Source organism: Peromyscus leucopus, chromosome 1 (assembly GCF_004664715.2).
Source record: "Peromyscus leucopus breed LL Stock chromosome 1, UCI_PerLeu_2.1, whole genome shotgun sequence".
In the NCBI taxonomy this organism is placed as follows: Eukaryota; Metazoa; Chordata; class Mammalia; order Rodentia; family Cricetidae; genus Peromyscus; species Peromyscus leucopus.
The window spans coordinates 191190806-191243880 of record NC_051063.1 but is presented as its reverse complement, the minus strand read 5'-3'; the positions used below and the strand labels follow the sequence as shown (position 1 = coordinate 191243880).

General features: G+C 40.0%; 1 protein-coding gene across 2 annotated transcripts; it reads left to right on the top strand.

Moving 5' to 3' along the window:
• The first annotated feature begins 3411 nt into the window (after positions 1 to 3411).
• Positions 3412 to 48819, top strand: LOC114686600 (zinc finger protein 54-like). 2 transcript variants are annotated; one of them, XM_028861260.2, is made up of 6 exons: positions 3412 to 3766; positions 6114 to 6205; positions 20401 to 20527; positions 22365 to 23282; positions 36085 to 36180; positions 36640 to 36724. In XM_028861260.2, the coding sequence occupies exons 1-5, from the start codon at positions 3505 to 3507 to the stop codon at positions 36141 to 36143; spliced, it is 1458 nt and encodes a 485-aa protein (XP_028717093.1). In that variant the 5' UTR covers positions 3412 to 3504; the 3' UTR covers positions 36144 to 36180; positions 36640 to 36724. The 2 variants fall into 2 exon arrangements, with proteins under 2 accessions (XP_028717093.1, XP_037058140.1); XM_037202245.1 differs by lacking the exons at positions 3412 to 3766; positions 6114 to 6205; positions 20401 to 20527; ... (1 more) ...; positions 36085 to 36180; positions 36640 to 36724 and adding exons at positions 39447 to 39796; positions 41911 to 42037; positions 47050 to 48819.
• Positions 48820 to 53075: the final 4256 nt, after the last annotated feature.

Below are 53075 nucleotides of genomic sequence, written 5' to 3'. Positions count from 1 at the left end.
AAGGAAGCATGTGTGTGTGTGCACACAAACACATACACACACTACCACCACCACCACCAAAATAACAGGAATTAATAATTATTGGTCATTAATACCTCTCAATGTCAATGGACTTAATCCCCGCCCCCCAAAAAAAGCACATAGGCTAATAGAATGGATGTGAAAACAGAATTCATTCTTCTGCTAAATACAAGAAACACACATCAAAGATAGACATTACCTCAGAGTAAAGAGTTGGAAAAATATTTTCTAAGCAAATGGACCCAAGAAGCAAGCTGGTGTAGTTATTCTAATATCTAAAAAGACTTCAAATAAATTCATCAAAGAGATTCGGAAGGACACTTCATACTCCTTATAGAAAAAATCCACCCAGATGATGTCTCAATTATGAACATCTATACCCCAAATGCAAGGGCACCCACATTTATAAAAGAAACTTTACTAAAGTTTAAACCATACATTGAAACATAAACATTAATAGTGGGAGACTTCAATACCATACGCTTACCAATGGACAGGTCTTCCATACAAAACTGAAAACAGAAATAATCGAGCAAACAGGCATTATGAATCAAATGAATCAAACATGTACAAAACATTTCACCCAAACACAAAAGAATATACTTTCTTTTCAGCACCCCATGAAACTTGCTCCAAAATTGACCACATACTCAGTCACAAAGCAAGTCTCAATAGATTTTAAAAATTTAAATAACCCCTGTATCTTATCAGACTACCATGAACTAAAACTGAAATTCAACAACAGAAAGCCTGCAAACTCATGGAAATCAAACAAAATTAGAGAGCCTAAAAAATAAAAAAAAGGACAATTTGCTAAAAAAGGATCATTTGCCCAAGTTAAATAAAGATCAGATAGATAAACTCAATTCTATTGATCAGTTATTTTAATGCAAATACCATGAGGCTTTTTATTACTATAGCTCTGTAATTTAGTTTGACATAGGAATGGTCCAGCAGTTCATTATTATAGACGTATAACACCTAATGAAATAGAAGCAGTCATTAAAAGTCTCCCAACTAAAATATATATGACAAATGGACAGAGAAAGAAGCCTGGGAAACAACACCCTCCACAAGAGTCACAATATAATGTATCTTGGGGCAACTCTGACTAAATGAGTGAAAGACTTGTCTGTCAAGAACTTCAAGTCTTTGAAGAAAGAAATTGAAAAAGATAGCAGAAGATGAAACGATCTACTGTGCTCAGGGATCAGCAGGATTAACATAGTAAAAATGGCAGTCGCGGTGGTGGCGCACGCCTTGATCCAGCACAGAGCAGAGCAGCGGATCTCTGTGAGTTCGAGCCAGCTGGCTACCAAGTGATTCAGAAAGGCGCAAAGCTACACGAGAAACCTGTCTCGAAAAACAAACAAACAAAAAAAAAAAAAAAAAAAAAAAATGGCAGTTTTACCAAAAGCAATCTACAGATTCAACACAGTCCGCATCAAAATACCAACAGAATTCTTGAAAGACCTTGAGAGAACAATACACAACTTCATATGGACAGAAAAATGTAGGATAGCCCTGTATAATAAACAAAATGCTGCAGGTATCACCATTTGTTATGTCAAGCTATATCACAGAGCTATAGTAATAAAAACCTCATGGCATTTGCATAAAAACAGACAGATTGATCAACGGAATCAAATCAAAGACCCAGTCGTAAATGCACACACATATGGACACCTGATTTTTGATAAAGAAGTGAAAAATATACCATGGGGAAAAAAAGCATCTTCAACAAATAGTGCTGGTCTAACTGGATGTCAATATGTAGAATGCAAATAGATCTGTATCTGTCACCTTGCACAAAACTCAAGTCCAAGTAGATAAAAGACCTAAACATAAAACCAGATACACTAAACCTGATAGAAGAAAAAATAGGGAATAGTCTTGCACACATTGGCACAGGAGATAACTTCCTTAACAGAACACTGATAGCATAGACACTAAGATTAACAATTAATAAAGGGGACCTCATGGAATTGAAAAGCTTCTTTCAGGCAGAGGACACTGTCAATAGGACAAAATGGGAGTGCATAGAATGGGAATTGATTTTCACCAACTCCACATCTGACAGATGGCTAATATCCAAAATATATAAAGAACTCACAAAAGTAGACATCAACAAACCAAATGATCCAACCAAAAATGGGATACTGATTTAAACAAAGAATTCTCAACAGAGGAATCTCAAATGGCTGAGAAACTATTAAAGAAATGTTCAACATCCTTAGCCATCGGAGAAATGCAAATGAAAACGACTCTGAGTTTTCATCTTACACCTGTCAGAATGGCTAAGATCAAAAACACAAGTGACAGCTCATGCTGGTGAAGAAGGGGAACACCCTTCTATTGCTTGTGGGAGTGAAACCTTGTATAGCAATTTTGGAAATCAATATGGTGGTTCCTTAGAAAATTGAGAATCAATCTACCTCAAGACCCAGCTAGACCACTCCTGGGCATATACCCAAAGGATGCTCCATCCTACCACAAGCACACTTTCTCAACTACATGCATAGTAGCTTCATTTGTAATAGCCAGAAACTGGAAACAACCGACATGTCCCTTAACATTTCATGTTCCAACATTACTCAAGAAAAAAAATTCCACACTTCAAAGAAAGAGCACAGACAGGGAGAATATGATGTCCATTTTTGGCTCTCCATACAGGATTATGTTTGGGTGCCTTTGGGTCCTCCCTGATCAGTTAAGTTCTAGGCAGAGACAGACAGGAAGGTGTAACTGACGTTTCCAGAGCTTGGACCACATACCTTACTTATTTTCTGCATCTGGGACAGCAAAAGTCTCTGCATCCACCATTGCACTAAAAAAATCTATATTTTATCTTAAAAGCACCTTTAGCATGAGTTACGAAAGAAAAACTTGTTTCTGAGTTAGTAAAATGACAAAACCATCATCTAGTGGTAAGAACAGTGCGGGATGAACTCAGCACTGGGCTGACCACTGACTTCTGGAGACACCGTTTCCTTTCCAAAACCAAGCTGCTGAAATGTCCCTCCCCAAGTTACAATTGCGGTATTTGGTTTTGGTTGTTATGCTGTGTTAGTGATGGGACGCTGGCTTCTGAATTTAGTCTGTTATAGTTTGATGTAAGTTGTAGCCTGAGAAGCTGGTAGTCAAGTCGAGGTTAGGCTGCCTGTCTTTTATCCGAAGTGTTCAGATTCACTGTGGGGGTCAGATATCGGGGTGCAACGTCCTCCTAGATCCAGTTCTGGTCCAGGCTGGCAGCGAGCATGTGGGGAGGCTGTGCAGAGCCGGTGCAGGGCAGCCTGATGGTTGGAGCTGTGTGGGAGGCAGCCTACAGGGAGTGGGAGGGACAGATCCACGATGGGGCGGGGCGCTCACCCGGAAACAGATTGGGAAGGTGTTGGACTTCAGGTAGGTGTAGGGGAAGCTTGGAGAATGGGAGGGGTTAGAGGAGGGGTTAGAAATGCTAAGGGAAGCTAAGAAAGACACCGGATGAGTGAGGACAGTGAAGCTGAACAGAGAAGCCAAACTCAGAAGTGCCAAGTGCCGGCTACCTGTTGTTGCTCCGGGGCTTGCAGCGTGGGGAATCACGTAGTGCAGACGGTGATGCAGACCTGGGTGCAGACCCGCCGGAATCTCGCGGAGACGCGAAATCTCCCCGGAGCCGCAGTCGCCGCGCGGGGCGGCCTGGGAAAGTCACCAGTCAGCAGCGCAGTGGCGGGAACCGCAGCCCGGCGGCCCTGGAACCTCCCAGGTCAGAGGAGCTGCGGGGCTGGGACGCGGGAGGGGAGGGACCAGGGTGCGATCAGTTTCTCTGCTTTTCTTACGGAAGCCGGCTCAGAAGTTCTGCTGTGGATGTCTTTCCCTTGTGGATAAATTTTAGACCATATTTGCTGGACCAATCTCCCACACACACACAATTTATCTTCTAACTGCCAAAATGTTCTTATAAAAATACTCTTATATAACATTTGAATTTATTTGTTGATATCTGCACAGTTTTCTTTGCTGTGATGGAAACGACAAAGCTCTTCACATTTACAGCCATCCACGCGAACTTCCGTGTTATATCACTTCCTTATTCAAGGGAGAGTCACATGGAACTGAGGACTTGGCGTTCCTGGACAGCTTTAAGGTATTAGTCTTGAAAGGAATGCCCTCAATACTAACTGAATCCGAAAGTAAATGTATATATAGTGAGCCCCACAGGTGTGGTTTTAAACATAAACATTTAAAAGTAAACCTTTTATCCACCATTAATTTTTCATCATATGCACTTTGTGATGTAAATACAGCATTCTGAAAAGTGTCTTTGACAGGCTTGGTGGCACACACCTGTAATCCCACCATTGGGGAGACTCAGGCAGGTGGATCTCAGTGAGTTAGAGGTCAGCTTGATCTACATAGTGAGTTCCAGGACAGCCAGAGCTATTGTTTCAAAAGATCCATAAAATAAATACAAAAACAACAGATAAGGAAAGAAAAGAAAAACAAGAAAAAAAAGAAATGTGTTTTCTTGTGCTGTTCTTAGTGTTGGAATTTAGAGCCTGGAAAGTCACAATATGGTGTTTGGTCACAGTATTTTCATGATTAGAAAAGGCATAATAAGCCAAGCGGCAGTGGTGGTACATGCTTTAAACCCCAGCATTGTGGAGGCAGAGGCAGACGGATCTGGGAGTTCCTTGCCAGCTTGATCGACAGAGTGAGTTTAAGGACAGTCAGGGCTACACAGAGGAACTCTGCTATTTTACCCTCCTTCTTCAGTTCATATCTGTCCCTTCTCCATAGTTAAATCCTCACCCCTGCTTTCCCATTTCCCCCTTCAGACACTTGTTCCCTGTTACTCCATCTCTGTTACTCCCCCACACCCCACAGTGATCTCTTTTTATATTTCTGGTCACTGCAGTCACTCCAGGTTGTGGACTCACATCTGAAGATTTGGAACTGCATATGCAAGAGAACATGCTATGTCTCTTTCTGGGTCTGGGTTGCCTCACTCAAATGATCTTTTCTAGGTCCATCCATTTACCTGCAAAGCTCATGATTTCAATTTTCTTTACATGGATAGTATTCCATAACGCATATTTACCACACTTTCACTGCCCAGTTGTCAGTGGAAGGACATTTAGGTTGTTTCCATTTTATAGCTATTGTGAGTAGAGCAGCAATGAACATGGGTGAGCAAGTATCTGTGGAGTAGGATGTTGAGTCCTTTGAGCATACACCAAGGAATGGAACAGCTAGATCATGTGCTAGATTTATTTAACTTGAGGAAGTATTTAATAAAGGATTCTCCATATGATTTCCAGAGTGGCTAGAATTTTTGTTGATATGACTTTTATTCCCTATTTTATTTTTTATGTTTTTGCTGGTTGAATTATTGAGAATAATTTTCTTTCTTTTTCTAAGTGCCATTAGCCATGTGCCAAATCCACAGACTTTTAAAGGCTTTTATTATTGAATCACATGCGGATTCTGCTTAGCACAGGTTTTGTGGCTTTTCTTTCTTTCTTATTTAATTTTATGTGCATTGATGTGAGGTGGTCAGATCCCCAGGAACTGGAGTCACAGACAGTTGCGTGCTGCCATGTAGGTACTGGGAGTTGAACCCAGGTCCTCTGGAAGAGCAGCCAGTGTGCTCTTGACTGCTGATCCATCTCTCTAGCCCCTGTAATTTTCTTTCGTCTGAGAAACAGTGGTTTGCTGTCTTGCTCATGTATGATTACTTCGCAGTTCTCCTATATTTCTCTATTCCTCACATGAAATTTCTTATTTCCCATGTTCTCATGGATGATTCTCTGACTCTCCTGTGTATGTTTTGCCTCTGATTTATTTATCTGCAGTGCTTCTTTAGTGAAATCAGTTGTGTTAATTCCGGACTGTCTTGAAATGCACCTTTGTCTCCATCAGTTTTAAGAGAGTCATTTTCTTTGTGCAATAAGAAATGGTGATTTTCTCTTCAAGCTTCAAGACTTTGGGATCATTGGCCAGACACCTGGTAGAACTCTGTTGCTTGGGTCTTTCCATGTGGTTTGACACTGTTCTCTAACAGCTTTTAGTGTTAATTTTTGCTTTTTCTTTTTGACCCCTTAATATGAAAGGGCAGCAAGTCACCTATTTATTGTTCCTGAAAGAGAAACTTAAAGAAGAAAAAGAGAAAGAAATGGCTGATTCTCCAGTTCATCGATCCCAGGTCAGTGGTCATGTCCCCCCCCCCTTTTTTTTTCTAGAAATGTTATAGTTTGAGACATTGGAAATCTTTAATTTTCTGCTCTTGATAATTTTTAACTATATTATAAAAAATATTACAAATGAACAAACAAAATTACACACTGCAATTTACCAGACCCAAAGACTATACAACTCATTGTACTTTTATATAGTTAGAGTAGTCATAGGGAACAGAAACTCTGGAGCCTTGCATGACATTTGATAGTGTCAATATCCAGTATATTTTGATCTATTTATCTACCATGAAAAACCAAAAAACTTGTGACAGAATTAGAACTAGAAAAGCAATTAGCTTTACATCCTTTTTCATAGCTGGTGTTCATTGCCTGCATTGAGTCTACCTCAACCCTGATATTTAATGTTTCTTGTTCTCTTTTCTCTATGTTTTACTGTGCCCACACGTATATTGTTTTCAAAAACATATATTATAGGCTAGATTCTGCATATGAGGGAAAGAAAGGATTTCTTCCTTCTGATACTTTATGACCTCACTTAATATTACATATTCTAAGTCCAACCATTCTTCTGCAAATTTTTATTATACTTGTCTCTTCAGCTGAATAGTATTCCATTATATATGTATATCGTTATCATTATCCATTCATCTACTGATAGACAATCAGATTGGTGCCAATTCTTTGCTTTGGTGAATAGGCAGCAATAAATATGGGGTGTAAATATCTCTGTATTGGGGTGTGGAGTTCCCAGTATATGCCCAATAGTGAAAAGGATGTTCATACATTAATTCTATCTTTAATTTTTTATTTTTATTTATTTACTTATTGTTGGTTTCTCAAGACAAGGTTTCTCTGTGTAACTGTCCTGACTGTCCTGGAAATTACTTTGTAGAACAGGATGGCCTTGAACTCAAAGAAATCCTCTTCCTTGCCTCTGCCTACTGAGTACTGGATCCCAAACTTGATTTCCACAATGGCTGTATTAATTTGCACCATCATGCACACTCACGCCCCAACAGTGAACAATGGTATCTTTCTCTCCACATCCTCTCTAACATTTGTTATCAGATTGGTTGATGGCAGTCATTGACTGGGTTAAGGCAGTGTTTCAAAGTAGTTTTCGTTTGCATTTCCATGGTGACATTTTAGGGATCACAAACACTTTTTGCAAAAATTTATCAGCCATTTGTGTTTCCATCTTTGCAAAGTGCCTGTTCAGCTCATTTGCCCATTTGTTGATTGGAGTTTTATTTCCTTGCAATTTAATTTCTATAATTATTGGTAAATTCTAGCTATGAGCCCTTGTCCAAAGTGTCGCTAGTACAGATTCTCTCCCATTCTGTGGGGAGTCTGTGTACTCTGCTGACTGTTTATGTTGATGTACAGAAACTCTTTATTTTCATGTAGTTCCATGTGGTGATACTTGGGTTAGTTCCTGTAGTGTTGGTGTTCTTTCTAATCAATGAGTGCTTGCCCATTCCAATATCTTCATGAGTTTTCCAAATTTCTGTTTTTCTGGTTTTAAGCAAGGTTTTTGATCCATTTTGAATGGATTTCTGTACAAGGTGAAAGATAAGAATCTAATTTCATTTTCCTGCCAGACCCAGTTTTTCCAGCACCATTTGTTGAAAAGACCGTATTTTTTTAGCTTCTGTTTTCTTCTTTCAAATATTAAGAGGGCATAGCTTCCTGGTTTTCTTTCTGGGTTTTCTATCCCATTCTGTTATCCTGTCTATTCTTATGACCATACCAGACTGTCTTTATGACTACAGCTATATAATATATTTCCATAATTCCACATCTCCTATGATGCTGTTCTCAATTCTGCTCTCTACATATTTTTTAGGGCAAATATTCCACATGAACTTATGAACTGTAATTTTGAAAATATTTCCACTATGACACATGAACTGTTGTGCCCAGATCGTGACCCCCAGAGAGACCACCAAAGACGAGCATGCTGGAATGCAAAAGCAAGGTTTAATTCTGGATATCCAAAACCAAAACAAGCCTAGGCAGGGACTTCATCCAGCAGATCCAACGCAGTGGAGGCTGGAGGAAGTGCCCGCCTCTTTGCAAGCTCAGTTTTTAAAGACAAAAACCACAAGGTTACATCATTTAGGGGTGCTAGTACGGGTACAATTCTGATTGGCTCACTTCTAGGGACTTTCTAGAAATCATGGCTTAATCTTACTTATAAGGGGGTGGTTTCTCGCCACCATTTTTCATTGGCTGCCCTCAGGTGGGGACATTTCTATGGTCAGTTACCCTGGAAACCAGGGTTGGAACATTCTTTGGTCAAACAGTTGCCTAGGGAACCAGGGAGAGGACATTCCATAGTCCGGCAGTCATTACCTCGTGACTCCCTTGTGACTCTGTACTTTTACACTTCCTGGTTTCTGGAATCTGGACTGACTGGTTAAAGTAATTCATGGCCTATTCCAGTAACTCATGGCCTGTACCTAAAAGAAGAAATTTTAGGCCTTAGTTTTAGGGTGAAAGCATTTTGGTCTTATTTCTAAGATGGCTCATTTTGGTCTCACAGAACAACAACAAAATGTTAATGCCCAATTGCTGTAGAGAATGGACTATATCTATATACTGTTGAGTAAGGGTCCATGTGTCATATAGGTTCCATTTGTGGGATCTGTCCCATTTCCTTGAATCATGTTTATAAAAATGTATAAGGGGGTTGGGGATTTAGCTCAGTGGTAGAGCACTTGCCTAGCAAGCACAAGGCCCTGGGTTCGATCCTCAGCTCAAAAAAAAAAAAAAAATGTATAATGAGGCTGGGCAGTGGTGGCACACACCTTTAATCCCAGCACTTGGGAGGCAGAGCCAAGCGGATCTCTGTGAGTTCGAGGGCAGCAAGATCCAGGATAGGCACCAAAACTAGATAGAGAAACCCTGTCTCGGAAACAAAACAAAACAAAAAATATATTGAAACACATGGACTGGTTGGCACAACATCTTAGAAATATGTGGAATTAAAAGAGACATATCTTGAATCTTAATACTAAATAATACTTGTTTCTTAATACTAAATAAGCACACTATCAAGGGCAGAACATGGCAGGAACATGTGGCTTGATCTTGCCATGAAACTGACGTTCTTGAATGTAGATTCAGATTGTAGTCTACTTCTGTTTCTCTTTCCTGTTTAATATCACAACAGTGATGATGTGTCTGTGTGTTTGTTAACATCTTGTATCTGTTTGTCTCAGGAAAATTGCTGCTCACATCACTCACTTGGTTATGATGCTTAGTGATAACTTCTCAAACTGGAGAGATCAGTATTTTTTTGTTTGTTTGTTTTGTGTTTGCTTGTTTGTTTTGTCCCAAACAGGATCCTATTGTGCAGTCCTTTCTGGCTGGGACACATTATGTAGCATTATGTGTAACACATCTGAAATAATGTCTTGAGGACATTGACTGATGTATATAAACCATCCTATTTGATGCAGAAAGAACAGTCCTCTTGCTTGCCTTGCTCTAGTCAGTTCCTGTGAGAGTCATGGCTCTACTCCCCTTCCCTGAAGCTGCTGTGTTTTAAAGTGGAGATTTGGGGAATGGGCTCTGACCCACAGGTTTGCATTTCTATCCCTGACACATGGCTCAGGGTGGGAGCCCATTTTCAGGTTCCCCTTGGCTTTACCCAGCAGGTCTGCATAGAGGATGATTAGGACCACTGGCCTGAGTGCAGGTGTCTGAGATGGTCTGCACTTGGCTGTGTTGGGGGGGGAGATCTTTTGCTCCACCCCCTTGGCGTCTCTATAAATACCCTGGGGCAGAGACAGTCAGGACCCTTTGGAATAGGTTCCAGGCCCTCTGGAGGCTATCCTTTATTTTCTATCTATTTATCTCTGCAATCTAAATCCTTCTATCTAATATTTCCTGCTGCTTGCACTCAAGAAAACTTTGGGGAGCTGTGGGGTTGGTGGGTAAACGCCCCACAGGATGGCGCCATGAACAGGGACTAAAGAAAAAAGAAAGATAAGGGGGAACTAAAGAAAAAAAAAGGGGGAACTAAAGACAAATGAACAAGGACTAAAGACAAAGTAATAGGGACTAAAGAAAAAGGAAAATAATAGTTTTATTACAGAGTTTTTGGCGAAAGTGTTGAGTCAGCCCTGCCAGTGGAAAGTGGCATGCCAATGTTATGAAAAAAATATATTATTGAGGGGCAGGGGTTTTATCCTCGAGAGAAAAGGAAAGAGACTGGAAGGATGTCCGATGCTGCAGCACAAAATCCTCTTCTGTCAAAATTTTCTATCTTCTATTCCTTTCTCAATTTCTATCTGTGAAAAATATAAGGCATAGTGTAGTAATATAGTGTAGGAAAAACTTAGAAGTGTAAGAGCGTGTAGAAAAAAATAAGTAAGGCAACTAGACAGAAAAAACTCTTCAATATTCTAAATTTGGGAGCTATGAACGCAAACTGGGAAAAATCTTTCTTTGAGCTTTGTTGTGCCCAGATCGTGACCCCCAGAGAGACCACCAAGGACGAGCATACCAGAATGCAAAAGCAAGGTTTATCTGTTACAAGTCATGACAGGGAACTCAACTCAAGCCATCTCAAGTGAGGCAGAGAAGAGTTACTCTTTCTTGGGGAAGTTAGTTTTTATAGGCAAAACCCATAAAATTTAGGTTAGTACGGGTCCATCCTTGATTGGTCCAGTTTTTCCCGGGCCTGGACTTTATCTTATTCTAGCTTATGTGTTTGCCCTGTCAGGAGTTTTACAACTCCTCTCTGGGGTCTGGTCATCTTATCTCTGGAGAGGGGCATCTTGTGGTTAATTGGTTACCATCAGACATCCTGACTCTGTTCTTTTGTTCCTGGGGCTGGTGCCATCATTTCTGGTGACTTGAAACTGGCCTGGGTCTATCTATATTGAGATATCTTTGTCTAAGGCCCCTTTTTGAGATAATAGAGTGAGGGTCTTGTGCCTAGATCGCGTCCCCAAAGCCGTCACTGGACATTTTAGGTACAGAATGCAAAAGTAAGGTGTTTTCTAAGTTTACAAGCCTCCAGGGACGCTCTTCCAAATCTCTCACTCACAGCAGGGAGGTTGGAAGGAGCGCTCCCCTTTCTTTGTGAGGCTAGTTCTTAAAGGCACAGACCATATAATTTATTTTAACCTGCCTCCCTTTTTAGTCTTTTGGTTGAATATCCTGACTGTGTTTTCCAAAGTCCCTGTAGCAGATACAGCCACCTGGGGAAAAGGGGTCTAAGTTTTTATCTACACTTAGGAATCCTGGTTTAAGCTTCTCTTTGTCTGTAGGGGATAGAGTGGAGGGTTTTACTGAGGTATCACAAGCTTTACGGGTAGTAAAAAAGCTCTTCTTTGAGCTTATGGGGAAGAAAAAGTTTCCTATGGAAGCTTTTGACCTAGGGACAGCTGAAATGCTAAGTCCAAGCAGCAGGAGAAAGTGTTTTCTCCCTGAGGCAAAAATGGGGGTGTAAAAAGCCAAGAAGTTTAAAGTTCAGAAGTTTTGGGAAAAGTTGATCTTTCTCTCTTGGGGAAAAAAAATCTTTCTCTTAAACTAAAAGCTTTTCTTGGAAAATTAGGGGGGAAAACATCTCTAAAAAGCCTGAATCTTTCTCAAAAGCTCTCAAACTTAAAAACTAAAGCCTTTAACTTCCTCTCAAAAGGACAAAAATTAGAATCACCTGAAGATATTAGGATGGGAATCACCTGTGATTAGCTCTAAGGGAAAACAACAAACCTCTTAAGACAGCAAAGCCTCTCTAAGTTCTCTTTTAAGCTTTAAAAATCCTCCCTGCAATGCAGGAGGCAGGAACAAGTTTCTAAAAACCTCTCTTCTAAGCTCTGTCTCTTCAAGCCAGTAAAAGACAGAGGGTCAAAGTCCCCTGAGGGAAATGCTTGGGAGAGTGTGGGTAAAGAGGTACAAAGAGCCCAAAAGAGCAGGAAACTTTACCTGAGAAAAGCAAAAAAGCCAAGCTTTTCAGTTACACCCAAGCTGAGGCATCAAGTGTTTTGTTTGAGTGAGCATTTCAGAATGAAAAGGTGCTCCTAATCAGCCTAAGCAAAGATCCCCTGAAGCAATACAAACTCTGTTAGCATTGTATCCTCTCTTCTGAGCAAAAACCCAGAGGCGATTGGCCAGTGTCTCTGAGTTGAAATGAATTTCGGGGATATTAGGGTTCCTGCAGTTATAAACTTCCTGGAGCACAGAGCTGAAGCAGAAAGGTGCAGGACCCAGGGGAAGATTGCTAATGAACAAACAAAGCTAAAGCCAGTGGGAACGGCACAGTTGTCCGCTTTCCTACAAGTCCTGGGTTGATAGGTGAGGCTATGCAGTATCCACAGCTGCAAAAAGAAATCTGAGAAAAGCTTTCCTATCAGAGAAAGGACCTTTCTGGGAAAACAGTAAAGCTGAACTGTGTCTGAAGCAGTTGGGCTGCTGAGTCAGAACGCTGTCTGGGGAAAGAGCCCAGCCAGGGCAGAACAGAACTATCCAGGAGTAAAGCTTTCTTTTCTATCATAGAAAGCATCTTTATGAGAAAAGCTTTGTTTCAACTGACTCCCGGTGAGATGAGGGAGTGTAGCCCTGAGGGGTGATTGCCTCTGGCATAAGCTCTGTCCTTGAGCACCCACACAAGCAAATGCAACCCACTGGGGGACTGGGTCAGGTGAAAGGCCTGAGGGAAAAATACCTGTCCTAATGGGAGCTTAGATATGGCAAAAAAAAAAAAAAAAAAAAAAAAAAAAAAAAAAAAACCAAAAACAAACAAACAAAAAAAACCTCTCTTGCTTAGCTTGATTTATGAACACAAACCTCAGACCCCAAAAACAGAAAGGGACTAAAGCCCCTACCTTCAGAAGCAAAAAAGCTGTCACTGTGACATTAGGAAATGTTTCTGGGGTAGAGGGGATAAATTGAGGCCAAACTGGGAAATGTCTGGGAGAAAGACTCTGAAGAAACAGAGACAGGACATAATCCTCCCCAGAAAATGCATGACCTGAAAAAGCTGCTAGAATTTGAGGCATATTGGGGGGGGGGGAGAGCCCCTACCTCCAAAGGCAGCTAGCAGAGGTACAGAGCTGCAGACAGATACCTGAAGCTCTGCATCTGCGGGGGAAGGAACAAGCAAAATGAGAAATAAAACCAGTGGGAGAACATTTATGTTTCACTGACTGGCTAAGGCAAACACAAGCCCCGAGGAAAGTTGCTATCAGAAATGCCCACCTCAATGTGCACTAACAAGTCAGATGCAGTTCTGATCCCAGGCCAGTGTCAAATGATGGAGAAACGCCTGTTAAAGCCAGCTGAGGAGAGAATAGGAATCTCCCAATGTGCCATAGCTGAAAATGTAAAATGCTTGTTCAAATCTCCCGTTGCAAAAGCAAAAACTTTGTTCAAACCTCTGGGGCAAGAATTTGTAAGCAAATCTGGTAAAAGAGAACCAGTTGACTCTCAGACCCAAAAAGAACTATGGGAAATGAAGTCCAAAAGCTAGCTTGCAATAAGGGACTGATATAAGGGAAATGCATTCTGGGAAAGGTAGTTTTTCCGATAAAGATGGCAGAATTGCCCTGAAACACTTGTCAGCTCGAAAATATGTTCATGGTAAACTTAAAATACAGCTTTTAAAAAAATAAGGAGCAAAATCATCTAAGAGTTTAAATATCAGTTCCATTGAAAAATTGAAAGGATACGGAACTAGGTGCTTCGCGGTTTGTAAAATGCCTTATTTACCCTAATAGCGGTGCAAATTTTTTACGGTAGTTGCATGACAAAAAGCTACCTTTAAGAGCAAACAAGCCACTTTAAAATCCTTAAGAAAGCAAGAGAAAGCAGTTTATACTCTGAACTTTGTCTTAGATATGAAGAAACTTATGTTGAAATTAAAGTTCTTTGCCTTTTGAACATACTGCCTGCAATGAGTAATTCCATTGCAAATCTAATAAGGAGACAAGGAAACCGGCATTCAAAAAGAAATGACTGCTTTATAGATGGGAAACAAACTTCAGAAAAATCTGTCTTTAAAAAAAAAGTTGCTTCACCTGAACGTTCTTATAAATAAAATCAATGCTAAATATTACAGCTGCTAATAACATCAGGAGCTAAAGGTAATGAAGTGAAAATACTAAATCCTGAAAATGCTTCTCAGAGTAAGCTAATGAAGGATACGTTTCATGAAAGAACATCTATGTTCTTGAGTCCTTTGAATAGTAACAGTTTTGGTGAAAATATTGGAACTAAAAACAATCAAGTCAAAATGTTTCAACAAATTCAAGACACTGTTCACAAAAAGAAGCTGCCATGCCTTGTGGGCCATATTAGAGCTCACTCTAATTTTCCTGGTCCTTTAGCTGAGGGTAATGCAATGACTGATAAGTTAACAAAGATAGCATTATCCCAAGTGGAAATGGCTCAACAGTCGCATGCTCTTCATCATCAAAATAGCAAAAGCTTAAGAAAGCAATTCAATCTTACCAAAGAAGCAGCTGGTCAAATAGTTAAACAATGTGGGTTATGTCCAAAATATTTTCCTATCCCTCACTTAGGGATAAATCCTTGAGGTCTTCTTCCCAATCATCTATGGCAAATGGATATTGCTCATATTGTAGAATTTGGTAAATTAAAATATGTACATGTGACCATTGACACTTATTCAGGATTTTTAATGGCTAGTGCACAACCTGGGGAAGCTACAAAACATGTAATTCTGCACTGCTTGAAGTGTTTTTCGTATATGGGTATACCAAAAATTACTAAAACTGATACTGGTTCTGGATATATAGTAGTAAGGCATTTCAACAATTTTGTACCGAATGGGAAATTGTACATAAAATAGGTATTCCTTATAATCCTCAGAGACAAGGTATTGTAGAAAGGGCTCATAGCCGTCTTAAAAATACAACTTCAAAAAATAAATCATGCTCTTTTTGTTCTGAATTTTTTGAATATGGATGTCTATGAACAGTCTGCTGCAGAAAGATTTTGGCACAGTGGCATACCATCGACTTTTGCTTAAGTGAAATGGAAAGATCCCTGCTCAGGATTATGGAAGGGTCCCGATCCTGTGTTAATATGGGGTTGAGGATATGTTTGTGTCTTTTCACAAGAGGAGAATGAAGCTCAGTTACCAGAGAAGGAAGGTCAGCTCCAATGATGTTCCTATAAAGTGGCTCCATTCATGTTTCTGAGGTTTTGTCATTGGTTAATGCAAACAGTGAGGAAATAGGGTTCGGAGCTGTGCTGCTTTGGCTTTACTAGCTCCTTTAGAAAAATACTTTGTATCACCTAATAGCTGTGCAGTATTTGGCCAAGAGCTTTACAGCAGCTAAATACGGTAATTTCACCCTCAGTGTAAAGTGAAGTTTTTCGGTAGAGCAAACCAAAAGTGCTGCTGTAATAGAAACTTTTGTCTGAATTGAAGCACTTAGGGGAGCTATTATGAATTTGGGTGAAGGGACAGCCTCTAGTTAAAAACCGTTTACCTCTGAAAGTGCATCTCTGCCGGTTCCGGAACGGCTGAGAGAACTCGGCAATGTTGGAGTGTGACTACGTCCTGAGAATGTTACAATCCCCTAGCAACAAGTAACACAATTCTATAATGACAACACTCACTAAATCCCAGTGTTGTATAGCAAAGCTGACTATAAACTTCTAAACTTTAGAAATGATGTATGTACTTCCTGTCTAGTTAAGAGAATCTTTCTAATAGAGATAGAGATGATAATTAAGAGTGAGAAGTAGAAAAAGATGAAAATAAGATATGTGAGTTTGTAGAAATTCTGTCTTGTTAGATCTGTGTTAAGAAATCTTGAGGTGTTTCCTAAGTTAAATATATGCTAATGGTAGCCCTATATAAGTTTGTAAAATAGTTCTATAGAGTTCCCTTAACATAAGTTTGCAGGAATATCTAAAGTAGTCTTAAGACATGTAGTAATAAGCTTGTAAGATGCTAGTTGTAAATGTAAGTTTAAATAAGAATTTGTAAATGTAAGTTTGAATAAAAATATAAGAAGTAAATAAGTAAAGATTCTAGTTGTAAAAGCTGAAAATAATAAGTAAATAAGAAATATATTTACTAAAGTAGTTCTATAGTTTCCTTAAGGAGTATAAATAAGTACATGTTAATGTTATATGTGAGTTTGTAAAAACGTGTAAATGTTAAGTGAGTCTATTCTTAATGTTGTATATGTTGAAAGAACCTGAGACACAGAAGGTAGTGTCCTAGTAGACTGCAAAGTAGGCAGTCTGAATCGTTTCAAAAGCTCCAAAAGCCGATAACAAGCTAAGAATGGTGGATGCTAGAACCAGCACAACAAGGCATCCACAGCTGAGATCTGTGGAAAATCAATGCAACACAGAAAAACCTGAGCTAACATCAAAAACGGTGCGGTTTTTAGAATACTACTGCACCTAAAAAGGTCTCTGGCTTGAGAATAAAAGTTGCAGAGATGCTTGTTTGAACTAAAATTGTTAACTGCAAAAAGTTTTGTTGTAAAACATCTCTTCATGTTTGGAAGTGAAAGCCTGATACCAGAATTTACTTTTTTGAACTTAAAATGAGATAAAACTACAAAAAGATTTTTTGTTATGGATTTCTTCATATTTGGAAGGCTAGTACCAGAAGTTATCATTTGAATTTTGAGACTTAATGAACTGAACAATAGATTTCATTGCAATGGGACAATTTTGAGTTTACTTATAGTAATGACCTAGGAACTGTTTTCTGGAATTGGGTTAAAAATGGAACTGTTTAAATGAAGAAATTTATTGTTTCTACCTAGAGTCAACATGTGTATGCATATATTCATGAACTGTTCTGTGTTAAAAATGTAATTGTTTTGTGGAACTGTTTATGTAAAAATGGAATTACTTATGGAACTAGTTTTGTGTTACAAATGGGACTGTTTAAATGGAAAAGTTTGGGTTTTCTAACTAGGCTTGACATTTAAAAAAAAATTTATAAAGAAAAGGGAGAAATAATATTCCTTAGTATACTTAATTTAAAAAATATTTTCTTGTTGTTTGAGTGGACTAATGTCATGTTTTGTTAGTAAGAAATGCAAATGGGGTATACTAAGACTTCTTTTAAAGTGTAGAGTTTTATTATGAAACTGCTTTTGGATGTTTTGCTAAAGGTTTTCAAAGTGTTAATGATTAGATTGAGAATACTGCATTTCAATATGGATTTATAGGAATTGCATAAGTTTGAGTTCCTCTAACTAGGTTTGAGATTTTGTTTAAACAATTATAAAGAAAAGGAGGAGTTATGAATGAATTAAGGTTGAATGTATGTTTGCAGAAATTATGTTTAACCTATTGATATTAATGCACCATGGTTTTGTGAAGTTAAGGAAATATTTAAGTTTGATGTGAATACATCGAAGTTTTTCCTATGTTCTGTTAGCAAGAAAATTCAAATGATTGAGTTAGAATTGTAAGACTGAGAAAATTGTTAACTATATATAGCACCATATATGGTTCTGTTAAGAGTTTGCTTTGAGTTGTAATATTGGGAGAATTGTGACTATGTATAGCAATAGTTATGTTAACCTGTTACAGGTAATGATGAAGTTAAGGGATTCTTTTAAGTTTTCGATTGCATTAACTTTTTGGTTTAGAAAGGGCTTGATGCAGCTAAAGATTGCTGTAATCACCTTGGACCTAATCCAAAAGAGAAATGCCATCTTTATCACCCATCTTACACCCAATTGCTGTAAGCTATTAATGAGTTATTTTTTATATATTAAGAAAAGGGGACCCCATTTTCAGGTTCTTCTTGACTTTACCCAGCAGGTCTGCATAGAGAAGGTGATTAGGACCACTGGCCTGAGTGCAGGTGTCTGAGATGGTCTGCACTTGGCTGTGCTGGGGGAGGAGGCCTTTTGCTCCACCCCCTTGGCGTCTCTATAAAAACCCTGGGGCAGAAACAGTCGGGGCCCATTGGAATAGGTTCCAGGCCCTCTGGAGGCTATCCTTTATTTTCTATCTATTTATCTCTGCAATCTAAATCCTTCTATCTAATATTTCCTGCTGCTCACACTCAAGAAAACTCTGGGGAGCTGTGGAGTTGGTGGGTAAATGCCCCACAGCTCAGAGAGAATATGTCATCAATTTCTATTTCTAGAGAAATAAAGGAAGAATCATAAACACTACTAACCTATGATCATATTTTATTTGTGCTGAAATGTGATTTTATTTGTACGTTAATAAATAAAAGTGCCTGGCGGTCAGAGCTAATAGCAAGCCATAGCAGAAGTCTGGCATTGGTAGCACATGCCCTTAATCCCGATCACATGACAGGCAGATCTCTGTGTGTTCAAGGACATAGCCTGCATGGAGACACACGCCTTTAATTTCAATACCAACCATAGAGACCTGGAGGTCTCTGTAGACAGACAGTGACGAGGAGGTCATGTGGTTGGGTTTATAACCAATGAGAAGGCAGAACAGATAGTCAATAAAAAGACAGACACACAGGAAGTAGGTCTCTTTCTCAGGGGAAGGATGGCAGTGGCATCGAGGGATAAGAAAGCGGTTTTAGTCTCAGCTCTTAGCTACTGCTCCGACCTCTTGGGCTTTTAACTCTGCGTTTCTTATTTAATAAGACCGTTACATGTACACTAACCTAAAATCTGTTACACAGTACAACATAAGTATTAAAAAGGACCATATTGATGACTACAAAACTCAGACACAATAGCTCAAATTTTCTCTTGAGCCATTCTTCTGTGCTGTATTATATGTGCAAAACACTGAAAAGTGACTATAATTCTCACAGAATTTAATATATTCATTTATTAACATGAAATCTATGTCACCTTTGAAGGCATCCACAGTTACTACACTTGTACATGCTTAGCTGTAACTTAAACATTGTTCAATGTATTTTTGGATTATCATTAATTTTGTTAACTATTTACTTGTTTCTCTTTTATTTTTCAAGACAGGTTTCGAGACAGCTTTGGCTGCCCTAGAATTCACTCTATAGACCAGGCTGGCCTCAGATTCACAGATATACCTGCCACTGACTTCCTGGTGCTGGGATTAAAGGCATGCACCACCACCACTTGACAACTTACATTTATCTCACGTGCATTGATGTTTGCCTGCATGTATATCTGTGTGAGGATGTCAGATCCCCTGGAACTGGATTTACAGACAGCTATGAGCTGCCATGTGGATGCTGGGAATTAAACCTGGGTCCTCTGGAAGATCAGTTAGTGCTTTTAACTGGAGAGCCATTTCTCCAGTCCCCTATCAATATTTTTATAACTCTTTTTGAGTGAAATCTTTAAAAAGTCTGAAATTATTGTTTATCTCAGTCAGCTTCTGAATATTTTTAGAAAACTTTGGATTATATCAAATGTGGCTGATGCTGATTTTTCTATCTGCTTGGTAGTAGCCCAATATTCTCATAAAATTAATTCCATAGACTCCTTGATCTTATATGCTAGCATTAAAATTTGCAGTGTATAGTGTCACACTACCTGTTACTGTGGGAAAAATCCCAGACTCTTTGACTATTGAGTCAATCATAAATTTTGCCTTCCTTACCTACTCCTTTGCTATTTAATGATTTGGCTTTGCACCTAGAGTCTAAACATCCCAACTGAACTTGGTAGAACTGAGTCATGTAAGGCGCAGGTACACACAGAATGATTCAATGTTAGTATTTTAGCATGATCTACAGGTACAGCATTTTTTTTTTTTAAAGATTTATTTATTATGTATACAGCAAGTATGACTGCAGGCCAGAAGAGGGCACCAGATCTCATCACAGATGGTTGTGAGCCATCATGTGGTTGCTGGGAATTGAACTCAGGACCTGTGGTAGAGCAATCAATGCTCTTAACCTCTGAGCCATCTCTCCAGCCCCAGGTACAGCATTTAAAGCACATTTCCTCATCATGAATTTTCCTTCTGAGACATGTCTGCTGTGATCCTGTGTAACATAAACACAGTATCCAATAACAGATAGATAACTGTGTCTGGAACTTAAATGTGTGTCTTATTTTATGTATATTACTTAAGACTATTATGTCATCTTGCTTTTGGAGTTAGAAAATACACTATACAATGTGACTATGTTAGAAGTCATCGCTTTGGGTAATGGTCTTGAATCATCTACATCCCTAATTTCCTTAAGTCTCCTTACATCCAGGAAAGCACTCTGTCTGGTACCACATGGTCTAACTGTAAATTTTCATTTCAGGGTATGTTGACATTCCGGGATGTGACTGTGGACTTCTCCCATGAGGAGTGGGAATGCCTGGACTCTGCTCAGCGGTCTTTGTACATTGATGTGATGTTGGAAAATTATAACAACCTGGTCTTTGTGGGTGAGAACATTTTGCTTGTAGAATTCCCAACTCAGGCTTTGTATGTACCTATGTCATAGGTTGTAAATTCTTTGTTAAGCAATCTTTTAAACAACAGGGGACTACGGAAACTTTAGTAGTGGAAAGGAACTTTTTCATGCTTTTTCTTTCTTTCTTTCCATTTTCTATTCTAGAGATGTACTCCTCACTTAGGTTCCATGATAACTTCGGAAACTTAGTAGTGTATAATATTTGCACCCATATCTTAAAGCTCCATGTCTATCATTGCACTTGTCATTGTTTTAATTGTGAGAAAAACTCAAGATGTGTAAACTAAAAATTCTTCCTATATATGCTGAAGATTCTGACAGGAAGTAGCAATCGGAAACCATTCTTAGATTCCTCTACTTAGTGTTTTCTTAATCTACTGAGCCCAGTACTATGTTAGACGTCTGTATTCTTTTTGAAATACTAGCATGGGTCATGGGCTACCTCACAGAACACATGGATTATTATATGCAAAGTAGGCCTGGTCACCTGTTCAGAGAAAATGAGATTGCCCTGGAATGTGGAGAGGAGAGAGTAGCCACAACTAGGGTGGGCTAGTGAAAGGGCAGGACAAGTGAGAGCATGAATTGAAACAGAACTCAAGAGCTGAAAGTGCTTTTGTGATACTCAATTTCACTTGAAAGATTCCTGGTCACTTAAGTTAGTATAATGTCCTGGTCCCAGGATGCATCCTGCCTGTTGTAACTATTAGAAGATGTTGTGCCTTATTACATCTGATATTTATTTGACTATGCTGATACTAGATTGGAATAATTTTACAGATTCTGAGCGTAATGTGAGTCCATGAAGTGGGATTATTCTGTAATTGCCTTCCTTGCATATATGTCAGTAGTGGGTAGAAATAAGAAATGGCTTCCAATGACAGCCCTGCCTCAAATGGTCTAGAGCAGTTCTCAACCTTGGTAATGTTACAACCTTTAATGTACTTTCTTATGTGGTGGTGACCCCCAACCATAACATTTTTTTTTAAAGATTTATTTATTTTATTTTATGTGCATGTATGTGTGTGTGAGGGTGCGAGATCACCTGGAACCGTAGTTACAAACAGTTGTGAGATGTCATATGGGTGCTGGGAATTGAACTCAGGTCCTCTGGAAGAGTAGTCAGTCAGTGCTCTTAACCACTGAGCCATCTCTCAAGCATCCCCATAAAATTATTTTTGTTGCTACTTCCTGACTGTAAATTTGCTACAAAGCGGTGTCTCAGTTCCTAAGAACATCAGAAATATGTATTTTCATAGCGGGAGCCCACAGGTTGAGTGAGAACCACTGATCTTAAGCTTCTGATGTCTGGCATAATACTGGCTTTCCAGCCATTACTTTTGAAGAATCTAACTTTTTCTTTAGGGGAAAAGAAAAAAACTTTGATGCTTTTAAGTAAACCTTTAATATTAAGAGGAATTGGGTCTTCTGAACAGTATTCTTTATGGCTGTATATTAATAAGTAAACACTGTGAACCTGGGATTGCATTAAACACTCCTCCATCAATATCTGAGAAAAGATTACTTAAAAATAGAGACATGTATTCTAAATATAATCAGTCAGTGAGCTCCATCCCAAGGCTGGATTACTGATTCTACAATTACTTGTTTCAACTTCCTTGAAGGCTATCACCTTTTTATGAAAATCCATGTAATTATACTGTAAGAATAAGGTCAACTACTGAGAGCTCTATTCTAAGTAGTTGCTGTGGTTGATTTATCTTAAGAGAGAACTTAGGGAGGCAGTCATTTATCAAATGTTTAGTCTTGGAACAAGCCCTATTAATCTAAATTTTACTCATTTTCAGAGAACTATTGCAAATGTGATCCTTTCCATCAACATGTGAAGACTGGAAAGGAGTCTTGTCAGTGTACTGAGCTTGGCAAAGTGCTTCATGACCCCTCCACATGTGCACTTTATAGAACAAGTCAAACTACAGAAAATGCCAGTGACTACAGATGCAGTAATCATGGGGATGCCTTTATTGACTCATCAATCCCAGACCGACATGAAAGCATGCACATTGGAGATGAACCTTGCAAATCTAAAGATTGTGAGAAATCTTTAAATTTGTGTTCCAACATTACTCAAGATCAGAGACTCGACACTGCAAAGAAAGAGCACAGGCAGGGAGATTATGGTGACGATTTCAGTGCTGCACACGGTCTGTTGCAACAACCAATCTACATTGCTGAGAAACCTTACCAGTGTGGGAAATGTGGGAAATACTTAAGTACTGCCTCAAGCCTCACTGTACACCAGAGAATACATACTGGAAAGAAACCCTACAAGTGCAATGTTTGTGACAGATCCTTTACCCAATGCACAAATCTTAAAACACATCAAAGACTCCATACTGGAGAGAAGCCTTACAAATGCAAAGAATGTGGAAAGTCATTTCCTCAGTTGTCTGCACTTAAAAGCCATGAGAAAATGCATACAGGAGAGAAGCCTTACCAATGTAAGGAATGTGACATATCCTTTGCCCACTCTTCCAGTTTTAAGAAACATCAGAAAATGCATACAGATGGGAGACATTATAGTTGTCAAGAATGTGGCAAGGTCTTTCATCAGCTTTCACACTTTAGAAGCCATTACAAACTCCGTACTGTAGAGAAGCCTTACAAATGCAATGAGTGTGACAGAGCCTTTCCCCACTATTCATCACTGAGTAGGCATCAGAAAACTCATTCTCTAGAGAAACGTAACAAATGCAAAGAATGTGGTAAGTCCTTTCTTGAATTATCACATCTTAAAAGACATTACAGAATCCATACTGGGGAGAGGCCTTTCAGATGTGAGGTATGTGACAAATCCTTTACCCAGGAGTCACATCTTAGAACACATCAGAGAGTTCATAGTGGAGAGAGACCTTACAGTTGTAAGGAATGTGACAAATCTTTTAGTAGGTGTGAATATCTTAGAGCACATCAGAAAATTCATACTAGAAAGAAACTTTACAAATGCAAAGACTTGTGACATGTCCTATATCCATATTGCAAGTCTTAGAAGACATTAGAAAATTCATACTAGAGAGAAAAATACCATTATAAATAATGTGATATAGCATTTATCTGAAATTCTCAGTTTATGAATCTCAACAGTATATATAATAAAAACATAAAGATGAGAAACTTGTGAATGCCTCTAATGAAGGTTTAAATCTTAGAAAATATCACAGGGTTTATATTAAAATAAAATTTTGTAAAAGTAACTGGGAAAAGTTTTTTCTTAATGTATATGGTTGGTTTGCCTGCAAATATTTCTGCATACTGCAAATTTGTTTTGTGAGGCCAGAAGAGGTCATTGTATCCCTGAAGCTGGATTAACAGAAAGTTGTGAGTTGCTGTGTGTGTGTTGGAAATTGAACCCCAGTCCTCTGTAAGAGCAACCATTGCTTTTAACCACTAAGCCATATCTACAGCCCTTGGAAAATTGTAGGGCGTTTACCCACCAACCCCACAGCTCCCCAGAGTTTTCTTGAGTGTGAGCAGCAGGAAATATTAGATAGAATGATTTTGATTGTGGAGATAAACAGATAGAAAATAAAGGATAGCCTTGAGAGGGCCTGGAACCTATTCCAACTGGCCCTAACTGTCTCTGCCCCAAGGTATTTATAGAGACTCCAAGGGGTGGAGCAAAAGACCTCCTCCCCCAGCACAGCCAAGTGCAGACCATCTCAGACACCTGCACTCAGGCCCATGGTCCTAATCATCCTCTGTGCAGACCTGCTGGTAAAGCCACGAGGAACCTAAAAACAGGCTCCCACAGAAAATGCTGTAATAAAAACATCTTGTTCAATATGTAAAAATTCATAATAATGCCAGGTGAGGTGGTGCATACCTTTAATCCCAGCACTTAGAATGCAGAGGCAGGAAGATCTCTGTGAGTCGGAGGCCATCCTGGTCTACAGAGTGAGTTCTAGGACAGCCAGGACTACATAAACATAATGAGGACAAAATGTAGTAACATGAAAAATGGGACAGAGCCCTCTAATTTTGCTGTACATCAGAAAATTCATAGTTCTGAGAAGCCATATGAAGGTATACCATATAGAATTCCCATATGTTGCTGTTCACTGGAAATTCCACTCCCAAAAATGCATTCAATTTGGTAAATCATTTACCTAGTTCTGAAATTGTAGACATAGGAATAATTTGTTATGAAAGAAACAAGAATATTTCCTAATAAAGTCTGATCTTTTGTTCACCTTCCAAATCTTCATACAAGAGTAAAACCTTAAAAACTGCAAGAAGATGACTGTGACAATATGGGCATGCTTACATACATGCTCACATACAGCTTACAAAACTCCAAAGGCTAAGAGTATGGTCCTTCATGTCTTTAATTCCAGCAAAGGCAGGCTGAACTCTTGAGTTCAAAGCCAGCGTGGTCTATCTGTGTCAAACAAAGAACAATAAAAAAGAAATCACCAGAAGCATACAGAAATTAATTTTGATTACTGAGGAGAAATGGTGAAGTATTCACTCCAAACTCTAAAATAATATAGCTGCCCTTAACTGCCAGTAGGCTCATAGAGTGAAAGTAGACGTGTGGGACCCTCCCTCAGCTGTGATGAAATGGTAATTACCCCAGTCTTGCACAATTGCTTGTTCTCAGTATGTTTTGAAATATTATGAGTCTTTGCATTTCCACCACCAACTACTGCAAGAGGCTTCTTTCACTAAGGCTGAGAGTTTTACAAATTGATCATTATAAAAATAAATATTTAGGTGGACTATTTAGCATGATCATTAGCAAAACATCAGAAGCTTCTGCTCTTGGCCTGTGCTTCCAAAGCCATGGTTTTTAACCATGATTATCGTAGAAGTCATGAATTCCCCTCTATGGAGCAAGCTTCAAATTCAATCAAGACAGGTGGTTATACCCATAAGCAGTTGTGCTAGTATTGCACCATTGCACACATCCTGGCTCGTAGATCGATATTGTAGGATGCAGAATTTAGGGGTAGATAAGACCATTGACATCTTTTCTTTGCGATGTTGTAAAAGCTAGCCAGCCGGGAGAATTTTCTGATACGTTCAAGATTGCTCTCTATCTTGTAACCAAAGAGTTTGATGTCTTCATGTACTTTGGGTACCCACGCAAGAGCACTGGCAACAACCTGTTTTGTTTGGGGTGCCTCTGAGGCCTCCCTGACCAGTGAGTCCTAGGCAGATAACCAGTACCTAGTACAAAGAGTTCCACTTAATAGCCCCAGTGACTGGAAGCAGCATTATTTACCCATGTGAGAACTTCTGTTCTTTAAATTCATGTTTTCTGTTAACTTGTAAGAGAGTGGAATTTCATAAAGGCTTCTTCACACATCCTTACTTTTGGTTAACCCACTCACTCTTTCTCCTTTCTCCTTGCCCTGTCTGGAGTTAAACATCTAGCATAATTTAGATGAATTTCTAAATGATGTTATTAAATTAAAAACACAGAGCCAAATATAGGGCTGAAAGCCTTAGAGAGATCAGGAGAATAGGGAAAGCCACCAGCCAACCTTACCTCACCAACTCTACAGCTTCCAAACGTGACTCACTTCCTGTCTAACCACAGCTATATGCCTTGCTGTTCTGCCATCTGATTTGCTCTCTCCATTCAGCTACATCACTTCCTCTTCCTACACAGCTTGTCATTTCTTGTCTGTCTGTACAGCCCTCCAGCCCTCCACGGTTAACTAGTGTTGGAATTTAAGACGTGTGACACCACACCTGGCTCTGTTTCCAATGTGGCCTTGAACATCCAGAGATCCTGACTGCCAAGTGATAGGATAAAGGGTGTGTGCTGCCGCTGCCTGACTTCTTTGTTTACTTATAATGGCTGGCCCTTTCCCTCTGATCTCCAGGCAAGCTTTGTTTATTAAAGCACAAATAAAAGCACACATTATTCAATGTCCCATTCATTTATAGCACATGTGTTCTACCACCCTCTCATACTTTTTACTTGAGTTGCAAAATAGGTTCCCATGTAACTTCTTCATGGAGCTCTCCATTTGAGGTGACCTTTCAGCAGCCTCCTCTGTTAATATTCTGATCTGCCCCTTCAAACTCCTCCCCTTGGTGCACCCTGCATTCTGATGTAAAAGCCTCATTCTAGGGAAAAACTCCTCCCCTTCCCCTCTCTCTTCTGCTTTTCCTCCCACGAAGTGTGTGCCCCTTCCTCCTTCTCCTCCTCCTTCTCCTCCTCTTCTCTAACTTTCTGTCTCTCTCTGTAGTCGAAAGTTTCTCAGGTCCTGCCTCCCCCGTAATCAAGACAAATCTCTCTCACCCGTGGTCCCACAGCCTCTCAGACCCAAGTAAACACACAGAAGCTTATGTTATTTACAAACTGTATGGCCTATGCCAGGTTTCTTGCTAGCTAGCTCTTATAACTTAACCCATTTCTATCTATCTATAAGTTGTCATGCGGCCATGGCTTACCATTCTCTCACATCTTGCTTCTCCTGGCAATGTTAGTGTCTCCCTAGACTCTGCTTTTCTCTTTCCTTTCTTTCTCATTGGATTTCCCACCTGACTCTAAGCCGCCTTGCCATAGCCCAAAGTAGTTTATTTATTAACCAGTGGGAGCAACATATATTTACCACATACAGAAAGACATCCCTTAGCATCTCTCTTTATACTATCTTTCTCTTCATCTCTCTATTATAATAAACTCTCCATGAGGATACAGTGTCTAGGTTGTGAATTTCTGGCCACAGCTTTTGCCATGCTGCCTCTGACCAGCATGGTTCCCTGCACATGCCGATACCCTCACCCCCCCCCCCCCACTGCCCGGCCTGCTCACAATAATTCATAACATCCTCTACTCCCCACTGTTATGCACAGATCAGGGGAATCACCCCCCCCCCCAAAAAAAAAAAACACCACAGAGACTGAATCCTGCAGAGAGCCTTTATTTCAAGATTGAGCTTAGACTCTCCATCTGTCTGATGCAGTGGTGAGGGCAGAGAGCCCTGAGCCCTGTTGGGTTAGAGTTTATATCATAGCAGAGGTTGGGGTGAGGGAATTTTCAGGGTTCAGGAACCTGATTGGCTGACATTTGTTTAGGGGGATCTTGGGACATCTGTCAATCTTATCTAATCTTATCTAATGGTTGGAATGTTTGGAATGTCAAGTATTTCTTTCCCCTTAGATGCTGGCCCATCCCTGGCTTTTCCTGGATCCTGGTGCTGCCTGCCAGTAAACTGAAACTCAGGCCTACTTTTTGGCTGATTTCTATTAAGCCTGTCATGGCAGCTATGTGGCTAAGCTGCTGCTTGGGTCCCACACCCATCACTCCACTTAATACTTGAACCATTCTGCCCCTAGCATTCTGTCTTCCAATTTCATCTCCCCTATATTCTACCATCCATCCTCTCTTTTCCATCTCCCACTAAAGGTCCACTTCCAGCTTCCTGACCTCTATGTGTACAGTAACTGTACACAGAGAACTTAATGTTTGATGCTAGGATTAAGTTATGACAGAGAACATGTGCTGTTTAACCTTTGGGGCCTAGATGGCAACACTCATTATCATATTTTCTATTGCCTACATTTACAACTTCACAGTTTCATTTTTATTTACAACTAATATATCTTTGTAGATAAGTATCGCATTTCAATGACACATGTGTCAAGTTGGTGGGCATTTGACTTGATTGCATTAGTTTGAAAAAAAAAGCAGCAATGAATATGATGGGTGACTGCTCACTGGTAAGATATAAAGTCCTTGGACTTCATAGCCAGGAGTGTTACTGTGTATCAGTTTCTTCTGATTAAACCCTTCCACCTAGGATGAAGCTCTTTAAAATGTGGGGTGTTAAAAAAGAGATAAAGAAATGGGATGCTCTAATGGGAGGTGATATATTCAGTCCTACAGAGAAGCTCCCAGAGTTCAGAAATAAACATCTTAATATCTTCAGGAAGTCAGAGAAACTAGCAAAACTCACTCATGCCCTCCTGCCTCAAGCATATATAATCAGTAAGGACTGCTAACACTGTCAGACAGCTGAACTACACAGAAGATGCTCAGACCAGCCATGAAGCAGATACCAGTCAAGCTGCCTGGACCAGACCAGACAAGCTGCCTGCAGAAGGTAGTGAGTGGCTTGAGAGATACTTCCAACATCCTTGAGCTGCCTGCAAGCTGTGCAGAGATCCCCAGGTTTCCCATTAGCCATCACCTGCACAGGGTGATGCAACTGTCATCAAATCCTTTCTGCTTCTATGAGTAACCCCTCACCCACACTCTTGTAAGGGACCCCAATAAAACCCACTGGTTGACTTGACTTTAGAGATGACTCAGTGGTTAAGAGCACTGTCTGCTCTTTCAGAAGACTCCCTTTGAATTCCCAGCACCCTCACATGGGCACTCAATGTGTAACCTCAAGTCCAGTGCATCCAATGCCCTATTCTGGGTCTGCTAGCACTAGAAACACACATGGTGCACAGCCGTACATGCTGCAAAATCACATCTGAAAAAGAAAACAAACAATTCTCATTGGTTCACCAAGATAGACTTTGTTGGTTACCAACTTTGGTTTTTATTGGTTCTCTTGTCTCCTTTAGTAGATGTTTGTTATTGTTTCCACAGGAATAGTGTCACACATCAGTGCTGTAACTGGGTAGCCGGGTAGTTTTTCTTTCATTTATTCATTGCTTTAAAAATATGAGACTGATTTCAAAAGTTGATTCTCTAGTTCTCACTCCCACAGTAGTGTGTGACCTCCTTTCCTCCCATTTATGCCAACATTAGGTATCATTTCTATTCTTGATGATGGACATTGTAGCTAGGGCAGCATGGAAGCTTAAAGGAGTTCTAGTCTGCATTTCCTGATAGGTATGTAACATTTGAATATTTGTGTTGATATCACATTGGATTACTGTTGTAATCTGTTGTTCAGATTACTGTTTTTCATTGTTTTATTTTTTAACATTTAAAAATTTGAGTGTATTATATAATCAGAACATTTCTCCTCTCACTTTTCTCCATCCATATCCTTAGATGTACCCTCCCTGCTCTCATTCAAATTTGTAGCCTCTTTTTTCATTAACTATATTACATACATACACGAGTCACACATCACTGTTGTAATTGGGTCACATGGTAGTTGTCTTTCTTTCCTTTTTATTATTATTTCTGGAACATCTACTTGATTTTTAAAGTTTATTCTCTAGTTCTTGTTCCCACAGTCTATGACTGTCTTTCCTCACACTTGTGCACATTTGATATCATTTATATTCCCAACGTTGGCCATTCTAACTGGCAGTGAGTCCTAGTCTTGCTTTCCCTGATAGGTTTGATTTGTTGCTTGTTTGGTTTGGTTTTAGTTTGGGTGGTTGTTTGTTCTTTGTTTTATTTTTGTTTTGCTTTGGGTTTTGTGTTTTTTTTTTATTCTTTCTAAGTTTTGAGTTTATAATATGTTACAACATTTCTCCTTTCTCATTCTCCCACCAAATCCTCCATCTCTTTCAAACCCATGGCCTCTTTTTTTCATTAATTGTTATTACATATATATTTCTATGTCTATACGTATATATTCCTATATATACCCTAGTCAGTCCATGTAATGTTACTTGGACACATGTTTTCAAGGCTAGCCTGTTGGTATTGGATAAATAGTGTGCTTTTCCCTTAGGGACAGTATTTCTCCAGTTCCCAGTATTCCTCAGCTGCCTGTAGTTCTCTGTGTACAGCTGAGGTCCTGTGGCTTTTCACCATTCAATTTTTCATGTTTGTTGTTTGTGTCCTTGCTTAGTTTCCCTTTTGGGTGGTCATGGAGGTGAGATTTTATGGATGTAGCTTCTTGCATTACTAGGAGACACAATCTCCCAGCAAACTCCCTGTTCTGGCTCTTACAATATTTCTACCCCTTCTTCAAAAATATTCCAGGAGCCTTATGTGGAGGAGTGTTTTGTAGATGTATCCACTGGGCCTGACATTCACAATTTTGCATTTGATTCCTTCTGGTGTGGCGTTTTTTATACTTGTCCCTGTCTGTTGCAAAGAGAAGTTTCTTTGAGGAGAAGTTAAGACTAAGCTAATCTGTGGGTACAAGGATAAATGTTTATAATTTTGTGAGGGATTATGCAGGTTTAGTAAAGTAATTATAGAGAAGTTCTTCAAGATTCATAACTTCGGCTGGGCAGTGGTGGCGCACGCCTTTAATCCCAGCACTCGGGAGGCAGAGCCAGGCGGATCTTTGTTGAGTTCAAGGCCAGCCTGGGCTACCAAGTGAGCTCCAGGAAAGGCGCAAAGCTACGCAGAAAACCCTGTCTCGAAAACAACAACAACAAAAAAAAATTCATAACTTCACCAGCACTGAGTAGGCAGTAAGGTTTCCAGTAACAGTCATGGTTTTCCTTTTGTTATGAGGTCAGTTTTGTTAATTGTCTGTAAGTCCAATTAGAGAGCCGTTGGTTACCACCAAGGTCTGATTGCAGCTACTGCACCCTTAGGGTTATTCTGCAATGATGATCTTTGATGTGGTCCACAGGCATCATAGCTGGCTAGGACTGTTGCTTGGTTCCCTTCTCTGGAAGCTTGCATTGTACTTCTGGTAGCATAAATGCTATTCATCAGGAGTGACTTTGCTTTATTTTGAGACACAGTCTCTCTTTGTGTTCCCAGCTGTCCTATACTCACTATATAGACCTGAGTGGCCTTGGACTCAGAGCTTCCTTTGCTTCTGCCTCCTGAGTGCTGAGTTTAGGGCTTGCATGACCTTGCTCAACTATACATAACTTTTTCTTGTCTTGAAAATTACTCAAGGTAATTGTGCAACCTAATTGAAAGTCGGGTGAATCTTATCTCTACTGATATTAAAGACCTCTATCCCACTGAATTGTAAACTCTAATTGACCAGGTTGTCAGGATTCTATAAGAATTTCTTTTTTTTAAATCTTTTTTTCCCTTTTTTTTATTAATAAAAAAAAAAGAAAGAAATTTTATACTCATCCTACATACCATTCACAGATCCCACCTCTTCCCTCCTCCCACCCCTCAGCCCTTCCTCCCAAGCCACTCCCCATCCCCACATCCTCCAAATCAAGGTCTCCCTTGGGGAGTCAGCAGAGCCTGGCACACCTAGCTGAGGCAAGTCCAAGCCCCTCCCCACCGCACCAAGGCTGTGGCAAGGTGCCACACCACATGCAGGGTGTCCCCCCAAACAGTTTGAGCTAAACAACTGTCTCCTGTATCCTGAGGGCCTAGACCAGTCCCATGGGGGCTCCACAGCCACTAGTCTACAGTTCATGGGTCTCCACCAGTGTGGCGGTCATCTCTGCATGTCTTCCCATCATGATCTGTAAGTCCCCTGCCCGCGGAGTCCCTCCTCTCTCCCATCAACTGTATTCCAGGAGCTCAGCCTGGCACCCAGCCTCGGATCTTTGCATTGGCCTCCATCAGTCACTGGATAAAGCCTCTATGATGACAGGGTATCCACTAGACTGGTCATCAGAGTAGACTAGTCCAGGCACCCCCTCCATCATGCCAGCAGTACAAGGTGGGGTCATCCCTGTGGATTCCTGAGAGGTTACCCGGTACCCTGCTTCTTCCCACTCCCATGATGTCTTCATTTATCACAGTATCTCTTTCCCTGCTCTCCCACTCTGTCCCAGCTCCAGCCGGACCCTCCCATAACAGAGCCTGCCAGATTGGACTAAGAGGTGAGCCTTTATCCTCAACCTGAACACACCAACCCCTAGGCTTTGGGCCCAGGCGCACAACCATCTATCAGAACTTCTAAGGAGAACTAACAGCAAAGCTACTTAACAATACTTCTTGACTGAAAAAAAAAAAGTGTTATGGACATTTAAAAAACTTATTAGCTGTTTCACACACACACACACACACACACACACACACACACATACACACACACACACACACACATCTCAAATACTGTCCATTCTCATTTCCTACCTCTCTACTCTTCTGGTCCACAATTCCAACTAATCTCTGTTGTGCTCATCTCCATTCATTTAGCTTTGAGACCCACTGAGATTGACCAGTGCCATGTGTGAGACTGAGGGTTTGGAGCTATGTGTTGGAGCCTGGTGGGCTCAGCAGAGGACTGCCCCTAAAGGCAGTGATTCTTCTCCTATAATCCACCTAGAACCAACATTGAGAGGTAGAGTCTGGGGCCCCGTGAGCCTTTCCCTTTCCTAGACTGATTGTGGTCTAGTGTGAGGTCCATGCAGGTCAGTACAGCTGCTGTTGGTTACTGATTACCACAGTTGTGTGGAGTTTAGAGAATGGAATCTTAGCCCTTCCTCCTCTTCCCCTTCTTACTCCCTTTCCTCCCCGTCTTCTTCAATGTTTCTATAGCCATTGACTTTTTTTAGGACTCGGACCACATACCTTACTGATTTCTGAGACAGCAAAAGTCTCTGCATCCACTGGAGGTGCAGGGTGGGTATGGATGAATGGGGATTAAAGTTGTATCTCAGACTTTTAGCCTGAGTCGCAGAACGACTTGTTCCTGAGTTAGTAAAATGCCAAGACCACCATCTAGTGCTGAGAACAGTACAGCGCGGGATGAACTCAGCACTGGGCTGACCACTGATTTATGGAGCCATGTATTTCTTTTCAAAATTCAGGTTCCTGAAAGGTCTCTCCCCAAGTAACAGTTGCGGTATTTGCTTTTGGCATGTCATGTTTGTGTTAGCGATGGGACGCTGCCTTCAGGATTTACCCTGTTATCCTTTGGTGTAAGTATGTAGTCAAGGAGGCTGGTAGTCAAGTCGAGGTTCGGCTGCCTGTGTTTTATCTGAAGGGTTCAGAACTCACTGTGGGGGTCAGATACCAGGGTGCAGTGCCCTCCTAGATCCAGTTCTGTGGGGAGGCTGTGCAGAGCGGATCCAGGGCAGCCTGACAGCTGAAGCTGTGTGTGACCGAGTGGGAGGTACCGGTCTCAGTGGGGCGGGGACACTCACCCGGAAACAGGTCGGAAGGATGTGGCTTATTAAGTGGGTGTAGACGAAGGATTGAGAGAGGGAAGAGTTAGAAGAGTGAAGTAAAGGAAAGCTGAAAACCGCGTGGGAGAGAGCAGGGAAGTTGTAAGGAAGATAGAAATCGGAAGCGCCAAGTGCCCATTCCCTGTCGCTGCTCCGGGTCCTGCACGGTGGGGAACCCTGTAGTGCAGACCTGGGTGCAAAGGACCCGTCGGGTATTCGGGGACCTGAAATCTCCCCGGAGCCGCAGTGGCCGCGCGGGGCGGCCTGGGAAAGTCACCAGTCAGCAGCGCAGTGGCGGGAACCGCAGCCCGGCGGCCCTGGAACCTCCCAGGTCAGAGGAGCTGCGGGGCTGGGACGCGGGAGGGGAGGGACGTGGGTGCGAGCAGTTTCTGTGCTCTTCATAAGGAAGCCGGCTCTGAAGTTCTGCTGTGAATATCTTCCCTTGTGGAAAATTTTAGACCATATTTACTGGAACAATCTTTTCCCCCCCATTTATCTTCTGATTGCCAAAATGTTCTTATAAAATACTCATATAATATTTGAATTTATTTGTTGATATTTGCAAGCACATTCCTTTCCCTCTGGTGAAAAGGTCAAAGCTCTTCAAATTTACATACATCTATGCTAACTTCTGTGTTATATCTGGGGACTTGGGGACTTCGCATCCCTGGAGAGCTTTTAGATATTAGTCATGAAAGGAATAACTGCAGATTTAATTGAATATGAAAATATCTATTGGAGACTTTTATATGTATGAGTATCAACATTAACATTTAAAAGTAAACATTTTACCTATCATTAATTTTTCACCTGAGACATGCATGCACTCTGTGATGTAGATACAGCATTCTCAAAAGTGTCTTAGCCATACCTGGTGGCACAGGCCTTGAATACTAGCATTCAGGAGGCAGAGGCTGGTGGATCTCTGTGACTTGGAGACCAGCCTAGATTTCAGGACACCCATAGTTACATGGTGAGACTCTCTCTCTGACAAAACGAATAACAAAGGGGTGGGAGTCATGTGTCCTCTTGTGCTGAGTTTTAGTGTTGCATTTTGGAGTCTGGAAAGCACAGTATGCTGTTTGAGGGTGTCAGGTAACAGATAGAAAAGGCATTCTGAGCCAGGTGGCGGTGGCACATGCCTTTAATCTCAGCACCCTCAGAGGCAGAGGCAGGTGGACCTCTGAGTTTGATGCTGGCCTGGTCTACAGGGTGAATTTCAGGACAGCCAGGGCTAATGATGGACTAGCCTGACTCCACCTTAAGGATGGAAGCCATTTTGTTACAAGGTCAGAACAAGTTCATTTCTGTTTGTTGTTTCAAATTCAAGTTGACCATGCTTTAACCTGTTTCTGGAATTTGACATGATCCCCACCCTACGGAGTTTGACTCACAGCTTGAACATACCCTGATAAGATGTTATGCCAAATAAGTATAAAATGTTCAGCCAAATTCCCTACTTAACAAAAGTTCCTCTGGTAATCCACCAACCCTTGAAAACTCCCTAGCTCTGAAGTTTTGGGGGAATATGTAAGCCTCACTTTCTTCTGTGTTCAGTGCTATATTTTTAAACCCAACTTTAGGAAGATAGCCCTCTCTGACAGAAAATAAAGCTTGTTTAAGTTGCTCAAAGAATTTGGGTGATAGTCTTTACTCTCCTTCAGTGGGATATCCTACACAGAGAAACCCATCTCAAAAGAATAAAAGACTTTATAGTATAGGATGAAAGCATCTTTCGAATAATTATGATCACTCATCTATATTAGAAAAATGTCTGCGATAGTCTTGTGTCTCCTCGGTTCAAGACAAGCACTCTGCCCATGGACACATTGTGGTGATATATTGTGTACCCTAATAAACTTGCCTGAGGATCAGAGGACAGAGCCAGCCACTAGATTGGACATAGAGGTCAGGCAGTGGTGGCACACACCTTTAATCCTATCACTCAGGAGGCGGAGATCCTTCTGGATCTCTGTGAGTTCAAGGCCACACTGGGATACATAAGATTGATCCAGTACAGGAAAGAAAACAGCCAGATGGTGGTGCACACACCTTTAATCCCAGCACTTGAGATCTCATGCTTTTGCTTGGGAAGCACACATGCCTTTAATTCCAGGAAGTAATATGGCAGGGCAGAGAAAGGTATATAAGGCATGAGGAAATAGGAACTAAAGGCTCCTTTTGACGGAGGCCTTTTGGGTGAAGACTCAGAGGCTTTCAGTCTGAGGATTCGTGGAAACAGGATCAGCTGAGGAGTTAGCGAGGTGAGGTTCGCCGTAGCTTGATCTGCTTCTCTGATCTTTCAATTTCACCCCAATATCTGGCTCAGGGTTTTTTATTATAAGACCTTTTAGGATTCATACAACAACACATGACCAAACTGTTAGTTTTTAGTTCTTGTGTTTGCTGTGTTTGACACCTGAAATCACTGTTTCTCTGTCAGGCACAGAACTCACATGTAGACCAGGCTGGACTGGAAATCACAGAGTTCCACCAGCTGGTTTCACCCAAATGCTAGGATTAAAGGTTGGCACCAATAGGATGATTCAAACTGTTGTTTTTTTTTATTTTGTGGTCTGTTAACAGCCAGTGAAGCGACTGTGGACTTCTCCCAGGAGGAGGGTCAATGCCTGGACCCTCCCTGAGGGCTTTGTACAGAGACTGAATATTGCAGAATCGCAGGTGAGAACAGTTTGCTTGCAGTCTCCCTTGCGCCTGCTCAGGGTTCCTAGGAAAACTACTCTGCATGTGTGTGACCTGTGTGTGAACCAATCTCACATCTCACAGAGTAAAGTGGATCCTCAGGAACAAAATAAAAAAGAAATGTCATCTCTTCTTGTATGTTTCTCTTTGGGAGGAATAAGGCTTCCATCATTTTTGGTCCATGATAAATTAATAACCTCACCAGTGTACATTATTCTCATCCCAGTCATTCAGTTCCATTTCTCCCTGAGATTTGACTGAATTGTGAATGGAAGTGGGACTCAAGTTACACTAACTGAAAATGCTTTCTAAATGATTTCGGTATCCTGACCTTACAAGACATTTGGGGACTCATTTGTGAATCCTTTCTTTATCTGCTGAGTACATTACTGTGTTTAAAATCCAGTTGCTTTACCATACAATCTTTTTTACATGCAGGGCTCACTGATCACCCAGACCTGCTCACCTGTGGAGCAGAACAAAGTGACCTGGAAGATGGAGAGGGAGGAGACAGTGGCTAAGGATACAGGTATGGTGGAGGGATTGGTGAAGGGATGGCAAGGGGTTCAAGTGAATGTGGAAATGAGATATGAAATCATCTTTTGCCATGAGTATTTTGCTTGCGTGTATTACTGTATATCATATGCAGTCTAGTATTGCTGTGGATACCACTCTATATAAATAAAACACTGATGGCCAGTGACCAGACAGGAAGTATAGGCGGGACAAGGAGAGAGGAGAATTGGAGAAACAGGAAGAAGGGGGAGAGACACCGCAGCCACTGCCAGGATAAGAAGCATGTAAAGACACCGGTAAGCCACCAGCCACGTGGCAAGGTATAGATTTGTAGAAATGGGTTAATTTAAGATATAAGAACGGTTAGCAAAAAGCCTGCCATGGCCATACAGTTTATAAGTAATATAAGCGTCTGAGTGATTATTTTATATGTGGATTGTGGGACTTCGGGGCTTGGTGGAACCTGGAGAGAAGCCCTCCAGCAACATAGTATTGCATTTATGGACAGATGGGAGACACTGTCTGGGGTCTGGGAATGGAATCTGGGTCTCTAAAACAGTAATAGACACTCATACCCATTGAACCATCTCTCTAGCCCTACTAAGTTTTACTTAAGTAAGTAGCAATAATATAAAGCCCTTATAAAACACTGTTTATGTAGATGATCTAAAATCTTGACTTGCACAGGCATTTTTTATTTCTTAATAACTTTTTCTTCCATTGTTGTTGTATGTTTGTGTGTATTCCTAAACATAAAAATACAACCTACTCAGTCTGTATGCTTTCATGGTATTGGATAACCATATGGTGTACTCTGCTCTGGGAAAGGGTAGTTCTCCAGCTCTCAGAATTCCTTAGTGTTTAACTAGAGTTCAGACCTAGTGAGCTTTCTCCCTTCCATATTAGCAAGTCTCTTGATGTTGTCCTTGTTCTGCTCATGTTTAGGATGTCGTGTTTGGACAATTTCATGCATGTAGCATCTCTGACATTTCTAGGAGAAACAATCTCAGCAAATATCCTGTTCCTCTGGCTCTTATAATGTTCCCACCCCCTCTTTCTTACTTATCCTTGAGCATGAGGTGCAGGAGTTGTGTTGATTATGTGTCAGTTATGACTGAGCATCACAACTGTGTGTTGCTAAAATAACTTTCCTTGATGAAGTGTGAGGACTACATTTATCCGTGAGAATAAGGGTAAATATTTAGAATGCAGTTAGGGATGAGGATGATTTAGTAAAGTAGTGGTTGTAGGCTCTCCTCCAAGATCATTGACTTCATTAACCCTGGGGCAACAGGCTAGGTTTCCAGTACCAGGCATGATTTCCCACTTTTTGACTGTGTCTTAATGCAATTCGAAGCTGTTGGTTACCACCAAGGTCTGTGTACCTCTCTTATACCCTTAGGTCTATCATGCAGTGCAGATCATTGGTGTGGTTCATATGTGCCCTAGCTGAATATGACTGTTGGTTGGCTCCCTCCTTGGAAGCTTGCATGTTGCCTTCTGGTACCATGAAAACTAGTCCCCAGGGAGGAAGCTTTATGGTCATATCCATCTGGAGTTCTCTGGATTTTGAGTCTGAAGTGCATGGCTTCTTCAACAACAGGGACTCACCTTCTGCCTCTGGGAAGCCACCATGGGCAACAGCAATCGCCTGGAATGTTACTGGAATGTGTTGGACAGCTGTTACAAATAATGCCAAAGCAGGTTTCTTACACCTGGTGCTGGTGGTTTTGTTAGAAATCTATGGCTCTTGTGAGGAGGATTGTCACCCAGATGAGAACTTTTCATGTACACACCAAACCTATATGCTTATACAGACTTATATGCATTATAGACATTTTTGGGTAGATGATAATAGTATGACTCCTTATGACTTTTTAGCCATCCTTACTGATATTTTACCCTCATTCTGTGTTACATCTGTCCCTTCTCCATAACTAAGTCCCTCCCTGTTTTCCCGTTTCCCCCTTCGGATCACTTGTTCCCTGTTACTCCATCTCTACTACTCCCCGTCACCCCCAGTGATCTCTTCTTACTTTTCTTGTTGCTGCAGTCACTCCATGTTGTGGACTCACATCTGAAGATTTGGAGCTAGGAACTTCCCATGAAAGAGAACATGCTGTGTCTGTCTTTCTGGGTCCAGGTTACCTCACTCAATATGATCCTTTCTAGGTCCATCCATTTACCTGCAAAGCTCATGATTTCAGTTTTCTTTACAACTGAATCATAATCCATAGATTATATGTACCACATCTTCACTATCCAATTGTCAGTTGAAGGACATTTAGGTTGTTTCCATTTTGTAGCTATTGTGATTAGAGCAACAATGAACATGGCTGAGCAAGTGTCTATGGAATAGGAAGCCGAGTCCTTTGAGCATATACCAAGGAGTAGAACAGCTGGGTCATGTGCTAGATTTATTTAACTTGAGGTATTTTTTTTTTTATTTAATTGAGGATATTCCATATTGATTTTCAGAGTGGCTAGAATTTTTGTTGATAGGGTTTTTGTTCCCTATTTTTTTTTTATGTTGTTGCTGGGTGTGTTATTGGTAGTATTCTTTCTTATCTTTGAGAAATAGTGTTTTGCTATCTTGCTAATGGATGATTACTTCCCATTTCTCCACTATTTATGTATTCTTCACATGAAATGTATTACTTCTCATGTTCTAATGGATAATTTCTCTTATTTTCTGAGCATATTTTTTTCTCAAAATTAATATATGTTACTCAGTTTTAGTTAAATCAGTTGTATTAATTCAAGACTATCCTGAAATGCACTTACGTCTCCATCAATTTTAAGAATATTTTTTAGTTGTAATAATACTGTTGATGGTAATTTTCTCTTCAAGCTTTAAATGTGTTTCCATGCTCTCCTGGCTTTGGAATCATTGACCAGATACCTGGTGAATTCTGTTGCTTGTGTCTTTTCATGTGGTTTGACATTGTTAACAGCTTTTAGTATTAATTTTTGCTTTTTCTTTTTGACTCCTTATATGAAAGGGCAGCAAGCCATCCATTCATTGTTCCTGAAAGAGACACTCAAAGAAGAGAAAGAGAAAGAAATGGCTGATTCTCTAGTAAGCATGTTCCAGGTCATGTCTACTATTTTTCTAGAAATGTTATATTTTTAGACATTGAAAGCATTTAATTTTCTACTTCTGATGTTTTTAAACTTTGTTATAAAAATGTTGCAAGCAAACAAACAACAAGAAAATTCATGTTTTGAAATTAAGCAGACATAAAGAGTATACAACTCAATGTACTTTTATACAGTTGGAGTAGTTATTGGGAACAGAAGCTGTGCAGCCCCACCTGGGATTTTATATTTTCACTATCAAATATATTTTGTTGTAATTATATACCACCCAAAATAAAAACAAAAACAGTGACAGAATTAGAACTAGAAAAGCAATTAGTTGCTGGGTGGTGGTGGTGCATGACTTTAATCCCACATTCAGGAGGCAGAGCCAGGCGGATCTCTGTGAGTTCGAGGCCAGCCTGGTCTATAGAGCAAGATCCAGGACAGGCACAAAGCTACACACAGAAACCCTATCTCAAAAAAAAAAAAAAAAAAAAAAAAAAAAAAAAAAAAAAAAAAAGAAGAAGAAAAGAAAAAGAAAAGCAATTAGTTTTATATCCTTTTTCATAACTGGTGTTCATTATCTGCATTCAGTCCTGCCTCAACCCTTAATATTTAGCCTTTCTTATTCTTTTTTCTCTATGTTCTACTGTTCTCACATGTACATTGTTTGATTCTGCATATGAAGGAAAACAGTTTCTTTGTGACACTGTATGATCTCATTACATATTTTGAGTCCATCATTTTCTTTTTTTTTTTTTTTTTTTTTTTTGTTTTTTGTTTTTCGAGACAGGGTTTCTCTGTGTAGCTTTGTGCCTTTCCTGGAACTCACTTGGTAGCCCAGGCTGGCTTGGAACTCACAGAGATCCGCCTGGCTCTGCCTCCCGAGTGCTGGGATTAAAGGCGTGCGCCACCACCGTCCGGCCAAGTCCATCCATTTTCTTGCAAATTTTTATTACATTTTCCTCTTCAAGTGAATAGTATTCCATTTTATGTGTACACCATTTTCATTATCCATTCATCTGTTGATAGATGATTAGATTGAGAATAATATTTTACTGTGGTAAATATAGTAGCAGTAAATATAGGGTATAAATATCTCTGTATTGGGGTGTGGAGGTCCCTGGGTATATGTCCAGGAGTGAAAGAGCTGTTCATACATTAGTACTACCTTTAACACTTTAAATAATCTCCAAACTATTTCCACAATGGTTGTATTAATTTGCAACACACACACACACACACACACACACACACACACCAACAGTGAACAATGGTATCTTTCTCTCCTCATCCTCTTTAACATTTGTTGTCAGATTGGTTGATGACAGCTATATCTCAAAGTAGTTTTAGTTTGCATTTACATAATGGCATTTTAGGGATTATGAACACTTTTTGCCATATTTATTGGCCATTTGTGTTTCTGTCTTCACAAAGCTCATTTGCCCATTTGTTGATTCGCAGCTTTATTTCCATAGTTTTTAATTTCTAAAATTGTAAATTCTAGGTGTGAGCTGCTATTCAAAGTGTCACTGGTACAAATTCTCTCCCACTCTGTGCAATGTCTGTGTGTTCTGCCGATTCTTTCTTTTGACAAACAGAAACGTTTTATATTCATGTATTGATACTTGGGGTTCGTTCTTATGCTGTTGGAGATTTTACTTTTCAAAAAATTCTTCCCCATCCTGTTTCCTGAAAGGTATTCCCTATGTTTTCTAGGTTTCTGTGTTTCTGCTTTTAAAAATGTTTTTCGATTCATTGTAGCATGATCTACAAGTGCCCCATTTGAAATCACATTTTCCCATCACAGATTTTCATCCTGAGACATGTCTGCTGTGATTCTGTGTGACATAAGCACAGCATCTATGACAGATAGATATCCATGTCAGACCTTAAATGTGTGTCTTGTTTCATGTATGTTGCTTATGAGATGATTGTGTCATCCTGTTTTCACAGTTAGAGAATCCATTATATAATGTAACTATGTTAGAAATCATCTTTTTGTGTAATTGTCTTCAATCATCTACATCCCTCTGACTTCATAAGTCACCTTATACCAGGAAAGCATGCTTCCCAGCATCACGTGGTTGAACTGTACTTTTTTTGTTTTAGGTTCTATTGACATTCAGGGATGTATCTGTGGACTTCTCGAAAGAGGAGTGGGAATACCTGGACTCTGCTCAGCGGTCTTTGTACATTGACGTGATGTTGGAGAATTACAGCAACCTGATCTCTGTGGGTGAGAATATTTTGCTTCTAGAATTGCTAACTCAGGGTTTATATGTATCTACTTCATAGGTTTGCAAACTCTCTGTTAAGCTGTCTTGGAAACAACAGGAGAATAGGGAAAGTTTGGTAGTAGAAAAAGAACTTTTTTTAAATGTATTTGTTGTTTTCTTTCCATTTTCCATTTTAGAGATGTCATGCACCCTTCAGTTTGGTTCCAAGATGCATTCAGTATATAATATTTCCACCTATATCTTCTTTTTCATTTTTTCTTTTATTGAAATAGATTCTTTCCTCATGCAATGTCTTCATTAGGGTTTCTATTGTTGTTAAGAGACACCATGACCATGGCAACTCTTATAAAGAAAAACATTTAATTGAGTTATAGTTTCAGAGGTTTAGTTCATTATTATCATGGCTGGGAATCATGTAGGCTGTGAATATGGTAGCATGCACACTTGCATAATGCTGGAGAGTAACTGAGAATTCTACATCCTGCAGGCAACAGAAAATAAACTGTCTCACTGGGTGTGGCTTGAGCATATATGAGACCTCAAAGCCGGTCCCATAGTGACAGACTTCCTCCAGTGTGGCCACACCCACTCCAACAAGGCCATACCTCCTAAAAGCATCACTCTCTATGGGGTCATTATTTTTTCATACCACCACATTTCACTCTCTGGCCCCCATAGTCTTGTAGCCATATCATAATTCAAAAATAAATTCAGTCCAACTTCAAAAGTCTCCATAATCTGTAACAGTCTCAAATTTATTTAAAAGTATAAAGTTTAAAGTTACTTCTGAGATTAGTGTAATCTCTTAACTGTAATCCCTTATAAAATCAAAGTGAAAAAAAATCACAACACATACTCCAACATGTAATGGCACAGGATATACATTACCATTCCAAAATATAGGGAGGGGATCATAGCAAAGAAATACTAGACTAAAGCAAGACCAAAAACTAGCTGGGCAAACTCCATACTCTGCATCTCCATGTCTGATGTCAATACACTCTTCAGATCTCCAACTCCTTTCAGCTCTGTTGATGGCAACATACTTCTTTCTCTTAGGCTAGTTCCACTCCCTGTTAGCAGCTTTCTTCAGCAGGTATCCCACAGCTCTGGCATCTCTAACAACTTGGGTTCTCCAAGGCAATCCAGGCTTCAACTTTACACCCTAAAGCAATGGTCTCTCTGGGCCTCAGTTCAGGGACACACCTGACAAATGCCTGGCCTCAGCAGCTTTCCTTAGTCTTGGGGGCAGATTCCCTAGCCTCTTTTCTTCTGTGCTTAACTTCAGAACCACAAACAAGAAGCTGCCAAGTTCTGCTGCTTGCTGGGACTAGAACATAGACCCTTTGTTCAATTACATCTTCACCAACTTTCTGTTTTTGCTGATTTTCTTCACTGCCTAAGCTTGGCTCTTCTGCAATTTTCTCTGTAGACCAGAGGGCCTCAAACTCAGAGATCTACAAGCCTCTGACTTCCCACTGCTGCGATTAGAGGGGTGCACCACTACCCCTGGCTCTAAGCTCTTCTTCAGTTCCCTTTTACAAGTTGGAAACTTAGCTAAGTGAGATCTTGCCCTGAGCTCACCACTCCCTTTATTCAATTTCTTAATCTATTTATCTCCTTGAACCTGGGACTTGGCTCCATTGCACTTCCTGATGCTCCTTGTCCCCTCAAATTTTACTTTTTCTTTCTCCGTTTCATTATAAATCTTTGTTAGAGTCAATACTAATAACCACACAACAGTCTATACTAGACTATTTTGAGATGTTTTCTGCCAATGGAGTTATTCTAAAACTCTCCACTTTAGCCTCAAGTAGACTCTGTGGACAAAGGCAAAAAGCAAATACTTTGTTCACCAAAATATCACAAGAATGATCTCTAGGCAACATACAAAAATTCTCCTCTGAAACCTCTTGAGCCAGCTCCCCATAGTTCATCAGATCACACTCAGCACCATGGTCCTGCTACTATGGCCCATTTACCAGTGCTTAAAGCTTTCAACTGCTTTTCAAACCCTGAGTACCAAAGTCCAAATTCCTCCAAACAAAAACATGGTCAGGCCTATCACAGCAAAATCCCACTGCTGGTACCAAACTTCTGTCTTAATTAGGGTTTCTATTTCTGTGAAGAGACACCATGACCATGGCAACTCTTATAAAGAAAAACATTTAATTGAGGTGTTGACTTACAGTTTCAGAGGTTTAATCCATTATCATCATGGCCAGGAACCATGTCGGCTGTGAATATGGCGGCATGCAGGCATGCATATGGCTGAGAATCTACACATTGCAGACAACAGGAAGTGCACTGTCTCACTCAGTATGGCTTGAGCATATATGAGACTTCAATGCCTGACCCATAGTGACACACTTCCTCCAACAAGGCAACATATCCTAATAGTGACACCCCTATGGGAGACATTTTCTTTCAAACCACCACATACAGTATATCCTGATTATACTTTCCCCTCCCTCTACAACTCCAACTTCCCTCACCTCCTTCTACAATTCCACTCCTTTTCTGTCTCATTAGAAAAGAACAGCCTTCTAAGCAATAACAACCAAGCATGACAAAATAAAATATAATAAGATAAAGCAAAAACCATCATATTGAAGCTGGACATGGTGACCCAGCAGAAGGAAAAGAGTCCTAAGAAAAGGCACGAGCATCAGAGACCCATTCAGTCTCATACTCAGGCATCCCATGATAATACTAAGCCTACAATACATATGCAGAGGATCTGTTGCAGACCCACGTAGGCCCTGTGCCTGCTACTCAGTCTCTGTGAGTTCACTTGCACTTGGCTTAATTGATGTGAGAATAATGTGGAGATTTAACAAGGCAACTCCACATAGTTAAAAAGGAGGTTTATTTTGGGGTAACTTACAGTCAGTAAAGGGGCTGGTTACAGGATCTGGGAGAGGTGAGGTGCAGTCTAGCAGGGTTCTCTGGAGAACTCTGACTCGGTCTTCCATCCAGCATCCAGGATCACCAGGAACCAAGAGGCCTAGCCCTTGGGTCTTAAGAGCTTAAGTCTTAAACTCTTGGGTCTTAAGAGCTCCTGTCTCGGCCTTGCCCCAGGGGTGGGTCATAGGTAGGCATGTCAATTACCAGAAGCCTCACTGAGGTAGTAATTCAGGTCAAAGCTGAACAGCTACCCATTACATGAGGGTCTTGTAATGCCAGTGTCTTCCATCCCCTGTAGCTCTTATACTCTTTTTGCCTCTTCTATATGGTTCTTTAAGCCCTGAGGGGAGGGATTTGATGGAGAGGTCTCATGTAGACTCTTTCTCCACATACTGTCTAGCTGTGGCTCTCTGCATCTGTTCCCATCAGCTGCTAGAGAAAACTTCTTTGATGATGACTGAATAAGACAATTATCTATGAGTATAGATAGAATATCATTAAGACTCATTTTATTGATGCTTTTTTTTTTTTTTAGATCAGTAGTGTTTGATATTACCCTAGGTCTCTGTGCTATCTAGTCTCTGCCCTTGGTTACCCAAGCAGTTTACAGTATGGGTTCTGTCTTGTGGATTGGGCCTTAAGTCAAATAAAACATTTGTTGTCTACTTCTACAATTTCTAAACCCATATTACCTTAGCATATCTTTTAGCAAGACAGATTGTAGGTCACAGGTTTTGTAGCAGGTTCCAGCCATATCTTAAAGCTCTATGTCCAGCATTGCATTTTACATTGTTTTAATTGTGAAAAATACTCAAGATATACAACTTAAAATTTTCCATATATATGATGATGATTCTGTTAGGAAATAGCAATTGGGAAATCATTCCTATTCCCTCTACTTTGTGCTATCTTCATGTACTGAGCCCAGTACTCTGTTAAACATACGTATTCTTATTTAAAATTCTGCCATGGGTCCTGGGCTACCTCTTAGTACATGTGGATTATTCTATGTAATGTAGGCCTGGTCACCTGTCCAGAGCAAATGAGATTGCCCTGGAATGTGGAGAGGAGAGAGTAGCCACAAAGGTAGGGTAGCGAATGAGCAGGACAACAGTGTTGGCTTTTAGTGAAAGAGAAAGCAAGAGCTGAGAACGCACTTGCAATATTCAATTCCACTTGACAGGATTCCTGAACACTGAGCTTAAAGTCGTGTCCTGGTGCCAGGATGCATCCTGTCTGTTGTAACTATTAGAAGGTGTGGTATCTATTGCACTTGAACTATGGTAACTTAATACTAGTACAGAATTTTATTTGAATGTGCTGACATGAAATTGGAATATTTTTACAAATTCTAAGTCTAATGTTAGTCCATATGTAGAATTATTCGGTAATTGCCTTCTTTGCATGTTTGTCTTCATATTACATTTATTTTCGTTCCCGTGGAGAATACACAGACACCCTTCGGGGAAATAATCTCAGGAGTCCGTGTACAGAGTGGACTTGAGAATAACCCTGTGAGGAAAGTTAAGTGTGGAGCTCAGACAGTGGAGGATAGAAATAAGCAATAGCTGCCCATGACAGCCCTGCCTCAAATGATCTAGAACCTCTGATGTCTGGCAGAATACTGTCTTTGCATCCATTACTTTTGAAGAATCGAATGTGTTTTCTAGAGAGAAAAACCCTTTGATGCTTTTGAGTAAGCTTTAATCTGAAGAGGAATTCTGAACAGTACTCCTCATTGCTGTACATTAGTAAGTACAAACACTGTGAACCTGGAATTGGATTAAACTCTTTTTCATCAATACCTGAGGAAATAAATATTTAAAAATAGAGATATGTATTCTAAATATAATCAGTCAGTGAGCTCCATCCCAAGGACTAACTATAGATTCCTCAAATATTTGCTTTATCTTCCATGAAGGTTGTTATCCTGTTTTTGTAAGATTACACATAATTATAATGAAAGAATATGTCAAATACTGGGAGCTCTATTCTAAATAGTTGCTGGTTGACTTATCTTAAGAGAAAACTTATAGAGACAATCATTTATCAAATGTTTAATCTTGTAACAAGCCCAGTTAATCTGAACTGTACTCATTTTCAGAGAACTATTGCAAATGTGATCCTGCCCATCACCATGTGAAGACTGAAAAGGAGTCTTGTCAGTGTACTGAGCTTGGCAAAGTGCTTCATGACCCCTCCACATGTGTACTTTATAGAACAAGTCAAACTACAGAAAAGTCTAATAACTACACATGCAGTAACCACAGGGATGCCTCTATTAACTCATCAATCCCAGAAAGACATGAAAGAATGCATATTGGAGAAGAACCTTACAAATCTAAAGACTGTGAAAAATCTTTAAATTTGTTTTCCAACTTGACTCAAGATCAGAGATTCTACACTGCAAAGAAAGGGCATAGGCAGGAGGAACACAATGACTATTTTAGCTCTACAGATGGTCTTTTACAACAAACAATCTACATTGGAGAAAAACCACACCAGTGTGGGAAATGTGGGAAATGCTTCAGTACTGCCTCAAGCCTTACTGTACATCAGAGAATTCATACTGGAAAGAAACCCTACAAGTGCAACATTTGTGACAAATCCTTTAACCAGTGTGCAAATCTTAAAACACATCAAAGACTTCATACTGGAGAGAAACCTTACATATGCAATGAGTGTGGAAAGTCATTTCGTCAGTTATCAGCACTTAAAAACCATCAGAAAATGCACACTGGAGAGAAGCCTTACAAATGTAAAGAATGTAACAAATCCTTTACTGTGAAGTCAACTCTTACAAAGCATCAGAGAATTCATACTGGAAAGAAACCCTATAAGTGCAATGTTTGTGACAAATCCTTTACTCAGTGCTCAAGTCTTAAAACACATCAAAGACTCCATACTGGAGAGAAGCCTTACAAATGTAAAGAATGTGAAAAGTCGTTTCCTCAGTTGTCAGCACTTCATAGCCATCAGAAAATGCATACGGATAAAAGGCATGCTGGAGAGAAACTTTACAAATGCAATGAGTGTGACAGATCCTGTAGACACTACTCATCATTTAGAAGGCATCAGAAAATTCATTCTCTAGAGAAACTATACAAATGCAAAGAATGTGGTAAGTCCTTTCTTGAATTGTCACATCTTAAAACGCATCACAGAATCCACACTGGTGAGAAACCTTACAAATGTGAGGTATGTGACAAATCGTTTACTACAACCTCAACTCTTAGAACACACCAGAAAATTCATACTGGAGAGAAACCATACAAATGTATGCAGTGTGACAAATCTTTTACCCAGGACTCACATCTTAGAAGACATCAGAGAGTTCACACTGGAGAGAAACCTTACAGTTGTAAGGAATGTGACAAATCTTTTTCTAAGTGCTCAACTCTTAAAGAACATCAGAAAATTCATACTGGAGAGAAAACTTACAAATGCAAAGGTTGCAGCATATCCTTTACCCAGTATTCAAATCTGAGAAAACATCAGAAAGTTCATTCTGAAGTGAGACATTACTTCTGTAAGGAATGTGGCAAATCTTTTACTCGAAGCTCATATCTTAGAGTACATCAGAAAATTCATACCGGAGAGAAACCTTACAAATGCAAAGACTGTGACAAATCCTTCATCCAGCATTCAAATCTTAGAACACATTACAGAGTTCATACTGGAGAGAGACCTTACATATGTAAGGAATGTGGTGAATCTTTTACTAAGTCCTCAACTCTTCAAGCTCATCAGAAAATTCACACCGGAGAGAAAAATGCCATTATAAACAATGTGATGTAGCATTTATCTGGTATTCTCTGCTTACAAATCACAACAGTGTACAAAATAGAAACAAAGAAACTAGTGAAAGCCTTTAGAGAATGTTCAAATCTTTTTTTTTTTTAAAGATTTATTTATTATGTATACAGTGAGTGTTTTGCCTGCAGGCCAGAAGAGGGCGCCAGATCTCATTGTAGATGGTTGTGAGCTACCATGTGGTTGCTGGGAATTGAACTCAGGACCTCTGGAAGAACAGTCAGTGCTCTTAACCTCTGAGCCATCTCTCCAGCCCCGAGGATGTTCAAATCTTAAAAAAGTACCACAGTGTTTATATTAAGATAAAAATCTGCAAATGTAACTGTGTGAAAAGCTTTTGAACAGAAATGTCTATAGGTATTTTGACTGCATGTATGTTTATACATTATATGTATGCTTCTTGCCTTTGGAGGCCAAAAGAGGGTATCAAATCCCCCAAAGCTGGAGTTATAGGCACTTGTGAGCTGCTATATGTGTGCTGGGAGTTGAACCCTGATTCTCTGGAAGACGAGCCAGTGCTCTCAACTACTAAGCTATTTCTCCAGCCCCTGAGAAAAGCTCTAATAAAAATACTTATCTTGTTCAGCGCCTAAAATTTCATAATAATTCAAATCATGGTGGTGCTAACCTTTAATCCCAACACTCCAGATACAGAGGCAGGGGGATATTTGTGAGTTTGAGGCCAGCTTGATCTTCATATTATAGCAGGACAGGCAGGACTATATAAACCCTGTCTCAAAAAAAATACTAAGGACAAAATGTAGTATCAAAAATTGTGACAAAGCCTTTAGTTTCTCCTCTAATTTTGCTGTACATCCAAAATACATACTTTGGACAAATCATATAAAAGTATACCATATATAATCCCCATGTCTTGCTGTTCATTGGAAGTTCCACCCCCAAAATACATTCAATTTGACAAATCCTTTGCTTAGTGCTGAAACAGTAGACATAAAATTCATAATGAAAGAAAACACACGAAAATGCTCCAATAAATTCTCATCATTTTTTCACCCTCAAAATCTTCATACTATATTCAATCCATACAAATAATGAGAAGTTGAGAAACTGCAAAGAATAAGGCTGTGAATGTGACAATATGTACATGCTCACATACAGATTATAAATCCCCAGGTCAGGGCTGGAGAGATCTGGCTTTATGTTTTTTTTTAAGACCATTTAGCAATTCTTATTACATAGGTATATAATTTGTTTGTTTTGAATTTAGTATGGGTTTGTTGATATGTCTATGTATATACATATATATTCCTAAATATACCCTACTCAGTTCATATAATATTACTTGGATATATGTTTTCAAGGCTGACCAGTTGGTATTGGATAAAAATGAGTGTTGTCTTTCTGGGGGAGAGTATTTCTCCAGTTCCCAGTATTCCTCAGCTGCCTGTAGTTCTCTGTGTACAGCTGAGGTCCTGTGGGCTTTTCACCATTCAATTTTTCTTTTTCTTTTTCTTTTTTTTTTTTAGATTTATTTATTATATATACATTGTAACGTCTGCATGTATCCTTGCAGGCCAGAAGAGGGCACCAGATCTCATTACAGATGGTTGTGAGCCACCATGTGGTTGCTAGGAATTGAACTCAGGACCTCTGGAAGAACAGTCAGTGTTCTTAACCACTGAGCCATCTCTCCAGCCCAAAACTGATTTTTGCCTTCTTTTTTTTTTTTTTTGATTTATTTATTATGTATACAGTGTTGGGCCTGCTTATATCCCTGCAGGCCAGAAGAGGGCACCAGATCTCATTACAGGTGGTTGTGAGCCACCATGTGGTTGCTGGGAATTGAACTCAGGACCCTTGGAAGAGCAGTCAGTGCTCTTAACCTCTGAGCCATTTCTCCAGCCCCATCAATTTTTCATGTTTGTTGTTTGTGTCCTTGCTTAGTTTCCCTTTTGGGTGGTCATGGAGGTGAAATTTTATGGATGTAGCTTCTTGCATTACTAGGAGACACAATCTCACAGCAGACTCCCTGTTCTGGCTCTTACAATATTTCTACCCTTTCTTCAAAAATATTCATTGAGCCTTATGTGCAGCAGTGTTTTGTAGATGTATCCACTGGGCCTAACATCCACAATTTTGCATTTGATTCCTTCTGGTATGGGATTTTTTTAGTTGTCTATGTCTGTTGCAAAGAGAAGTTTCTTTGAGGCAAAGTTAAGACTAAGCTAATCTGTAGGTACAAGGACAATTGTTTATATTTTTAGAGGGATTATGGAGGTTTAGTAAAGTAATTGTAGAGAAGTTCTCCTACAAGATCCATTACTTCACCAGCACTGAGTAGGCAGTAAGGTTTCCAGTAACAGTCATGGTTTTCCTTTTGCTATGAAGTCAGTTTTGTTAATTGTCTGTAAGTCCAATTAGAGAGCCATTGGTTACCACCAAGGTTTGATTGCAGCTACTGCACCCTTAGGGTTATTCTGTGATGATGATCTTTGATGTGGTCCACAGGCATCATAGCTGGCTAGGACTGTTGCTTGGTTCCCTCCTCTGGAAGCTTGCATTGTACTTCTGGTAGCATAAATGCTATTCATCAGGAGTGACTTTGCTTTATTTAGATAGAGGCTCCCTGTGTATTGCCAGCTGTCCTATACTCATTATGCAGACAAGACTGGCCTGGGACTCAGAGTTCTCCTTACTTCTGCCTCATGACTGCTGGTTTTCAGTCTTGCATGACCTTGCTCAACAATAAATAACTTTTTTTTTTTTCATGGTAACTGCCCAACCTAAATGTTAGACATGAGTAATCAACTGGATCCTATTTCTCTGACATTAAAAGTGTCTATTCCACTGAGTTGGAAACTCTAATTGAAATCGATGTGTTTCCAAGTGCAGAGAACACACACAATTTAAACAACATAAAATAAATAATGTAAACAGAACTACAAGTAGCAATGACACTGAAGTAGGAATAAAATGCCCCCTTAATACAAGCTCATGACCAGATTGACAGGATTCTATCAGAACTACAAAGAAAAACTAACAGCAAAGCTACTTAAAATACTTCTTGGATCTTAGTATTACCTGATGCTAAACTAGATAATGATACAACCAAAAAGAAATTACAGACTGATGTGGACATTTAAAAAATATTATTAGCTATTTCAAAAATACTTACAGTGTGTGTCTATATGTTGTGTGTGCCAAAAGATACTACTGCCCAGTATCACCTCATACTTCTCTACTATTCTAGTCCACAATTCCAACAAATCTATTTTGGTGATATATTGTGTACCCTATTAAACTTGCTGAGGATCAGAGGACAGAGCCAACCACTAGATTAGACATAGAGGTCAGGCAATAGTGACACACACCTTTAATCCTATCACTCAGGAAACAGAGATCCCTCTGGATCTCCATGAGTTCAAGGCCACACTGGGATACATGAAATTGATCCATTATAGGAGAGAAACAGAGTCAGGCAGTGGTGGCACAAACCTTTAATCCCAGCACTTGATATCTCATGCCTTTGCTTGGAAAGCACACACACCTTTAATCCAAGGAAGTAATATGGCAAGGCAGAGAAAGGTATATAAGGTGTGAGGAACAGGAACTCATTCTCTTTAGGCTGAGGATTTCATGGAGGTAAGAACTAGTGGCTGACTGTTCTGCTTCTCTGATCTTTCAGCTACCACCCTGATATCTGTCTCTGGGTCTTTTTTTTTTTTTTAAATTATAAGACCATTTAAGATTTGAACAACACTCTATTGTGTTCATCTCCATTCATTTTGCTTTGGGACCCACTGAGATTACCCAGAGCCATTTGTGGGACTGTGGGTTTGGAGCTATGTGTTGGAGCCTGGTGGGCTCAGTAGAGGACTACAGCTAAAGGCAGTGATTCTTCTACAATCCATCCATAGTCAACATCTGAGGGGTAAAGAGTGGGCCCTGTGAACCTTTCCCTTTCCTAGACTGTGGTCTTGTGTGAGGTCCATGCAGGTCAGTACAGTTACTGTTGGTTACTGATTACAACAACAGTGTAGAATCTAGAGAATGGCATGTCTTAGCCCTTCCTCCTCTTTCTCTTCTTACTCCCTTTTCTCCTCTTCCTCAATGTTCCCAGAGACATAAACAGGATGATGTAACTGATGTTTTTAGGACTGGGACCACATACCTTACTTATTTCTTGTATCTAGGACAAACAAGAGTCTAGGCATTCATCACTGCATTTAAAGAAAAAATATATTCAATGTAAAAAAAATCTTTAGTATGAGTCACAGAAGACAAACTTGTTCCTGAGCTAGAAAAATGACAAGACTACCGTCTAGTGGAGAAAGTGGTACAGCGGGGGATGAACTC

Excerpts from the sequence above, each read along its gene's own strand:
- LOC114686600 (XM_037202245.1), top strand. The coding sequence starts at position 39,575 with ATGTGTTTCCATGCTCTCCTGGCTTTGGAATCATTGACCAGATACCTG. Across the intron at positions 39,797-41,910 it reads AAGAAATGGCTGATTCTCTA|GTTCTATTGACATTCAGGGA; the intron begins GTAAGCATGTTC and ends TTTTTGTTTTAG. Across the intron at positions 42,038-47,049 it reads CAGCAACCTGATCTCTGTGG|AGAACTATTGCAAATGTGAT; the intron begins GTGAGAATATTT and ends ACTCATTTTCAG.